A 72,089-nucleotide genomic window follows, 5' to 3' on the forward strand; every position below is an offset into this window, starting at 1 on the left:
TATTGAAGATTACTGGCTTTATCTTGTTAAGATGAAGGGTGGAATAAAAATCAAAGAAAGAAAGAAAGAAAGAAAGAAAGAAAGAAAGAAAGAAAGAAAGAAAGAAAGAAAGAGTGGGGTAGGAAGGAAGGCAGGCTGACATTGTGTAAAAAGAAGCTCTTTGGTATCATTTTAAAATGTTCTGGGATCTTGGCTTTGGAGTTTGTTTTTTCTGCTATACTCATACTATAGATTGAAGAATTTCTTGTAGTCTCCCATCCAAATTTAATCCTAAGCAGACCCTGCATACCAAAGAGGGCAATTCATGCTTGTTCACGCAAGACCAGCTGTCCTCTCCCTCAGGGTATCCAGGGTTTCAGGGTGGAGTCTTTCGTAGCCCTACCTGGAGATGACCTTCTAGCCCAAAGGTTCTCAACGTTGGGTCCCCAAATGTTTTTGGACTTCCAACTCCCATAATCCCCAGCCCCAGTGGCCTTTGGTTGGGGATTATGGGAGTTGAAGTCCAATAACATCTGGGGACCCAACATTGAGAATCCTGTTTTAGCCTATGGCTAAAAATAATGGGCCTCTGTCCTAGAAAATTCTGCATGCTATAATAAGAGACTGTAGTTTCGAGAGAGCTGCTTTTATAAATGCTTATTCGTTAATGTTCACGCTGGATGGTCATTTTATCTTCTAATCTGCTTGATGGATCACTCCACTTGGAATAATTGTTACTCCCTTTTCGGTCTTCTCATTATTTCCTTTATTATTCATTATTTTAAAGGGCTGTGTAAAAAAGATGTATTTGCCTCTTAAAATGTATAATTTATGTCGAATTGTACATTCTTAATTTCCTTCTTTCTATAATCAGCACCTTCTCCCTGATGTGACGCCTTTGCTTAGAAATTATATAAACGTTTCAGGAAGCCCGCCACACACTTCTCTGAGAGAAGGTTTTTACAAGTCACTAATCCCACAGCTGAAATTTCTCCACCAGCGATTGTTGCCACTTTCTGCAAGATGTTGCTATGGTTATATTACCTGACATTGTAGTAAAAATGAGAAGAAACTGTGGGGTTTTGGGTTTTTTTTTAATCCCCTTTCTTTGCCAAGGCTACTGCTGAAGAGGCCAAGATGATGAGGAGTTGCAGGTAGAATTTTGCCCGAAGCAAAACTTCAAGCTGAATTTGGTTTCTGGGTGGCTTGAAACTTCTGGAATATTTCAAGGCAAATGGGAAAGAGTTTTCGATAAGACTCGTGTCAAAAAGTGTCTCGGAGGGATTTTGCACATCTCCGCTTGAGACCCACAGGAAAAGAATTAGCAGAGATTATTAGGGAAACTGTGCCATGGGAATCATATCCCTGTTGGAAGTCCTGAGCTGAGAAGAGCTGGTCTTCTGGTAGCAAGCATGAATTGTCCCCTTTGTTAAGCAGGACACAGCGTGGTTTCTATTTGAATGGGAGACTACATATCTACATACCTTAGAGGGCGCCTTTTCCTGCATAGGAACATAGGAAGCTGCCATATACTGAGTCAGACCATTGGTCTATCTGGCTCAGTATTATCTTCACAGACTGGCAGTGGCTTCTCCAAGGTAGGAATCTCTCTCAGCCCTATCTTGGAGATGCTGCCAGCCAGGGAGGGAACTTGGAACCTTCTCCTCTTCCCAGAGCGGCTCCATCCCCTGAGGGGAATATCTCGCAGTGCTCACACTTCTAGCTTCCTTTTCATATGCAACCAGGGCAGACCCTGCTTAGCTAAGGGGACAAGTCGTGCTTGCTACCACAAGACGAGCTCTCCTCTCCGTCATATCCCTGTTGGACATCCTGTTGGGAGTCCTGAGCTGAGAAGATCTGGTCTTCTGGTGAATTGTACAGAAGCATGAAGCATGAATTATCCCCTTTGTTAAGCAGGATACACCCTGGTTTGTATTTGAATGAGAGACTACATATCTACATACCTTAGAGAGTGCTTTCTTCTGCATGATCCCCACTGCAAGTCAAGGTCATCTGAGGAGGTCCGTCTCCAGTTACCACCACTATGTCTGGTGGCAACTCAGAGGTGGGCCTTCTCTGTATCCGCTCTTGGGCTGTGAAATGCACTCCCTGCAGAAATATGTGATTTGAGTTCTTTATTGGCTTTCAGGAGAGCCCTCAAAACCTATCTGTTTGGCTTGGCCAGCCAGGGTTTTTAAAAGGTTGTAAATGGTTTTAATGTTGTAACCTGGTGTTTCAGGGTTTTAAAAACTGTTCTGATTGTTTAATTGTTTTATGGGGTTGTATAATATTTGTTTCAACTGTTAATTGGTTTTAACAGCCCCATCTCCTAAGTTACAAACTACAAACATAACACAGCAACAGATTTAATTCATCAATTAAAAGCCTTCCAGGACAGAAAGCTCTTTAAAAACAAAGCAGACTGGACTAATTTAACCAATAAGTGAGTTGCAGAATTCTGGTAAAGTAACGTTGAGCCGTCGAGTCGGTGTCGACTCCTGGCCACCACAGGGCCCTGTGGTGGCTTTTGGTAGAATACAGGAGGGGTTTACCATTGCCATCTCCCGCACAATAAACTGCATCTGGGAATGATGGGAGTTGTAGTTCCGCAATATCTGGAGAACCAACAACAATAACAACAAATATTTATATTCCACTTTTCAACAAAAGCTTCCAAAGCTGTTTACATAGATAAATAATAGATAGATAGATAGATAGATAGATAGATAGATAGATAGATAGATATAGACCGATAGATAGATAGATAGCTATCTGAGAAACATACCAGTGGAGATTCGAACTAGCAACCTCTGGCTGGCTAGTCAAGTCATTTCCCCGCTGTGCCATTAGGTAGTTACTACCTGCAAAAGGCCATGTCCCTGGTAAATGCCAACTGAATTGGCAGTAAAGATGCTCCAGAGAGAAAAGACTATTTGAATAGGCTCCTAAAGTTGGTCTTCGAGGGGGAGATTTTTTTGGGGGGAGGAGTAATTAAAATTGGTTTTTTTAATCCGCTGCCCAATTAGGGACCCTTTTTAACAGACCAAAATTTATTTACAAAATCAATTAATCAGGGGTCCTTTTAAATAGATCAAAAGCTGTAAATCAGTTAAGTGAACTGATTGATTGACTGAATATTTCAGCTCTAGAAAAAATACATAAAATTTGCATCTTTCCCAGAAGCTGGCAAGGTAGGAGAGAGATTGCCAGCAAAAGCTGTTGAGGTGTTGCACCGCCTTTATACTTTTACACGGCATTAACAAAGATTAAAAGCTTGTTCCATCTATTCTCTTGACAACTATGCCTTAATGACCTGGAAAAGAGGTATCCGAGCAAATGCATTAGGCCTTAAAACCTTGAAGGGATACAAACAATTTAGTGCCTATAATTGACACCCACGCAAGATGCCATAATGTATCAGACTGAGAATATGCTGAAGAGTTCACTGGAAATTTCAGATTAAAGTCACTGTGAAGAGCTTTGAAGGAAGACATTCCCTCTCTTTCAACCCCTCTCCTCCTCCTCTCCAGCATCTTAAGCTGGAGCATTAATAGCTTGCCATTTGTATATAGTCTCAACTAATTAATGCTACTGAACATGTGAGAAAAAGTATTATCAGTTCATGTTACTCATACCAGTTCAGCCTGATCCAACCAAGGCAATCTGTGCATATGAGTAAAAGTATACACCTATAACTTCATGTATTGGGGACGGCAAGCAAACATCAGAAGAAGCACATGCAGGTTGCATTTGAATGTGCATTGTGATCCATATTCTCACCACCACTGGGCATAATGCCTTATGGTTTTGCTTATGCACAGGGAGGACTGGATCCAAGCCATTATGTTGTGGACCAGTGTGAGTGAGAGTGGCATTTTTTAATCAACTTAGATAGGAACATAGAAAACTGCCTTATACTGAGTCAGACCATTGGTCCATCTAGCTCAGTATTGTCTGCACAGATTGGCAGTGGCTTCTCCAAGGTTACAGGCAGGAGTCTCTCTCAGCAATATCTGGTAGTGCCAGGGAGGGAATTTGGAACCTTCTGCATGCAAGCATACAGGTACTATTCCCCCATCCCTTAAGGGGAATACATCCCCCCCATCCCTTAAGGGGAAAAGACAGTGCTCACATGTAGTTTCCCATTCAAATGCAAACCAGAGAAGACCCTGCTTAGCATGTTTGCTACCAAATGACCAGCATTTAGGGTACAATTCAGGCAGGTGCTTCAGGTAGTGTTCATGCTTGATTTGAGTTCGTCCTCGGTGTTATTTCACTGTGCGAGATTGCACCATGCATTACATTTAAATCCGAGTCGAAAGTTCTCAACTTTCAGAGAAAGTTTCATGACCATTCAGCTCAGCTGGTCTGGGAGCACAACAAGCAAGTGGTTGTTCACGCCTGCTCTGATCTGCAATCCTGCTCTGATCTGCACACCTCAGCAAACACAAGTAGTCTCCTTAGATTATAATTGCATTATTTTAAATGTTAAGCTGGTCTAAGGACCATAATAAATTTACTTACTTACTTACAAGTAGTCTCCCATTCATATGCAAACCAGGGTGGACCCTGCTTAGCAATGGGGACAATCCATGCTTCCCGCCACAAGTCCAGCTCTCCTCCGACAAGAGAGAGATTTGTGAGAGAACAGTTTATTATTATATAAGATTATGTGGGGATTTATGAATGTCTATTGCCTTTTGGCAAGGCTAGAGGTAATGTTTCAGAATCTTCGCTAACAACTTTGGGTGGGTAGGTAATTACTTAAGTAACCAGGTCACTTGGTTTGGAAGGGCAACTGCTCAGTAATTTGTTTACATCCCCCCTCCCTCCACCACCCCCCACTTCCCTGAAGGAAATTGTGAAGATATTGCCTGATCCCCAGATAGGCCACTGAGCTCTCGCCTGCTTTGTGTCAAGAGAGGTTTTTCCCCTGGTTAAATAAAATTGCCTGTGAAAGGGTTGAGCAGGAGAAACATATTTGAAAGATCCCCGCGCCACGCAGATCCGCATAGCTCCTTAATCCCTGACATTGGCAGGGAAATGCAACGGGACATGAATGGGTGCTCAAAGAAGCAATCAACAAACAGAGCTCTTTAAACAAAATGTGTCGCGGAGAGATTCCCGTGGGAAACAATCACAGCTGAACATTAGTGGGTCGACTCAAACAGCCCCAAAGAGGTGACTGGAGCTCAAACGCAGAGGTGAGGATGGAGGAAAACTTGTGCCTTGGGGTTCCTCTAAATCCGATATACCTACCTGTGTAGATAATATAATCCTGTATATCCTATATATCTACCTGTGCGTGAAAGCTTATTAATAAGCTAAATGCACAGCACTCTTAAGCAAATCGGGTTCTTATCACCACAGCCTCGTGCCTTAGCATTGAAAATAAAAATGCTAATACTATAATCTCTCTCAAGCCACCTAATGGCGCAGCGGGGAAATGACTTGATTATCATGCCAGTGGTTGCCGGTTCGAATCCCTGCTGGTATGTCTCCCAGACTATGGGAAACTCCTATATTGGGTAGCAGCGATATAGGAAGATGCTGAAAGGCATCATCTCATACTGCCTGCGCAGGAGGAGACAATGGTAAACCCCTCCTGTATTCTACCAGACAACAGCAGGGCTCTGTGGTCACCAGGAGTCAACACCGACTCGACAACATTTATTGTTAAATTTATATACCGCCTTTCGCTAAAAAACAATCCCAAGGCGGTTTGTTATTACTTTACCTTTAATATTTAATATTAATAGGTACCGGGTCAACACAGGGTCAACACTTTCAATGAGCTGTCCACCAAGACCCAAAGATCTCTCTTCTGGTCAGTCACCCACCATGCAGACCCCATCAGTATACATGAGAAGTTGGGGTTTTATGTACTATTGAGTAACTTAGTCAGGATACCAGCCATTTCAAGTTTTCTTCCCTTCTTTTCTCTCATTTTCCTCTGCTCTAAGAATTACATAGAAAATGACTTCCAGTATATTAAATATTCATCCACATGATCCCAGCACCAGGGTTAAGGGTGAGCTCTCACCTTTAACCCTGGCTAAAGGCTGGGGTAAAAAGTCAGGATGGGCAAAAGGGCAGCACTGGGATCGGGATTTATCCAGGCACTGCACACGAGCCGCCTAACCCAGGCTGGGCTTCCCTAGCTTGGGTTAGGAGGCCTGTGTGAATAAGCTTGTAGTATCCCCTCCGAATACAAACCAGAGCAGACCCTGCTTAGCAAAGGGGTCAATTCATGCTTGCTAGCACAAGACCAGCTCTCCTCCCAGATGATACATGATGACAATACGTGATGACGATACGTGATGAGAAGGCTAGAAATGGACTCTGAGGGGCACAAGCAATATGCCAGGGCAAAGCCCAGAGCAAAGCCCAGATTTCAACTCTGTTGTATCCTTATCCATATGTGTCATTCGGATGTATCTGTATCTATATTCGTATGTGTCAGGCATCGAAGCAACAAGCAGACTTCCCAAAATGGTGGCTTCTCCAGCCTGACCTTGAAGCATACTGTTGAGATGAATGGTCCAAACTCTTGCCAATGCGGTTTAATGGGAAACTGTCCCAGGCTTGGAAGTTGCACACAATTTATCTCCCTCCTTTCACTAATAATGTTTCCATGAAGATTTATGGAATCATACATCTGTAAGGACCCTCAGCTACCATCTGTTCCAACTCCTTGCACTAATGCAGGATTCCGTGTACCTATAAAACGTTCTTGATTTATTCGTTGGACAACCTTTCCTTAAAATCACATCCTTTCCTTAGGGGTGCTACATTCTGTTGCTCAGCTGTTCTTACACCTGAGGAGTTCCCCAACAATACATGCACTTCTTGTAAATGCAAACCTATTAGCTCGTGTTCTACCTTCAATAGCAATGAAAAATTATTTGTCTCCATTGCCATTTTTCACATCTTAGACAGCCCACAACTGGCCCCCATGACTTTCATTTCCTGGGATAAATATGTTCAGCTCCTTCAGTAACTTCTCCTGTACTTCCGTCCTTCATAGCCTTATTTGACAAGGCTGATGATGTATTTATACAGACACACTCCGCTTTTCAATCAAGATTGGCTCCTAAAGCAGCTCGTGATTAACACTGGAAAAAAAGGCTGTAACAAAATATATGGGGCAAGGGCAGCCCAAGCCCGCTCATGAGCCGAGGCAACTGCCTCAGATGGCTTATTGGGTGATCAAGACCCTCCCCTGCATTACTCTGTTATTACAGGCAGAGCCTCTTGATACTCCACCCAAGAAATGCATGCATGTAACATTCACTGAGCGCATCAATTGCACACTGAAGCTTGCACATGGGCACCAGAGTTCTTTAGAGTGTGGCAATATCCTGAGTTGTTATGCCCATGTTTAGGGCTGTGCACAAACCATTCGATGTAGAAACAGTTCATATGCAAATCGTGCCAGTTCAGCGCTTTGATCACAGATCAAACCGGGTCCGGTTCAGTCCACGATTGAACTGAACCCAGCCCAGTTTGAGCGGACCGATTCTACAGCATTTGACAGCACACGGTCCGAACTTGAACCGCGAGTTCTGGTTCATGCACATCCCTACCTGTGTTATGCAGTGTTTAACGAGTTACCTTCTTCTTTTTTGAGGGGGCGTGTGGCCAATGAGATCAAAGGTGTGTATGAAAAAGAACCTACCGCTCAGCAGCATTCAAAACTTTATATTAAGTTATCTCAATTTGTTTTTGTGGAAGTGAGTCCAGAAAATGGGTCACTGCCTCCTATTTTGCAATGAACACTTGTGTTACAACATCATAAAAATCAGCAGCTACAACCGATAACATAATAGGCTCACCTCCCAGCTTTGGCTTAGCAACTGTAGGGAGAATACAAAGCCCTACAAATCTATATTTTGTCATCTGTAATGTTCACTAAAGCTTTACAGCAGGTTTCATCAGTGGAACATGAATTAATGATGGATGGCAAATGGAAAAAATAATGAATTCCAAATAAATACTTATTGCATAATTGAAGTTGCAAGACTTTTCTATGAATAAAATATATTTGTATTTACAATGCATAAATTCACTGGAGACACAGTGGGCCATAAACAGCTTCCTGATAAAAACATTGATGAGATGTGTTAAATTAGTAATAGGCTGAATACATTTTTTTTAATTATGGCACCATCTTTGGGCTCCACCATGGCACAGTTTAAAGCAAACTGGAGGCCATCTTGCAAGGTCTGTATCACATGCAAGGTGTAAGGGCAATCTCCTGAAATTCAAATGCACTCCTGAGAGAAGTGGAGGTGTGCATGGAGAATTCTGCATAGTTTGGTCTGAATTTGGACCCCAACGCAGCTCTGCAAACTTGTTCAGTCAAACTGACCAGCTGGCCCTGGCCCTTTGATCAAACCAGCTCGAATCATGCTGCTATGTAAAAGGGAATCCGGTGAGAATTCCTCTTTGCTTGTAAGGGGAATTCTTTAAAAATTCTTTTTAAAGGGCTTGCCAGTGGAGGAGGCATGGAGGGTGGGTGGGTGAGAAGCACCTGTAAAAGTTAATGCTAAGGTACTTATCGGTGGTGGTACCAAGCAGTGGCACTCTCCCCAGCCAGCAGCCCATGCGGTGGTGAGGCTGGCTTCACCTGGTCTCTGTGCATGTGTGACCATACAATCATGGATGTGCCCACCATTACAAGAAGGACTCAAGCCTCTTCAGACAAGTCCCATAGTCACCATGAGTGGCGAGGAGCAGGTGAGTGGCGAGGAGCAGGTGAGTGAGTGAGGAGCAGGTTACATACTTCCTACCCCTTCACCCCATTCTACACGGTTACAGCAGAGCTTTTCCACACCATCTGAATGAGGCTCTTGCGACCTTGCATTCACAGAGTTGGACCAGAATATAGTCACTGGAAAAAAATATTGGCTGCAAAAAATAAAGCTAATACACTTGTTCCAAACTTTTGAAGGCTATCATCGAACACAAAACCACACGTCTTCTTTTTAAAAAAGAGAGGAAGCCATTTAACAAATTAAGTTTAACTTATATATTTAAAAAATATAGTTTACATCCCCAAAGAGAGAACTTTTTCAAATACACAACTTTATTAGAGCTAAAAAAAAAGCAAGTCCATAAATACTTTGGCAGCCTTGCAGCACCTCAATTCACATTCCCTGCTACCAAAAAAAAAAGTGATTTTTTAATCAAAAATTATGAAGCATAAAAGCTTTCAAGCACTGAAGATGAATTCTTCCTTCCAGAAAGATATAGATCGTAGTCAAATTCTATCAGCCCGGGTTTGCCTGTGGCAACACAGTTTTAAGTATAATTCTGAAGCAATAGCAAAGCAGATGGCACGGCTGGAACACCATTAAAGTGTTCTGTGTATTGTGAGTGTCAGGTTAAAATTCACAACCTCATAAATTGCACAGAGGTTTGATCCTAAAACGGTGCTGTCATTGTTATTTTTTTTTTAAAAAAATAACCCAAGTTGGAGACCATTTTCCAACTTGAATTAAAGTATAAAATGAAAATAAATTACCAAAGGCTGGGTCCCTTTACATTTTTGAAAGTTCACAGCAGTTGTGATATGGCAAGGATATTCTTTATTGGGCTCATTTGAATCCAGTACTACAGGAGTCAGTGCTACAAAGGTTATTTTGAAAAGAAGCATAGCCTGAAAAACAAAGAGAGCAAAATGTCTGCAGAAATGCTTGCATGGATATTGCAACATCACTGTGAATCCCACCTTGAGATGGTACAAACATTGTTCACAAAGTGAAACTGAAAGTGGATGTCCTGCCAAGGCGAAATAAAACCTTAAGGACTTGAAGAAAAGCATATGTTGCATTGGGTAGAACTTGATGATGCAGAGGTCGGCTCGAACACAATTCGAGACCGTATTTGTGCAAACTTGAAGTTGAGAAGTTGCACAAACTTGTAGACTCCTGATTTGTGCCATGAAGGTCCAGACACATCAGGTCAACAACTTACCATAACTTGGTTAAGCACTTCTTCATTCATACATGAGCACACTTTATAGCATCAGGAATGCCAAATCAAAAAGGCTGACTGCATTACCATGCTGGGAAGCCAAGTCGTAAGCATCGTGGGGGTACCATGGGGAGAGAAAGGTTGGAGATGCAGCTCCTAATGGCATTGACTGTTAGCATCAGCAACCCTCTTGACCACTAGGGGCACTAGGGATGGAGACCGCCAGCAAGGGCATTCACCCTCTGACCATGCTTTCTCTATTCCCTCCTGTTAGACTGATCGAGGCTGTTCTAATGCACAGGTAAAAATGGGCTAATGAAACAAAGCCCAGTTTTGCTCGCGCATGAGAACTGTCAGAATCAGGTCTGATCCCAGCATCACCTTGGCAGCAAACCCACCTCTGGAGCCACCCTCTTAAACAGGATTAAGAGAGGGATTGTTCTCCTAACCCCGTTTTTCGGATCATCTGACAGCCCCGGTTGCTTGCAGGGAGTTCTGGGTGGCGGGGTGACGCATCCCAGCACGGCGACCCTCTGAGCTGCCGGGAGCAGCCAGTAACTGTCTGGACGGGCGATTCGCCCACCCCACACATGGAAGTGAATTCTCTGCAGGAAAGCAAGCTTTTCAAGGCTCCCCTCCGCTGACCCAGTAGCCCTTTCTCTCTGATCCTGAGAAAGAGCTCCTTGTCTCTGGTTTCATTCTCTCACTTGCGAGACAGACTTCCTTCTTCTCGCTTCCTGTATGTAGCTAGCAACGAGGCATGACAGGTCTGATCTATCCCCCTGATGGGTTTCTGGAATAAACTACTTTGCTTGGAACTTTAATTCCAGATCTCCAGACAATAATAATTGCAATGCTCCCCCTTACCGGCGGTGCCCTTCTGCTGTAGTTTGGGCAGATGTAGAAACCTCCCCTCTGGGCTGTCTAAAAAGAAATGCAGTGGTGCATGCAGCTGTTGCCAAGAGTTTCATCCCTCACAAAGCAGCCTGCCTTGCTCTCCTCCTGTCCCGCAGCAAAATCCCCCTGGAATTCAGCAGTGTTAGTGTTAAAATCTCTTATACTTATGATGCACACGCTGCCATTTTCTGCCTGGTACCACCACCCCAGGCGCCATTCATGGCTTGTGAAGCTCCCAGATTTCGGGCACAACAAAGAGTATCTTCTGGAGGTCTTAAGACTGCCCACCCCATTGCGACCCTGTGCTAAGAGCTCTCGATGAAAAGCACCTCCATGGCTGCTATTTCACCCCACTTTACACTTCTTCATGCTCCATTTCAACAGGTGAAACCTGGATGGCTTTAAGAAGGGTTTGGATAACTTCATGGAGGCGAGGTCTATCAACGGCTACTAGTCGGCGGGCTGTGGGCCACCTCCAGCCGCAAAGGAAGGATGCCTCTGAGTACCAGTTGCAGGGGAGTCACAGCAAGAGAGGGGGCATGCCCTCAACTCCTGCCTGTAGGCTTCCAGTGGTATCTGGTGGGCCACTGTGTGAAACAGGATCCTGGACTAGTTGGGCTTCCTTGGGACTGATCCAGCAGGGCTGTTCTTATGTTCTTATGAAACAGGTGGCAAAACTGTGGGGCAGGCTTTTGGGTTCAGCCCTGCCCCAGATCTCCCTAGAAAGGAAAACAGGGAGAAAATAGGGACATTTGTTTGCTAAGGACAGGTGCCCCCAAAAGGTTTCTGGGTAAATACAGGACATTTTGAATCTATGTGACACTTTTCCAGATTTGCCTTTGGCCATACCACTAATCCTGACATTTTGAAGCCCGGTGAACTGGAATGGAGTTGATGCTGTCCTCTGTTTGAAGCTCTTTGTGAGTGATCACAGATCTGGGGACTTTTAAAGAGTCTCTTTGCTCGAGGGTTGAATTCCTGTAATTTAAGCCCGGCATGGCCTACAATCAGTATCTTTCAAGTGAACTGTTTTCTTGTCATTAAGACTTGACATTTTCCGTACATCGTGGCCGCTTCGCTGCAATAAACCTTCCCTCAGGGACATGCAAACTCCATTTTCAGACATGAATACCAGGAAGGGAGTGCATATGAAATAGGAGAAGAAATTATTCTCACTCACTCAAGATAGCCACCGAAAAATGCCAGAGCCTGACAATATGCTCCACTTTGGAAGACAAGTTTGAGAGCTTGAAATTAAAAACTGAAAAGCCCTGTAGAGTAATTTTGCAAAGGCTGTCCTCACAGCAGCCAGTCACGGATCATGACAGATTAGGGATCATGGGTGTGAGTGCGTACACACATATGTACACACGACAGGTATGATGATGATGATGATGATGATGATGATGATGATGATTAATTGAATTTATATACCGCCTAGTATAAAAATCTCTAGGCGGTGTACAGAATTAAAATGTACAATACACCACATCATACTATTATTTACACACACACATATATAAATACATGCACGCATTCTGCATTATACACAACTATTTACAGACACACAATTATTTACCCAAACACACATTGGTATAGAAACTTATAAAAATAGACATGGCATACTTTACCTAATGGCGCAGCGGGGAAGCAACCTGCCTAGAGAGCAGGAGGCTGTTGGTTTGAATCCCTGCTGGTGTATTTCCCAGAATATGGAGAAGGAGTCGACACCAAATCGACAGCATAAACTTTACTTTATTATTATACGTGTGTGTGTGTGTACCTCTCGCTTCACAACACAACAACCCCTCCCTCCCATGGCATTTGCGGCAGAGGGGGCCCATTTTGCACGTAAGTGTTGGCCTTGGTCTGAATATATTGGCATTGTATTGGGGCCAGCAGAGACCCCAGATAGCATCCCTGTATACAGCAGTGGCACAAGGTATTGTGGTGCCTGAGCTGAGGATCAGATCAGACCCAAAGTGATGCTCTGACAGTGGCAAGGAGGGCATTTTGCCACCAGTAGATCCCCCCCCCCAAAGTTGCTGCCTGTGTAATTGTACCTAAAAACAGGAACCCTTTGTGTCTTTGCTATATTTTTACATGACATTCTAAAGTACAAGGATCTACTTGCCTGGAAATTCTGATATGTAAAGAGATTTCCCCCCCAATTTTTAGATTTTATTTTTTTTAGAAATGTAGGAGGGTGAATACGCCAGGGTGTTTTGGAGCCGTTTTGAAATTGCTGTGTTTGCTGTTAAATTAAGAAATGTGTTATCCTTGCTGCCAATTAGCTCAATTAAGGTGAGAGTGTGAGTCAGTCGGCAGGGAAAGGATTTCCCCAGTTGAACAGTGTCTAGTCTGATAAAGAGCAACTTGCTAACCGTGAAAGATTATGTGAGAAGAAAGAGGGGGGAGGGAGACAAGCAAAGAGGAGAACAGACAGATTTCAATTAAAACTGGAAGCTGAACTTAAAGAACAGAATGATGGCTTCATAAGGAATGTTATTAAACTGGAGGTCCACTAAGAGATATTTTGATCAAAGTCAGGATCAGTTGTGGTGTGCCTGGATATTGCAATTTTTGGTCCGAAAATAGCCAGCGAGAGGGATTAGAACGATTTCCCGAAATAGCACCAGTTCTTCCACTTCCTGATTAGTCACAAGGCTGAATCCAGCCAGTCAGGGATCCTTTTGAGAATGGGATGGGGGCATAGCATTATATTACTAAATACCAGGGGCAGAGCTGGGGGAGAAGGAGCCCATGTTCACCTTTCTCCCCAACGACCCCTTGGAGTGAGGGAGATCATGAAGAAAATAGGGAGGGGTGGAGATGAGAGACCCTCAGGAGCTGGAGGTCCCGGGTTCTTTGAACCCATCCGCTCAATTATTCCTCTCAATTATGGAGAGGAATTCAGATCAAATTCAGTAGCAAACCTACATATGGTAGATTGTTGTAAAAATACTTAAATGTATTTTTAAAAATATGGTGATGATCTATGGTAGACCTTTAGGTACAAACCTGAATGTTGTATTGATTGGTGTTAAAGGCTGGCAATTGGTTTTAATTTTGCTGCTTTTGTCAAATAACAAACATGCATTATTGCTCTGCCTTGATTTCACAGAGGTAAGCCATGTTGTTAGCAAAGATAAAGGGGCTTGTTTATAAGGCATTTTTATCCTGAGGGAAGAGAGGCAGGGAATGGAGGCGGGGAGTGGGGGAGAAGGAGCTTCCAATAATTCAATAAGATGTTGGAAATGTATAGATTAAACTAGAAGGCCAAGAGTAAAACACGATCAACTTCAAAAGAACAGCTTCTCATTTCTCTGGGGTTCTTCGTTAAGAAGTCACCAGATAAGCAATTACTGTACAGTTCTTGTAATGACCAGGATCAGATGTAAGCGATCATCACAGTAGGCAGCGAAAAAGCAAGCAAAAAAGAAGAAGGGGGGAGAGGGACGGGACCAAAGTGAAAATATGCCATTAAATGTTAATTATTCTTCAAAAGAAATCAAGCAAAACTAGGGGGGGGGGATATCTGTAAGGAATACTCAGCGCTGTATCAAACCCTGCTGTTTCAGAGCAACTATATTTAGCAGCTAACGGTCTTAACGTGCATTTGGAACTGAGCTGTTTGCTACCCAACCTGGACCAAGGTGCTTCACTTGCAGATTTCATTAATTGCTGCTCAAATTGGAGTCTGATTTATTCTGATATATTTCTGGCATTCCCCAACTTGTTAGTTATGTTTTTAACCACGTTGAAATTATGATTTAGGGCTTTTACATGGCTCTAACCACATTGATATTATGATAAAATTACGGTTAACATTATAACCATGTTAAGCCATTATGAACCACATACTCTAAACCATGTCAATTTTAACCATATAATTGTAACCATGTTGAAATTATGAACCGTGTCAATTATGGTTTTCCCCTACTGAAACGAGTTGGTGGCAACTATAACCAGACCTCACCAGATGATCTTAATAGGCGACAGGTTTCAGGACAGAGAAGCTGCTCTCTTAAGTACCCTGGACCTAAGCCGTTAAGGGCTTTATAGGTAATAATGAACACTTTGCATTTTGTTTGGGAACATATTGGCAGCCAGTGCAGTTCTTTTAGATTCGGTGTTATATGGTCCCTTCAGGTAGACCCAAAGAGACCTGGCTGCCGCATTCTGGACCAACTGTAGTTTCCAAACTATGTACAAAGGCAGCCCCACATAGAGTGCATTACAGTAGTCAAACCTCATACCAGCATATGAACCATCATTTTAAGGTCTCCAAGAATGGACGTATCTGGCATATCAGCCAAAGCTGATAAAAAGCACCCCTGGCCACAGCCACCACCTGAGAAACCAGGAAAAGTTTGTGATCCATTAATGGGCATTCATGGAGCCCCTTCACATGACATGAGTTGCTTGTTTAGGAAAGAGTTTGCCCAAGTAGCTCATGTCATGTGGGAGATCAGGAGGTCTCTTGACGCAGCTGCTGCAGCCTCAGGTAACTTTGATCTGCCACCTCACGACCTCACTTTCTGGTCGTCTGTAGCACCAGGGCTCTGGAAAGAGCCCAAGAATGGTGGCCATAGAGTCCCAAATGCAGCTCGGCCAGGGAGAGCAGTCCTGTTGCATTGGCGAGGGCTGATTCTCTGCTGCCCGCACAGTTTATTGTGGGATGTGGGAGGACTTCCACCTTCTGATCCCACTTTGGGCATCCGCCGCAGTGCCAGAAATCCCAAAGAGGTGCCAAATAATCTGGGGGAAGTGAGGCACGATCTGGCCTTCTCTCAAACTCCCCCCTGTGTTAATGACCTCTCTGTCCCACAAAAACAATCATATTTCTACTGCTGCTTTCTTCTTTAACTACACATGCCTCCATTAAGTGGGAAGGGGGAAACTGCAAATTGCTCTTTTGCAATGTTTCTTTGTTTTAAGGTTCGGAGCCAAAAGGAAAGGGTGGCGGGAGACACGATTCATCAGCCGCAGTATCAACAGCCAGCAAACTTGCAATTTGCTGCTCGGCCTGGAGGCAAACAAAGCAATTCCTGTTCCTTTCACTATTCAATGCAGTTAATGATCTTCAGGAAATAAACTGGCTCCAGTGTTGCCTTAACTCATATTTTAAAGCACTTTGGGATACCTTGCCGACATTTTGGGATTTGAGCATGTCATGCTGATGAAAAGAATCCAACGGTACATTTCTATTGGATCGTTCATTGCTCCAAAAGACATTGATCCTGGGATCTTTTTATATTTCATTTGTATAAAACGGTGGGAGTTACATCTAGGGATGCAGCATGTGCTTGAAATCTGAAAAGGTGAGAAATGTGAATTCACCCTCTCGAATAAGGTGGTCCAAATTGGGCATAGGCCTCTGTGAGCTTGCTCTGACTCAGGCTGAGTCTTGCATCTCATCCCTCCCATTTCAGGCAGAGAGAGGAATCAAACAAAGAGGCTGTTCACACAATCAAAAAGTGTACTGCACCTGGGTTTGGGAGCTGTGTGTGCTCCCAGTTTTCAGCCGTGTGTGGAAGCAAAGTCAGAGGAAAACCTGGGTAGAAGTGATTGTGTGGAAGCAAGGTAGGAGGGAAAGCTACCCTGGTTTTACTCCTACCCCACACAATCACTTCTACCCAGGTTTTCTTCTGACCTTGCTTCCACACACTCAAAAATTGGGAGTACACACAGCTCCCAATCCCAGGTAGAACATAGTTTTCGATTGTGTGAATGACCTCAGTTTATGATTGTGTGAATGACCTCAAAATATACCTCCCAACTTTGCTGCATGGTTTAGAGGCAGCAGAAATGGAGGAGAAGGCATTTCAGCAGGGAGGGATTTAGAAGTTCACCCAGGCCTTCACTGTGGCCTTCTAACTGAGCAAAAGAGGCACCTTACAGGTGATGATCTTAGGGAGCAGGGAGCAACTGGCTAAATCCAACCCCAAAAGAGCATACCTCCAGTTACTGTTGTTGAGGCTATTCACACGATGGGAGAAAATCAGGCTAGCCCAATTTCCTCCCATCGTGAGAACCACCAGGCTCAGCTACGAGCCCGGTGGTTCTTAAGCAGGCCACCCGCTTAAGTAGCCCGGCCCTTAAACCAGCGAGCGTACTGCAAACCCAGTTTTTCTAATTGTGTGTTGCTGCGGCGTGGCTCCAAGTCACCCAGTGAGTTTCATGGCTGAATGGGGATTTGAACTCAGGTCTCTCTAGTCCTGGCCCAACCACTACACCACAATGAGACACAGATCTGCAGTACTGACAGGAAGGGAAGAGAGGAAGAACCCAACCCCAATGTCTGGGAGCATTCTTTCAGACAAATCTGTCTTGCTTTACATTGTGGTATGGGGATTTTATTGGTTTTTTGTTTCTAGTAATCCTCGTTTGCACAGATTTTGTAAACCACGTTGTTATTTATAGTGAAAAGCTACAAGTAAACCAAACAACCAAGAAACACACAAACAGAAATAGCAGGATCTCAAAGTGAAATTGGAATCAAATTCCAGGTTTCCTTTTTGGGCACACCACTCAAGGAATTTCGGAGCGAAGCCAAAAAGAGACTCCGTCATTCTCGCTGAATGAGCCGTCTTCCTGTCCAACTGAATATCCCAGAAATCAAACCCCTCGTGTGAAGTTTCCCCTTCATATTTGATGATAAAAGGGCTGCCTGTCCCTTCTGTCCAGAACGAATTGCCACATGGCAAACATTGTGCTGGAAGACATAGGAGACGCCACTGAGATCTATGCTAAACTGCAGGTGGTTGCATCTGAGCAGAATGTCAGAGAGAAAGTCAAAAGGAAAAAAGGAGCCTTGTGTTGCTTACGTGGAAACCAAGCATTCACCTATAGGGCTTCTATCTCTTGGACTCTGGGCTTCTACTGCTGTATGCATCTTATACAATGTTAGGAATGGGCACAGACCCCCTGAGAAATGTTGCTTTTCATCTGCTGAAAATCTGCAGGTGTTTTTGTTTTAATCTGGTTTAAATGTTTTCTGATTATGTGTGTTTTTCTTTTAATGTAAATAACTCTGAACCACTTTAGAAAGGGCTGTATATACATTGAACAAAAACATTCATTTCAGAGTCATATGGTAACTTCTAGGCTTGACTACTGTAATGCACTCTACATGAGGCTGCCTTTGTACATAGTTTGGAAACTGCAATTGGTACATAATGTAGCAGCCAGATTGGTCTCTGGGTTTACCCAGAGGGACCATATTACACCATTTCTAAAAGAACTGCACTGTCTGCCGATATGTTTCTGAACAAAATACAAAGTGCTGGTTATTACCTATAAAGCCCTTAACAGCTTAGGTCCAGGGTACTTAAGAATGCCTTCTCTGTTGTGAACCCTGTCGCCTAGTAAGATCATCTGGAGAAGTCCAGCTGTGGTTGCCACCAACTCATTCAAAAGGTAATATTTGTGGGTCCACTGGAAATTCTGGTTTATTTTCCACCACCACTGCCACAATTTGAACTAACAAATACAATCTCTGTACTTGTGTTTTTGAGTTGTTTGCCTGCTCCTTTCTGGGAGGTAACCCCTTCTCTTGGTGTCTGACTTGGCAACAAGATTTATTGTGCACTTTTGATCTATTGACCCTTGAAACAGTACAGATATTTAGTGCTGGCACAGACCACCTGAAGCAATACATCATCAGGTAGGAAGGAACTGTCAAATTAGAATATCACTGGACAATTCCATTAGAACAATAAACTTGACATGGTAAACTTTGCCAGTACCCACAAGAATAATAGTAATAAAGCCTATCTATCTATCTATCACATTTCTATATTGTCCCATATAAAATCTCCAGGTGCTTTACAAATTAAAACACAACAAATTAAAATAACTATCTATAATACTGACAATATAAAGTGCTAATTATTACCTAGAAAGCTGTCATGAATATGTTAGCTTGGCTAACCCTACAGGACTTACAACCCCCTTCAGCACTCCCCCTGAGAGTAAACAGAGAGTAACAATGGAACTGGATGAAGGAAAATAAAAGGCTTGCAAAGAAAACAGTAAATGATTTAAGTCCACTGAACTGAAGCTAGGTACCCCTCTCTAACATTAACTGAGTAATAAGTGGAAAGAAAAGACCAAACAAGGAATGAAATGAGCAAAGGACACAGAACAAGGAATTAAGGGAACAAAGTATAGACAAGACAAACTGGAACACAGACATGGTTGAAATTCAAGAGCACACTATCTACAGCCAGCAAAGTTGCAAACAGGAACTGAGCAATGAGAGACTGTTGAATATATATGACTCAAGAGAACCAGCAGCCAATCAGGCTACCCTGAGTCAGCAGTTTGGCTTTCTTTCTTGTGATCTCCTGCACCTGTATGAGTCCCACTGAGCCTGCCTCTTGAGACGTCATCTCAATATAGGTGAAATCCCAGGCTCCTCCTCATCAGAAGTCATGTCTGGCAGCTGTTGCAAATCCTCAGCTCCAGAGTGTGGTTTCTCTGCCAAATCCTGTGGTTGTGCCTCTAAGCCATCACTAGCAGGTGAGTCCTCCTGCTCTGAATCTTCTGAGTCAGAAGTCTGAGCCCTAAGTGGCTTGGGCAAAGGGCATATAAGAGGGTGCCTTATGGTTCAGGACCCACACTGTTTATTAACATTTTCTGCAGAAGTTCACCTCTGGCTGTCTCCAGCATCTGGTGATGATTCCAGCTGGGATATTTCCCATAGCTGCCCTGTGGCTGGGGAACAAAGTCCCTGTTGTAAGAGTTTCCTCATCTCTAGCAGGTTTCTCTAGCATCCCTACCCCTGCAAAGGGTCACTGTTTAAAAATGCTGATTCTCTTGTATTTAGTGGGAGGAGAGCAACTAGCTCTATCCAGCCCCAGCACAGCATCCCTCCAGTGGCAGTTGCTGGTATTTACCTTATGTTTCTTTTTAGATTGTGAGCCCTTTGGGGAGAGGGAGCCATTCTATCTATCTATCTATGTAAAATGCTTTGGGAACTTTTGTTGAAAGATGTTATATAAATATTCGTTGTATCTGTATTCATTTTTAAAAAGCACTCGAGAAGCATTTATTCCATCAAGTCTTTGATCAGCGTTAAGTTAGTCTTTCTTATTATTCTGCTGTTTTTAATTGTTGTTTAAAATTTGTAACTTTCTAATGTTTGGCTTTAATTGGTGTGAGGCAGTATAGAAATGTAATCAACCAACCAATATAATGTGTTGCCAGAACAGAGTTCCAGATCAAAATATAACAGCAGCAGTTTTTTGAATCCAGCTGTGCAAATTTTAGGATTACCATGTCTTTCTTTAATTTGGCCTTCCTAGAAGGGAGGAGAGCTGGTCTTGTGGTAGCAAGCATGACTTGTCCCCTTTGCTAAGCAGGATCTACTCTGGTTGCATATGAATGGGAGACTTCATGCGTGGACACTATAAGACCTTTCCCTTAGGGGTTGGGGTTGCTCTGGGAAGAGCACTTGCCTGACTGCTTGCCAAAGGTTCCAAGTTACCTCCCTGGCAGCATCTCCAAGCCAGGGCTGAGAGAGACTCCTGCCTGCAACCTTGGAGAAGCCGCTGCCAGTCTGTGTGTAGATGATACTGACCTAGATGGACCAATGGTTTGACTCGGTATATGGCAGCTTCCTATGTTCCTTTGAGTTCTGTATGTCCCACCTAATACCTAAACAGATCACACATAACTATTGGCATTTAGATTTTCTAAATCTGAACAAGAGGGGGACAAGCATCCTTGGGTGACTTTTGATGGAACCTGAGATGGGGACTCAACTTTGGGACAGAAGAACATAAGAAGAGCCCCGCTGGATCAGGCCGTATCTAGTCCACTATCCTCTTTCACACAATGGTCCCCCAGATGCTTCTGAGAAGCCCACAGGCAAGACGTGAGGGCATGCCCTCTCTCTTGATCTTGCTCCCCTGAAAATATGGGACAGCACAGACCAGTTTGCGGTTGAAACAGTCCTCCATGAACTGGGATGGTTCATGCAGTTCGATTGTGAGCCACTTCAAACCAGTTTGAACTGGTTTGTCAGTTCGACTGGCCTAGTGGATTGGTCTGGCTGAACCAATTCAGGAAGCAGCAGTTCAGTACAAATTCGGACCGAAGGTCCATGTGTGGTCCATGCACACACCTACCTGCAACTGGTATTTAGAGGCATCTTACCTCTGAGGCTGCGACCACCAACTCAGACATCACATAATGAGCCCCACAATGCCATTTGCAGCTAAACAGTTCCTGTAAAATGACAGCAACACCATCATTCCAAAAATCACAGTTAATTTTCTTTCTGGGTGCAGTTTTTAAAAACTATATATTATCTATGTGTATACTTTGAAGAGTGTGGTCGTTCCAGGATTGTGACTAATTTTGTCTGAGTTTTGCTTTATTCGTTTTCTGTTTTCCATGGAGGGGGAGATAATTAAATCAGGTCTGCCTCTGTGCCACTTTTATAAAGCAGAAAAGAATATAAGGATCCCCAGTGCACTTAAATTTTTTTAATTCATTTTCCTTTTACCCTGGCTGAAGAAGGAGTCAAATGTTTAAATGCAATATGACATATGGCTGTTCATTATTTATACATTCTGTAGCAGACTATAAATTTTACTTTCGACATATATTGAAGCACCAAAGCCATTTTGGTTACAAACACATGTATCATTGTTACAGTTATTAGTCTAAATACAATGACACCAAAAATTCTACATCAAAACCTTTAAAATCTATTATAATTGATGGCTGCTACATAACTTATGTCTGATTTTATTAAAGGGGTTTCATGATTGTTGATATCTTTGGAACGTGATATTGCGAGCTGTGAAAAAAGTTAAAGGTGTCAGGGGCGGCGGGAGAGCCAGCTACAGAAAACAGAGCTGGTCTGGTGGTAGCAAGCATGAATTGCACCCTTTACTAAGCTGGGTCTGCCCTGATTTGCATTTGAATGGGAGACGATGAGGCTATTCACATGAGCATGAGAAACTGGGATAAGGGAGCCAAGCCTGGTCTTGCATGCTCATGTGATCCACCGGGATTGTGCCTGATCCAGGTGAAGGAGCGAGTACTTCTGTAACCGCATTTTTTTGGATCGTTTGTCTGCTGTGGCTGCTTCCAGCTGCTATGGCCAAACTCGGGGGGATGGGGGATCCCCGTAATGCACTGTGCGTTCATGTGCATTATTGGGGATTGGGGGCAGGGTGCCACACGGTGTTGCTTCCCTGTACCCGACCCCCAGAGTGGCTGAGCGAGCCACGGGGGAAGTTGCCGCTTGTCAGGGTGGGCGATCTGCCTGCCCAGGGAAGGGAAATTGATTGTCTGTGGAGATAGTACGTCAAACCCGCTCTCCCCACAGACCTCCGAGGAGCTCTTCTCACTGATGGTGTGAAGAGCTCCTACATGTGTGAGCACTATGAGATCTTCCCCTGAGGGAATGGGGCCACTCTGGGAAGAGTACCTGCATGCTTGCATGCAGAAGGTTCCAAGTTTCCTCCCTGGCATCTCCTAGATAGGTCTCCATCTAGCTCAGGGTTGTCTTCACAGACTGGCAGCGCCTTCCCCAAGGTTGCAAGCAGGAGTCTCTCCCAGCCCTATCTTACAGATGTTGCCAGAGAGGGGACGTGGAAACTTCTGCTCTTCCAAGAGTGGCTCCATCCCCTAAGGGGAAGATCTTCCAGTGCTCACACATGTAGCCCATAACCTTGGAGGAGCCACTGCTAGAGAGTACTGAGCTAGATAGACCAATGGTCTGACTTAATAGAAGGGCAGTTTCCTTTGTCCCTATGTCAGCCCGATACATAGGGCTGAATCTCTCTCAGCCCTATGTAAGATTGTCATTGGTGTTCAGCCGTAGGCACCTTTCAGGTGATTAGTGGTCTCATGAAACAGCCCCTCAGGGTCTTGTGCCCTGGGTGGAGTCTGGGAATGAACCACTTTGGGGGCGCTGTTCAGTTCACCCACTCAGAACCTTGCAATGTGGAGGGGTGGTGACCTGGACAGCTTCCTCCTTGACCTGCTTCATAAAGTGGCCCTAGTTTACATCCATACGTGCTTGTCCTGTCTTTGTTCGTGGCTCCTGGTGCAATTGGTAACACTGGAGAAATTTCTCTGCGGTATGCCCTGCTTTGCATGATCTTACAAGTATAACATTCCACTTGCATATACTTAATCCAGCAACAACCTGAGCTAATACAATCTTGTTGAAAGTCAGCATCTTGAGGTTAACACTTTTCTTCACTTTCGAAAATCATTGATGAAGCTTGCTCTCTTTTCTTGGTCTGTGGAAATGATTAAAGCACTGAGTGCATACGCCTGGGCCAGCAAGGAAAAAAGAGCCAGGAATTTGCTCTGTACTAAAATAGTTTGATGTTAATCTGGGCTCATTCGACTCCATTACTACAAGGTCATGGTGCAAACCAGCATGTCTAATCCAATGAGATAGAAAGAGACATGTCTCCTGAGCCCAATCAAAGACCTGAAACCGAACTTCAAAGACAGCCCTGAGTTGCAAGCTCTCAAATGCTGTAGTAGGTACAGGTTTGCTAACTGGAGGGGAGGTGGGGGTGGGGGGGCATTTAGAAATCCAGGTTGTGCTGTTCAGGACCTAGAGAGATATTAAAAGAATTTACATGATCATTAATTGGGTAGAACAAGCTCTCGACTCTGCTTTGGGAGTTGTGTGTGCTCCTGAATTTCGAGTGTGTGTTAACAAAAATCTAGGTAGGAGGGTGGGCGTGCTCATCTGTGCACTGGTAAGGATGGCACTTGTACACAGAATTTTAATGAGTGGGGGTGTGCAAAAATTGAATTTTCAGATTTGATTCAGAAACTGGCCAATTCAAATTAAAATCAAATTAGTACGAAAGGTTGATTCAATTTGAATTTGAATAGATTCTGTTCAAATTTGAATCTATTCAACCTATTTTGGTGCCTTTTTGACCAATCAGGGCACAGGAATGATTTTTTAAAGGTGTCAAAATGTCCCTAAACAGTTGTTGAATTGGTTCAAATATATTTGAATTCAAATCTGGCCAATTCAATTCAAAATTGAATTGCATCGCATCGTGTTTTTAGAGGTGATGCAATTTGAATTTTTTGAATCAGCCAGATTTGAGTAGAACTGATCCAAATTCAAATCAATTAGCACATCCCTATTAATGAGGCAGAAGGAAAAGATGTCCTATCCGGTTCCCATCTCCCAGATAATCACTCCCCACTTTTCCTACATAGCACATCCTCTTTCTGCTAGCACATGTTCAATATTTGGGAGCATGCATAGGTCCCGAATTTGGGTATGATGCCAATTAACAATCATGTGATCCACCTCATTGCAAATCATCATGTCCAGTCTCACTGGCTGACATCCAGACCGACAAACTGCTTATGCAACAAGCAAAGTTGCACCAATGAAAGGACATCTCATGGTTGCGCTAAAGCAAGGGGATTTATGGAATGGCGCTATTTCACTCCTTTGAGGAAGAGCGGGATAGAAATGTAAAAAATTAAATTGAATAAGTGCACTATTAGGATGTGAGCCTAAGAGAGCTGGTCTTGTTGTAGCAAGCGTGACCTGTCCCCCTAAGCTAAGCAGGGCCTGCCCTGGTTGCATACAAAAGGGAGACTAGAAGTGTGAGCTCTGTAAGATATTCCCTTCAGGGGATGGAGCCACTCTGGGAAGAGCATCTAGGCTCCAAGTTCCCTCCCTGGCAGCATCTCCAAGATAGGGCTGAGAGAGATTCCTGCCTACAACCTTGGAGAAGCCGCTTCTGTATAGACAATACTGAGCGAGATGGACCTCTGGTCTGACTCAGTAAATGGCAGCTTCCTATGTTCCTATGTTTCTCATGAGCAGCCTAGTCCAGGCTAGGGTACCTCAGCCAGGGTTAAGCTGCTCGCGTGCAGCACCAGGATCCAGGATGCCCACCCACCTATTAACCCTACTTTTAAGCCAGGCCTCTAGCTGGGGTTAAGGGCACCCTTAACCCTTGCACCCAGATTGTGTATGTGCTCAGGCTGCTTGCAGAGACAGGCACCTAAAGCTCATCTCACTGTGCTTTGTGGGATATCCAGAGGCCAGGATGCTGTTCAGCTGGGCAGAGGCAAGTTGGCAATCCTCTCTCCCCCCACCCCACCTGCCTGGTGTTGGGAATAGCCTCTTTGTCTGCAAATTCTAGAGCTAAGCCAAAATCCCTCTCCCATTTTGCCACCCCATTGTCTACAAATGAACTGGCAAATGGGAGGGGGATTTTGGCTTAGCTCCATAATCTTTTGTGTGTGTCTGTGCCAGCTGATTTCTGCTTTTGTTCTTCTAAAGAAATGTGTTACTCTTGGATTGTTTTTGAGGTCCATATTGTTAGCTGCCTTAAGTTTTCTTGAAATAGAAAGGCGGGATAGAAATTCTTTATTTTATTTTATTTTTTTTAAAAAAAATAACACAAACCCACACACACGTAAATAAATAGTGTGAAATGGCTGTTTGAGCATCTCTGCCTTTTGCCCTTGTGAAATCATCTACAAGTCCTCCATGCAAGAGAAGCAGAACAAAACAACACAGAGAACCTGAAAGAAAAGCAGATTATGCTCTGGGTATTTCAAAAGTTCCAAAGGGGGTGGGGCGGGGAATGAAAGCAAGCATTTAAGAAGATATTTTTGTTCTGTCTTTATACATCAGAAGAAAGTGGGGGCAGGGAGGGCGTGAGGCGAGTCTGCTTCCCTTTGGGGGTCACCTTGAAAGTAACGGAATGGAAAATGAAAAGGAGGTTTGTTTAACTCTGTTGTCTGACCTGTTCGAATGGCTGAGGAAGGCAAGAGAGCTTTGATTCCTCATGTGTTCCTCCCCCCCTGCCCTATATTTGCTCAGTAGTTAAGTATAAAGCACTAAACCTAACTCAATCTAGCCCTGCAGTAATTTCCCATAAACGGCCACCTGGGTAAATAACACTTTGAACAGGGTTTCGCAAGTACCTCAACACCTTAATATGGACACCTTAATATGCCTGGGGTTATTTTTCAGCCCAGGCATTACATTACATATGTGTTACATGCTAAATATGTAGCATAGTAAAAAAAAAAAAAAAAAGGAAAGCCTGTATGGATGGGCGGGTTCCCTCAAGATCAGATTGGCTTGGCTTGGAATAAGCCAAGATACTTTCCTCCAGACTCAGAAATAGCTCCGCTGATTACTGAGCCCACTCATCTACCTGACTCGGAAACCTCCTCACACCCAACATGCCCTGACTGGAGCCCACAATTTCCCCCCCCCCCAAAAGCCTCCATAAGAGCAACATTGTGAGTTCTTCCTCACAACCAGCATCTTGTGGATAGGAGAGGGTTGAGTTTGGTGCAAACCTCTCCCACCCAAAGCCTGCCTAAGTGGGTAGCCTAGGTTTTGGACCCACACTTTAACCAAGGTAGGACAAAAAACCTTGCTGTCCTTTCTCCACTTTTGATCATGTGGGCAGAGGTGCATCTAGGTAATTTTGGAGCCTGGACCTAATGGCCTTTGGAGGCTCCCCTACCCTGCAAATTAAGCATCATCATGCCCTCAACTCCTGCCTGTAGGCTTCCAGTGGCATCTGGTGGGCCACTGCATGAAACAGGATGCTGGACTAGATGGGCCTTGGGCCTGATCCAGCAGGGATGTTCTTATGTTCTTAAGTTTTGCCAGGCAACCACACTACCTAGGACAGACTAAGGAGGACGGGGGGGGGGGGGGGCAGGGGCTGTGGAGACCTTGGACTTCAGCCTGGAAGTCCAGGCGTAAGAGCGCTTCTGTGTGGGGGTGATCAGAACCACTTCTGCAGCACCTGGGAGCTGGCAGTCATGTTTACAAGTGAGTCCAGGGCAAAGAGGGGTCCAGGAGAGGCAGGCTGCTGCACGGCTGAGGGCTGCCTTTCTACTACTCATGCAGTGCATTGTGGGATAGGGAGGCCTTCCTCCTCCCAATCCCGCATCAGGAGTCTACTGCTGCATCGGTCATGAGTGGCGGAGCTCGGAGGAGTCCCTGATCATCGGGGAGAAGGCAGGTAGGCTCTTGCCTTCCCCCAGCGCACCCCCTTGTGGTGGTGTGAATGACCTTTATGTCTCCTGTCCAGGGCCTGACCCCATCCAGGCCAGCTTCGATTCAACAAGGTTGCTTGATCACAAGCCTTCAGCCCTTTCCCTCGAAATGATGCTTGCTCTGCCAGATTCTCTGCAATGGGTCACTTTAGAGGGAGCTGCAGGCAGCCGCCTTTATTCTAATGTTACACCCAAAAAAACATTAGAATTATGAAAGACAGTAAAACCAGAAAATCTCACAGTTTAGGGAAAACTTAACATATGTCTCATAACTCCAGGGCACAATGGGGCATCCTTTTAACTATCTCCTTAATGCTCACAATTGGAGGTCGGTGTTAGAGGACATATGTTGCTTTTTCTTCATAACCATGGATTTTCGGGCTGCTGCGACTTTCTTGTAAAACCTTAATCTTCTTTTAATGCAGTGCGCTGGGTTTCCTGTATTAATAATCTTTTATCCCTTGTTAAATTTCATTATTAAAAATGACAGAACCGTATCTCTCATCGTGGAAACAATACCTGGGCTAGGACCAAGGCTTGCAGAGGAACAGATAAGGCCAAAGTTAAGGAGAACTGGTCTTGTGGTAGCAGGTATGAATTGTCCCCTTTGCTAAGCAGGGTCTTCCCTGGTTTGCATTTGAATGGGAGATATGTGAGCATCGTGATAGATTCCCCTTAGGGATGGAGCCATTCTGGGAAGAGCAGAAAGTTTCAAGTTCCCTCCCTGGCAGCATCTGTAAGATAGGGCTGAGAGAGATTCCTGCCTGCAACCTTGGAGAAGCCGCTGCCCGTCTGTGAAGACACTACTGAGCTAGATGGAGTAATAGTCTGACTCAGTAGAAGGCAGTTTTGTATGTTCCTGTGTAATCACACTTTTAAGTGCTGATGATTCCAATGAGAGGCTTAAGAACATCCTTAGATCTTCCCAATTGAAAATGAAGTGAATTATCAAGAGTTTGACTTGAGCTGGACTATGCCTATGGATTTTATACTTTGTGCAAAACTACTGGCCAAAGTTGTGGTAACGCTACCCTTACACAAGGGTGTGCAAGTGCACAAAGCTAGGAAGTTGCACCTGCCAAAGGTGTGGAGCTGGCTACTTGTGCTTAGTCTGAAACTTGTGCATTTGCTCCAGTCCACTCCACTATCCAGGAGTGAGAATGTTCACCCCAGGGTTTAGTTTGCTTATCAGTATGGACTAAATGACGATGGCTTATGAAGTCGTTCCACGCACACCATTCTGAGCATTGCTTTGTAAAACAGCTGTCTGCAAGTCACCCAATATCTTGGTTTCAAATCACTTGGGGAGATTTTCCAGGACATGGTCTGTTGTGATCGAAATGTTGTCGCAATACTCTCAAAGCTAATCCGACATGCAGGGAGACCTATCTTTTCAGAACTGAAACGAAAACTCTCTTTGAGGAAAAAGACGTATCAGATCTCATTGCCCCTGAGGACATTTTTAATTAAAACATGCTGTGTTTTGTATGATTTTTATTTAACCTTCCTATCAAGTAACAGCTTGAGATGTGCTCTTCTGCTTATTCCTCTTCTTCTTCTTTTTCCTCTTCATGGTTTTCATGTTATGGTGTTCCCTCCCCCGCTTCTTTTCACTTCAGTTTGTCAAAGCAACTGAACAGGACCCATTCAAGTCCCCATGCCTTGAAAAACTTTCGTTCCTGAAGCATCTTCAGAACTGGTGAAAACAGGAGACCAGATATGAAACCCTACAGATGATAACCAAAGGGACTCAGGATATAATGAAGTGATCCTCACGATCGCTTGAGGAGGCTACCCTCTTTTGTTGGGAGGAAGCCCGGAAGTGTTTACCTCCCCGCAGACAATTGCAGCCAGGGTTATGGGCGGGCAGATCAGCAGTGCAGACAAGCATCAGCTCTCCTGCCATCCGCCCATGCCTGACCTGCGTACTGTGCATGTACGCAGTGCATTTCTGGACTCCCCTCTCCCTCCTCCCCCCTCCCCAAGTTTGGTAGGCACACGACCCAGTAACCCATTTGAGGGCATTACCCCCCAAATTTTGGCATACTCGTGCCCAAAACCCAGGAGGTAGCCCACCTCCTATTTATTGCAGACCCAGATAGTATCTCTACAGGCTAATATGGGAGTGAGCTGGGTATGTCCGCTTAGTCCTGATTTCTTTCCCTGCCCCGCTGAGTCCTGACTTCCAGCTCTGGACCACCCTGCAGTAAGCCGCTTACAGCTGAGCTCTGCTACCTTCTGAAAGTCTGGTGTTGGCTGAAGAATACAATTTTGGCTCTCTGTCATAACAAAAACCATACCCAGCAGAGAAGAGAGGATTCGTGAATACCATTCACCTTAGGTTAGCTGCATCCTACTGATTCAGTTAATTTTTTCACAAACAGAGACCTGGAGATTCATGTTCTTTGGCACAATCCCAGTTTCTTCTTACAGTTCTGTCTCGTCCAGGAGGAAACCTGTCAAAGGCAGACCTGCGCTGGCATGAAAACCCCGCTGTCAATTTTGCATGATGATAAAGCACCCAATGAACTGAACAACCTTGCATATATATTTTTCTTTTTCTTTGGGTTGCTTCCCCCCCCAGTATGGCCTCATTTCACTCCCAAACATAAACATATTCCCTTTAAAATATATCTTCAAAGTATACTTGAGTGCTTGCCCTTTGGGGACTTGACATATCAAAAGAAACTTGCTGACATAAACTGGTATGGGGAGTTTGATCTATTCTAATATATGATTTTAATGTTTCTCATTTTCCTGGCTTGCCAACTCACATCTATCATACATTGTCACATTTAAGTTTCCTAAATTACTGCTTTTAACTTCTTTTGTCACTTCTTTGCCAAAGAGATATATTCTAAAGCTCTGCTATTCTCCCCCACCATGATTGTATCTTAATATTAATAGGTTGGGAGAAAATGGAAAATTTCACTCACTTAAGGAGGCAGCCATTTTTTTGATAGGGTTTTGGAGATTCAGGATTGTCCTGCTTCTCAAATCCGAGGCTCAGTTTCATATCTGGGCACATAAAATGAAATTCAGTGTGGCAAATCAAACAACAGAACGGATAGAGAGAGGAGCTTCCCTGAGCATTTTAATTATGGAATCAGTAAACAAAAAGAATGACTAATACATCTACTTTTCAAATGGAGAGACAATACAGTTTGTGTTGTCTGAACAGGGTGGAGAAAGAAAGGTGAATTCTATATTTGATAGCGGATCAAACAATATGGACGTGTTGTAAAATCTCTTGAGGAACACAAGATGCCTGTCTTTAATCCACTTTTAAAAACTCTCCAAATCTCTGAAAATGTCCACATTTCTTCTTTTATTTCTCACAATTTTACTCTCGCAGCTACAGTCAAGGTACACAACTGGAAGGTAAGCATCGAGGTGAATCTGAAGGATTCTCCTTGGATAAAATCTAGGCCTGTGTCAAGCGTCAGGAAATTCCAAAGCAACCCCAGATCCCTTTTAATTCTCTTAAAGGTTCCCCTCCCCTCCTAATTCCTAATCTGTTGGATTAGGAATTAATCAGATTAGGAATCTGTTACCCTCTTTGGCACCTGTTCTCCTATGAAACACAACAACCACAGTAGATCACAAAAATGTAGCTTTCCTGTAGGCAAGGTCCAATTTGATTTTGACTGGCTGTGTTATCTCTTTGGGGGGAAATAGTCCACCTTAACCTGAGTCAGCCTAATTTGAGTCTGTGAGAGCTCACCCATCACTCGTACGTAGCTGCCATCTCTCCTGTATTGACTCAACTAGACTTTGCTTAATATATCCCTTGACAAAAAGTACGCTCTGGGACGAATGCCTTAATAATGATACAATCTCTCAGTTCTATCCCAACTTGACCATAGCCATTACTTTGTTAAAGATAAGCCTTATACGTTTCAGAGTTAGCTAAAAACCATCCTTTCTACACTTGAAGAGAAGATCTCTGAGCTAAAGAAGCTACTCAACTCCCATTTAACTTGCACTTCCATTAAAATGTTACTTTTGCTATTCACCACTGCCAAATTTAAAGCAACACAAGGAACATTTGTTCCTCCATGCCATGAGGCACCAGGGTTAGCCATTCATCTTAACCTTCCATTTGGAGGCCTAACCTAATTTTGACTCAATTAACGCAATGCTGTTTGGTATTTTTCACAGGGCAAATGCAAATAAATACGGTAATCCATCATGGGACATTTGTCTTAATTAGCATGATGTTCACGGGGTGATTGCGAGCATCCCAAATCAAAGTGTACTTCTGAACTGAGGGTCATCACAAGAAATTGCTTGGGAAAGGTAATTGTCCAGGTCCTGAAGCTTCTTTAAATTAAACGCAAATTATGTTACAATAGATGTGCATATAATTTGCAACATTCTTTTGGTGCATTATAGGATATCCAAATGCAGGACATTTCAAGGTGCCACTGTTAGTTACCCTCTTATTTAATGCCATCATTAGAGCCAGGTTTCTAGGGTGAGAGGTCATAGGGACATAGGAAGCTGCCATATACTGAGTCAGACCATTGGTCTATCTAGATCAGTATTGTCTACACAGACTGGCAGCGGCTTCTCCAAGGCTGCAGGCAGGAGTCTCTCTCAGCCCTATCTTGGAGATGCTGCCAGAGGGGCAACTTGGAACCTAGATGCTTTTCCCAGAGCAGATCCATCCCCTGAGAGGAATATCTTACAGTGCTCACATGTAGTCTCCCATTCAAATGCAACCAGGGCAGACCCTGCTTAACTAAGGGGCAAGCCATGCTTGCTACCACAAGACCAGCTCTCCTCTCTAGTCCAGTCCTGGGAATCAAACCAACCTGGAAACCACACTAAACTGAATATTCCTAATGAATCTGCCTTATCTTGAGTAAGAGCCTTAGCACTGTCCACATCTAGGATGTAGGAAACTGTCTTGTACCAAGTCAGACCATTGGTCCATCTAGTTCAGTATTGCCTACCCAGACTGGCAGCAGCTTCTCCAAGATTACAGGCAGGAGTCTCTCTCAGCCCCATCTTGGAGATGCTCCCAGGGAGGGAACTTGGCACTCTCTGCATGCAAGTAGACTCTCCTGTAGAAACTCTCCTGTAGGGATGTGTGAATCAATTACGATTCAAATCAAATTGGCCAGGTTCAAATTTGAATTGATTTGAATCAATTTGACGACAGTTTAAGGACATGTTGGCATTTTAAAAAACACACACACTCACACATTCAGGCACCCTGGTTAGTTTTTTTTTAAAGCACCAATATAGGTAGGTAGGTTGATTGATTGATTTAGAATACTTCTATACTGCCCAAAACTTGAGTCTCTGGGTGGTTTACAGTTAAATCAATTAAATTTGAACCAATTTGGATTGAATCCGCCTGTTTCAGGCACATCTGATCCAAATTCAAATCAAATTGGGCAGTTTCAACTCAGATTTGAATCAAATCTGAAAATTCCATTTATCCACATCCCTTCTCTCCTGGGTTCCAGAGAAGCCCTACATAGAGCTACCAGGAAGTGAACCTGGGACTTATATCATGCTACATCCACAAGGATACACTGTCAAATTATGTTGCCCTTCTGTAATGGCCCATAATGCAACAGGGAGCAGAGCTGCCATCTCCGAAAACAGCAGCTGCTTTGTAACTGCTGGAAAGTCATTCCAGCCTACATCCAACTGAACAATCTGAGAGAGACTGAAGCCACAATTAACTTCCATTCTTTTTTCTGTTGAACGGCCAGCAGCCCAGAAATATTTCAACATGACTGGGAGTTAGATTTTCCTTTCCTTTCCTGGCCTTTTCATAACGGCCCCTAGTTCAACCCAGTTGAAAAAAATGCTATCTCAGCAGCAAAGTTAGATAATTCTCATTTAAGGCTCAGACATGATCATCGTCTCTCAGTTGTCGGGGAGTATTCGGCCAGAGATTGGTGATGTGGTGTCCCTCTTGGCAGAATGTCACTCTATTTTTAGTGGTAGGCTGTCTCCCCATTTTCATCCGCTTCCTGAAAGCAACAACACACAGAAATAAGATCAGGGCAAACGGAGGCTAATGTCAAGTTGAGCAGGAAGGACCTAAGGATGCCAGGAAACTTTCCGAGAAATTTCAGTCCTTTTACCTACACTTTTCATTTTGCATAGATTTCTTGGGATGTTTCTCCTGAGCAGGGACAGCCTCCGTTTATTGCTGCTTGTGCACACCGTCAAGAAAAACTGGCTGCAGACCCCCTTATAGATGGGTCAAGTCTATAATCTTTGATATTTGCATCTCAAATATCTGGAACAGCCATCAGCATGAATTACTGAAGTCACGTATCGTGCACACTGCCTCCTGACATACTGACTGATATTGTTGCCCCCATGGAAAAAAGAAACCCTGGTCATCAGTCAACAAAAATTGCAGGGATCATCCTGTCCAATCAATTGAATGACAATCGTTTGTATGGTCCAGTTCAGCTGTAATACGGAACCAAGGGTCCAATGGACCAGGGGTTCCCCCGCCCCTGGCATGCTTACTTGTCTGAATTTGGACATAAGCACTGGCCTTCTCTCTGCAGTCTGCAAGGCAGTGGAACTGGCTACTTGGCGTCCTCAGTTGAATGATGGACAGCCATGGCAGCCAGTCAGGATGGAGAGAGGAAGGAGCTTTCTTCCCTCCACTCTGGTCCTGGGGAAGGCTGCCTCCACTACTGAATTCGGACATAACAGAGGCAGCCACAAATTGGAGGCCCGAACAGCGAACCGTACTACAAGCAGAGAGTTCAAATTGTAATTTGGTGAGTGAGTTCGGGTACAAACGGGTTTCCTGCTTTTGGACATTCATATTTGGGGACCTCTGGATGCTGTGCCTCTGATTCCCCATTACGTCTGAACCCGGCATATGTGTTAGAGTTTCCTGTGGCATGGACTCTGCTGCACACTGCCCCTGGTGGTGACTTGCTGCACTGCAGCATTTTTGTGCTTCCAAGCCCTCTTCTGTCCCTGCTCTGTGAACCTGCCCTTTATTTGCGAACACCCCCAAAGGATGGGGATGTTCGGTCCAGCACCTAACGGGGGGTGTTGGTCTGGCGCTGGACCATTGAACCGGACAGGTAATTGTAATCTATTAATAAAGTGGCCCTAGTTCATCCAACCACATGTGTTTTGTCGTTATTGGGTCTGAGTGTGCAAGAGAGATTCACCTTCTATCCTGTGCTTGCTAATACTGACCAACAGCATGTCCTGCAAAACAAAGTCCATTGCTTTGTGCATCACATCCAAGAAGCTCGTGAAGGGTTTCCATGGCTGTGTTCTTTATTGCCTTGGCATACCACCCAAATTTAAATTTAAAATTGCCCTTCGCAGCCGGCATGGCTGTATTTAAAACCAAGTCTGTCCTCATCAGGAAGTGACATTTTGGGAGTGTGATGATTCTCGGAGGGGTTAATTCATAATTTATTCAGAGGATAAAAAGGAACTTCTGTCTTAAAGTCAACAGCTGAATCTTTTAGCAGTATCGGGGGGAAATTAAACTGGAGAAAAATGACACTTGTGTGGATTTTTGGATTCTGTCCGAGGCTAGTAAGTGGGCTTTTGGTTTTTTTTTTTTGGTTTTTTTTAGAAGCTATTTTTAGAAGCTATTGCATCTTCTGTAAATTGTAGGCGCAGGGAGGTGATGTTCTTTGCAAAGCAGAGACCAATATGGAGGTATAAACGTATGTGTCCTGGAAAGCCAGTAGGCTTGACTAGGACTTTCAGATTCGTATATGGGAGGCTAAGCTTAATATCCCTCCTCAGCAATAAAGCTCATGTGTAACCCTGGACCAATCACAATCTCACAGCCTAACGAACCACAAAGGTTGTCATGAGGATAAAATTGGCATGGAGAACCTTGTACGCCACCCTGAGCTCTTGGGGGGGAAAGTAATATAATGAGCATAGGAATATAGGAAACTGCCTTCTACCGAGTCAGACCATTGCTCTATCTAGCTTAGTAGTGTCTACCCAGACTGGCAGCAGCTTCTCCAAGTTTGTGAGCAGGAGTCTTTCTCAGCCCTGCATTGAAAATGCCAGGAAGGGATTCTGGAACCCTCTGCCTGCAAGCGTGCAGATGGTCTTCCCAGAGCGGCCCCGTCCCCTAAAGGGAATATCTTGCAGTGCTGCTCAGACACATAGTTTCCCATTCAAATGCAAACCATAGTAGACCCTGCTTAGCAAAGGGGACAATGCATGTATGCTTCCACAACACTAGCTCTCCTCTTTCCAGACCAGTCAGTGCAATCATTGTGTGTATTGATCACACGGACTGTGCCCACCACCATCTTATCGAAGCCCATTTTATTTCCAAAGGATTGACCTTCTTAAAGCCCACTCGTGTCCACCCTTGCTCACAGGTATGTAGGGGTTAGAATCCAGGTGTTCTAGTTTAAGCCCAACACTCTGAACACTTGAGTAGGGGTTCACAATAAATTGTGGCTGGGGATGATGGGAGTTGTAGTTCATCAACATCTGGAAGTCCACCTGCTGCACCCGCCTGACAAATAGCCAAGCCGCCAGCAATTATGAGGGGGATATTCAATATCTAAATTCGCAGAGATGGCTTTGGAGAATATCTTGATTTCACCATTAGAAGTTGTTTCCAATGCCTTTTTATAGGCTCACATAGGAAACTGCCATATACTGAGTCAGACCATTGGTCTATCTTGCTCAATATTGTCTTCACAGACTGGCAGCGGCTTCTCCAAAAGCAGGGTCACTAAAGCAGGGTTTCTCAACGTTGGGTCCCCAGATTGTTATTGGATTTCAACTCCCATAATCCCCAACCAACGGCCACTGGAGATGGGGATTATGAGAGCTGAAGTCCAGTAATATCTGGGGACCCAACGTTGAGAATCCCTGCACTAAAATAATTGAGTGCCATTTATAGAAGGCATATAAAGGAAAGGAAAGGCGGTGACCTCAAGTCAGTGTTGACTCCTGGCATCCACAGAGCTCTGTGGTTTTCTTGGTAGAATACGCAGCCCTTCTTTGTAAGTTCAAGGATGGGGGAAGACCCAAATATTCTATTTTGGATGATATGGAGCATCTATATCCATATTTTGGACGTAGACTGCCCTGAGCCATTTTTGGAAGAGTGGTATATAAATAAAACAAAGTAAAATAAAATAAAATACCAATCCCATCCATCCTGCCCACATCTCTATGAATCCAGGAAGGATATTATCTCTCTAGGATGCGATGCAAACCTCAAAGAAAATGGAAGGTCTTCTAATTGCTTTGTGCAGCGCCTTAAACCGATTTGAGGAAATACATGTTTTTGCTCCAGCCTTGAAGACTGCAATTCAGCAGAAACCTCACCATTTTATTACATTCCTCTTCCAGAACTTGAAGTGCCGTGATCAAGGAGGAGATTAAACTATTTCACAATGGAATAAACTCTTACTTTGGCTTGCAGATTGAAGCGGTGTGCTATCAAGGTAATCACAATCTCCTCCCCGCTCCCCGCGGCCACTGCCTGTGCTTTAATATTTAGATTCTTTTGCCTCTAGAGAACTTCTTTCAGTTTATCAGATTTACAAGAAGGGCGAGCCGGGAGATTTACTGAGTCAATACAGCTTGCTCAACTGCATTTCTCAGCCTGAGTTACCAGCACATTATGCTTTATAAATTAAACCAGACTGGCAAGATAAATGCAGAAGCAATGCACCACGATTTGTAAACAAGCTACACTCTGAAGTCAGATCAGGTTCTTTGGAGGCCAAAGGTGGATGTCTGGAAATCTGCCGCAAGTTGGGATCAGCAGAGCCCCCTTGGAAAGTTTTGCGAATGCAATCAAAACTTGTTGGGCTTCCCCTGGCTGTTATTCACCCATTTGGGAAATGCATTTCCAATTGGGTAAATAATATCAGCCAGTGCACCTAAGAACAGCCCTGCTGGATCAGGCCCAAGGCCCATCTAGTCCAGCATCCTGTTTCACACAGTGGCCCACCAGATGCCGCTGTAAGCCTACAGGCAGGAGTTGAGGGCATGCCCTCTCTCCTGCCCTTACTCCCCTGCAACTGTACTCAGAGGCATCCTGCCTTTGAGGTTGGAGGTGGCCTAGTAGCCATTGATAGACCTCTCCTCCATGAAGTTATCCAAACCCCTCTTAAAGCCATCCACCTAAGGGTGAACACCACAAAGGGGCATGATGACTGGAGTCACAGAGGCAGCCAGCATGGGGTAAGGGGAGTGTGAATAGATTGTTCATTTACTGACCCCTGCCCCACCCACACCAGCCACCACTGGTCCTTCCTAGGTTCCTTTTGACCTGGATAGACTGCCCAATACTCACATCCGAATTTGGCCATAGTGAATAGGATCCAGTTATGCCCTCATTTGATTTCCCACATTTCCTGGTTTTTAAATTCTTAAGAATCCTGTAATATCCTTGATTGAATACGTTTCTCCTATCATTTAGACTGACTCTGTCACTTCATAGATGGAGGGAAATACGGAGTATCAGAGAAAGGTTATGTTTCAAGTGTCAGAAAGCCTTCTACCGCGAACAGGTTGTTGGGAGAAAGAAAGAATGATAAATCAAAAGGCATCTAACACCATGTATGAAATACCTGTAACAATAGCTTCTCATCCCCCTCTCGAGCCACTGATAGAGTATGATTTGTAATCCGAGTATGAAAAAGGTATACCTTTCATTTGAAGCCAGCCTGGCAGACGGAAAAAGATAACAAGAGAAAGAATATTCAATTTGAAGATGCCTTCAAGGAAAGCCGTCAAAAGAGCCCACCAAAAGATTTATCAGTGTTGAACTACAGATTCAATAACATCTTTGACACCTTTAGATAAGAAATATAATATTTTATGATTCAGAGGGCCAAAGGCTCAGCTTAAGAGTATAGCCTAAGCAGATTTGACTGAGGATCACATTCCGAATAAAAATTGGGTCTCAAACAACCATCCATTGAAATATGGCTCATTTGAGGCTACCCCAAGATTTGGAATATTTGCCTCAGGTAAAATGGCATACATAAGATGCCCCATCTCTCTCTCTCTCTCTCTCTCTCTCTCTCTCACACACACACACACACACACACACACACACACACACACACACACACACACACACCTATTGCCCATTCTCTTTGTGATTCAGTTTTTCTATTTGCCATTAAATCAGTCTTACTGTGAATTTGGTTGTAAATGCCATCTGCAGTTCAGAAATGAAGAATCCACCTTCCATGTCCCACGGGCTTTATTGCATCTGTGCATGAAAGGCATACCTCCACAGGCATAATCACCCCTATTCTTAAGATGAAGTCAATGGAATGCATGCAAGATCAGGATGGTCTGAAGTTCTTAGGCATTACCATGTCATGGAAAGCTACTGTTACCATTTAATGCATTGCCACTGGAAAAGAAGGAAGTGTGGATGCATCTGTGAGAGGAAGCTCATGCCCTGACAACTGGGTGTTGTTTCAAAAAGGGACCTTGGCCAGACTATGGGGAGAAGAGAAAGAGTGAGAGGAAAATAATAGGGATGGGCACGAATCAAAAATTGCAATTTGTTTCACATTCGAATCAAAACCTGCCATTTTGATTCGAACACACATGCAATCTGCTCGAAACAAGCCAGTTTCAAGTTGAAACTTTTCACACAGCCCTAGACAAAAGGATGCAGACAGCTGAGGATATTCTTTTGTCATCTACCTGCTGATGGAAGTGGGCGGTGTGTGACCTGAAATCACGTTGGCCTGCCTGGTGATGGCGGGGGCCAGCTCTGTTAGCGTGCCCGGCGATGGTGTGAGAGGCTCCGTTGGTGTGCCTGGTGATGGCACGAGGGGCCCTGTCTCTCTGGCATTCTGCAACAGAGCAGCTCAGCAAAACTTCCAATTGGAATGCTGGGAATGGGGCAGAGCTGCGTGGTGGCAGAGTGCCCTTCGGATGGAACCTCCCATGCCTTTGCCAGTGCAGCTTCAGGACGGATGGAATCTGTGCATGCCACCTGCTGCATGCTACTCGCTTCCATCGGTGGGTGGTTGTACATATATAAGGTGCCGCAGGGGCGTAGCCAACATTGGGTGAATGGGTTCAAAGAACCCGGGCTGCCTCCAATCAGGGGCCATGCCTAGCAGCCCTGACATGCCCCCAGCCTCTGACATCAGACGCGAGGGTGGGGGTTTAGTGCGGCCCCCGTTCGGGAGCTAAATGGCTGCTGCGTTAAATGGTGCGGTCAGGAGCAGCTCTTCCCTGCCTTTAAGGACTATAGATTGTGTGCCTTGCTGCGCGTGCATAGAATGTAATGCATGAAATGAATGCATGCATATACAGGTCAACAATCTGTGTATATGTGTACAATATATAGATTAGGACACCTGAGAAGGAGACTGGACTACTGAAAAATCCAGACCAGACTCGTAAACTTGGCCACGCTAAATGCAAAGTCGACCTAAACGTAATGTCCTGATTTTCAAAAAAGCACCACTAGGTCCTCTCTTCCCGCACTGGAGAAAATCTGGCGCCTACTTTTCTGGGGTTGGTTGGTTGTTGTTGTTGTTTTTTATGTCACTTGATTTATTTGACTTAAGTTCAAGCTACAGTATAAATCTCTTTAATGTTGCTTCAGCACTACAGCTGGAACCCACGGGTGCATGTTCTCCATGGCTGCTCTCTGACGGTTGTGTGTTTATTATGCACAGCAATTAAACATCTCTCCCCCCCACCCCCACTTTTCTTCCTAGACAAATTAGAGCCAAGCATGTTTGTGATTTGGCTGGCAGACGTACAAATCTCGCTGTGTGGAGCTCATGGTGTTTTCTAATTTTTCTGTGTCACAACGGAAGCCATATGAGGAGGGCCATTTCATTTTCCTATCAAAGCTGGTAATGATTTCTTCATGATTAAGTGGAAATCAGGCCAACTTGGGTAACTCACGCAGAAGTCCCACTCTGCACTGGATTCCAAATGACCAAGGCAAAAACACAGAAGCGTCGCCATCAGAAAGGACTGCCATAAAATTCATGCTAGAGTGCATGACATAAAATAAAGAGAGCTGAGGGAAGGAGTCCAGAGAATCAATTTCCCCAAAAACTACAACCAGCTTTTTTCCCTTCCTTTTCCCCTTGCAGTTTTTTTTTAAAAAAGATGGATGCAGTTGTTGGAGACTATGCAGCTGGGGAAACTACAGGAAGTAGAAGACAAGAGCCCACATGGGTATCTGAAAGGGCAGTTCCCATTGAATTGCAGCCAGATCCCATTGAATTGAATGGAGCATAATGCAAGGAACAGATAGCCACCCCTCCTCCTCCTCTATTGCCACCTTTGACCCCCTGCCTTCGGCTCTTGTAGCCAAAGGCAGAGGAATTGAGCAGCCTGCTGGGCATGTGAAATGTCAGCCAGGAAATAGGAACATAGGAAGCTGCCATATACTGAGTCAGACCCTTGGTCTATATAGCTCAGTATTGTCTTCACAGAATGACAGCAGCTTCTCCAAGGTTGCAGGCAAGAATCTCTCTCAGTTCTATCTTGGAGATGGTGCCAGGGAGGCAACTTGGAACCTAGATGCTCTTCCCAGAGCGGCTTCATCCCCTAAGGGGAATATCTTCCAGTGCTCACAAATCAAGTCTCCCATTCATATGCAACCAGGGCAGACCCTGCTTAGCTATGGGGAGAAGTCATGCTTGCTACCACAAGACCAGTTCTCCTCTCCTATGGAGAGTGAGTGCATATATACTATTTCCTAGCTGAACTTTCACATTCTGGGAACACTGTTTGCTTTCTCTGCTGCCATCTCCGTAAAAACTGGAGGTAGCAGGAGTAGCAACGGTAGTGACAAGGACCGCTGCCACCATCAAAAAAATTTTGTGCTGTGAAAAATAATGGAAGAAGCCTCTGATCACTAGTTCGTTTGTTCATTCACTTTATATACCGCCCTTCCAAAAATAGCTCAGGGCACTTTACATCAAAGTAAAGACAATTAAAGTCAATTAACAATTAAAATCAAAACTATCAAAACAGCAGAAAACTAATTAACAGTTAAAACATATAAAGAGTTAAAAACCCTGGAGAAGCAGGCCAAACATTTGCAGCTGTTTAAAACAATTTACAATAAATTAAAATCCCTGGAAGGCCAGGCCAAACAAATAGGTTTTAAGGGCTCTCCTGAAGGCCAGCAAGGAACTCAGATTACGGATTTCTGCCATGAGTGCATTCCACAGCCCAGGAGAAGCTACAGAAAAGGCCCGGTTCTGAGTCGCCACCAGACGCACCGCTGGTAACTGGAGACGGACCTTCCACTGAGGGAGGCCATCGGTCCATCTAGTTCAGGATTGTCTACATAGATTGGCAACGGCTTTTCTAAGGTTGCAGGCAGGAATCTCTCTCAGTAATATCATGGACGTGCTGCCAGGGAGGCCACCAGGGACCTCAGATCCTCTTCCCAGAGCATTCCCATCCCATGAGGGGGATATCTGACAGTTCTCAGACATGTAGAAGCTATTCCCATGATCCCTGGAAAGTGGGCTAAGGGAGCTTTGGGATCGTGGGAATCACCGGGCTCACAGGCGGTGGATGGCTTGAAAAGGGGTTTAGATAGATTCATGGAGGACAGGTCTATCACTGGCTACTAATCTGGTGGCTGTGGGTCATCTCCAGCCTCAGAGGCACAATGCCTTTCAATTCCAGTTGCAGGGGAGCAAGAGCAGGAGAGAGGGCATGCCTTCATCTCTTGCCTGTGGACTCCCCAGAGGCATCTAGTAGACCACTGTGTGAAACAGCATGCTAGACTAGATGGGCCTTGGGCCTGATCCAGCAGGGCTGTTCTTATGTTTGTATGACCCTGCTTAGCAAAGGGGACAATTCATGCTTGCTACCAGAAGACCAGCTCTTCTCTTCCTAATGTATGCCTTCATGTAAGCATATACCTTATAGCTCATTCCTGGGCATGTTTACTTGGAAGTAAGCAAACCCCCCCCCCCCATTTCAACAGAGCTTACTCCCAAGGAAGCATGCATAGGACTCCAGATATATTGCCTGTCTCTGTGCAGGTTTGTTCAGCTTTAAGTCTCACTGATTTCAGTGGGGCTTAAATATGTGCTGAAGATTGCAGTCACATCACGACTGATAACAGAGGACTCCATTTTCCTCTCGGCATGAAGTGATGGCATACAGCTTCCCCTGCAATGATCACCCTTCTTGTTCTTCTTCTTCTTCTTTTCCACCTCTGTTATAAAAACCTGCAGCAGGGAAGAGACGCTAATCTGCTTTTGGATTAAGACGCTAGTGAGCCATATCCTTTCCCACACAGTAGGCGACCAGCAGTTAAGCTCTTTTTTTTTTTTTTTTTTGGCCTACTGGCCTTTGGGTTGCTTGTGTGAATGCAGAAGAAGTCCAGGCCACCCACTAACCAGAGGTTGCTGGATCCTTCTTTGAAAACCAATACTGGCAAAATGGCGGAGGTATTCCCACTGTGCACAGTGTTGAAAGGGCTGGTCAGTGTATACATTTCCTATCGAGAAAATGCAGCATGGAGGATACAACAGTGAGGAGCAGGGGGGCAGCCTGTCCAGAAGGCAAAATGAGGTTGTCATTTCTCATGAGGCATAAGAACATAAGAACAGCCCTGCTGGATCAGGCTCAAGGAGGCCCATCTAGTCCAGCATCCTGTTCCACACAGTGGCCCACCAGATGCAATTGGGAATCCCACAAGCAAGAGATGAAGGCATGCCCTCTCTCCTGATGTTGCTCCTCTACAACTGGTATTGAGAGGCATCGTGCCTCTGAGGCAGCCATAAGAGAACACTCTGAAGGGTTGATTGAAAAAGCCAAATTCCGTGTATGGGGAGCCGTTGACAAGCCAAGTATCAACCGGAGGAAGAGGAGGAGATAGAAGGACAGGACAGGGAACGCAACTGAAGCAAGGAAACGATGAGTGGCTAGCAGGCCAAGAAGCTCAAGAAAGACAGAGCCATAAAGCTGGGAGTGCTGGAAGAGGAAGGAAAGGAGAAGAAAGAAGGGACTCGAGACCAGCTGGGCAGGGGACTGGAGGAGGTATGGAGGCTTAGGAAGGGGGAAACTGGCTAGTTAACTGTTCCAATGAGAGCTGGTCTTGTGGTAGCAAGCATGAACTGTCCCCTTTGCTAAGCAGGGTTTGCCTGGGTTGCATTTGAATGGGAGACTATATGTGTGAGCACTGTAAGATAGTCCTCGTAGGAGATGGGGACACTCTGGGAAGAGCACTTGAATGCAGAAGGTTCCAAGTTCCCTCCCTGGCAGAGTCATAGGAACCTAGGAAGCTGCCATATACTGTGTCAGACCATAAGTCCATCTAGCTCAGTATTGTCTACCCAGACTGGCAGTGGCTTCTCCAAGGTTGCAGGCAGGAATTTCTCTCAGTCTTATCTTGGAGATGTTGCCAGGGAGGGAACTGGGAACCTTCTGCTCTTCCCAAAGCATCTCCATCCCTTATGGGGAATATCTTCCAGTGCTCATGCATCAAGTCTCCCATTCATATGCAACCAGGGCAGACCCTTCTTAGCTAATGCAATTCAGTGTCCAAATCGGGCACATCCCTTGCACATCCCTTGCACAGCCTCTTTAACATGGAAGGGATCAGGGTGACACCTTCTCCTCCTCTGATCACCACCATTGCTGTAATCCTGGCATTTCCCCCAGCAATGCCCACATGCCAGTGGGACATCTCCCAGCTGCCCCTGTATGACACCGGCACTCACATGACCTCCACGTATTCTCTTATGACCCATAACAAAGGGGGAGCAACTACTTACATTTAGACAACCTCATTGTTTTCTTATTTCTTTCATTATGTGAACTGCTTTGAGAACTTTTTCTGTTGGGAAGCGATATACAAATCGTCTAAATAATTCAAACATTTGTAAAGCCTATTTGAGTATTAAATACAAGAGTGCCTTAATGCAAAGAGGCGTATTATTATTATTATTATTATTATTATTATTATTAATTGTTTACACAGTCAGACAGGTGTTATTGACTGGTTTGTTTTATCCAGACATCGAGTCCTTCCCAAGGACCTGGGATGGCTAGATTTTATTATCAATATTGTTCTTGTTGCTATTATAGATATTGTCGCTGAATATAGGCTGTTCCCAGTAAATCTGCTTTTTGTAATTGGCTGATGGTGATTTCTGTGTCCTCTATGGGGTTGAGGTGCTGTTCAAGGTGTTTTGGAATTGCACCTAGGGCACCAATTACCACTGGGATTATTTTGGTCTTCTTCTGCCACAGCCTTTCAATTTCAGTTTGTAGATCTTTGTATTTTGTTATTTTTTTCTATTTATTTTTCTTCTATTCTGCTATCCCCTGGTATTGCTATGTCGATTATTTTAACTTGTTTGTCTTTCTTCTTGGCTACAGTTATATCTGGTGTATTGTGTGGCATTATTATTATTATTATTATTATTATTATTATTATTATTATTTTGGAAAAGTGCATCACAAACATTCAGTACTCATTTGACTTCCTTCCCCCACCTCTCGGTAAGCAGATGGCTAAAGTGTAATTAAGTTTTTCTCCGATAATGAGAATGGTACCTCTCAGGTAATATTTCAGCAAGCAAGAACTGTTAGGAATCTATTTTTCCAATCTGTGGGGAAGGGCTGGGCCATCTTCAAAATTTTATAGAGCATTGTGTGTCCTGGGGATACTGAATTCCAAAACAAACAAAGAAAAAAGTAATTTATTTATTGGGTTGGAATTTTGTTTAACTTTGCACTCTGATCCAGATCACACTGCTTTCAAAAGGAGGCTGTTCTCTGACAATGGGTTATTTGGAATAGCCTCCTTTGAAGTCCAAGGATGGGACTGCAGTTGCTTTATACAAGAAAGAGGTGGGGGGGACACCCTATGCTGTCTATTTTTACTGAAGTATCTCTGGCTTGGCTTGTCACTGGGATTTCTCTCAGGATGTCTGTTATTCAAATCAGTGGAACTTGGCAAATGTCTTTAAACTTTGTTTAACTTAAATCCTTCTGAATCCTTAAATCCCTCTGATTTTTTCCTCTGAATACATTTTTCTTCCTTCTTGTTCTGCTAGGCAAGTTTACAGATTTACTAATAGCCCTTTGGATTAGTCTCTGGAGAAAACAAGACACACTATTTTCCTGCAATTCTATATCTTTGTTTGGATTTGGGATGGATGACAATGACACAGAAAAAGAATTCTACAGGCAGAAATCCAGAGAAATTTCACTTGTCTTTGTAACTCCTTGAAAATTCTGAGATGTTTCACTTTGGGAAGAATGTACTTTAATTTCACTTTTTAAGGAAAAAAAATCCTTTAGCACTGAGCCTAACTGAAAAGTGGGCAATGGAGACAGACCAGACTAAACTCCTGACCCCATGTAAAGCCAAGACAAAGGGCTCTCCTGCTCTACCATGGGAAGAGAACTGGTCTTGTGGCAGCAGGCATGAATTGTCCCCTTTTCTAAGCAGGGTCGGCCCTGGTTTGAATTTGAATGGGAGACAACATGTGTGAGCACTGTAAGATATTCCTCTTAGGGGATGGGTCTGCTCTGGGAAGAGTATCTTCATGCTTGCATGCAGAAGGTTCCAAATTCCCTGCCTAGCATCTCCAAGATAGGGCTTCAAACCAGGGTCAGTCTGAGTCGTAATATCACCAGTCAGTCAAACAGAGTCCAAATCGTAATCCATAAACAGAGTCCAAATGGTCCAAGGTCAAAACAGAGGCATGGCAAACAGGAACACAGCCAAGTAGTTCAGTGAAGAACAACGTTGATACCAGCACAGCAGCTGTGGCAAAGCTGGCTAATAAAGGCTGAAACCATGTGCTGTTAATCATGGTTCCCCGACTCAGCAGCCTTGCTTGTTAGTCTAGCCATTCTGTTAGTCTAGCCGATTGAGGGTCCATTCCCTCCACCTTTATGTCCAGTTTGGGATTTCACCACAAACTGGAGTTAATGGAGGAAGCTCCTTCAGCAAGTTCCTCCCATCCCCATTGGCTGGTATGAGCTGTCCTGCGCAGACAGTCCCACTCCGTGTCAGTTGTATGTGGGACCCTGTTGCCAGGTCCCTCCCAGACTGGGATTATGATCATCTGAGAGTCTGGGGAGGGGTGGAGGCAAACCGCAGTTCCATTGGACCCACGGTTTGCCATTGTGTCTGAAGGGGCACAACTTCACTATGAGCCACACCACCCACTCAGATCATCTAGAGATGTTCATCTGCTGTTGCCACTGGCTCATCTGGTGGCTACTCAGGGATGGGCCTTCTCTGTTGCCACCCTGAGACTCTGGAATGCACTCCCTGATGAAATTAGAGCCTCCCCATCTCTGACAACTTTTTAAAAGTCGCTAAGGACACGTTTATTCACCCAAGCTTTTGAATTAGACTTTTGCTTTTAAATTATTTTAAGCTTTTCATTTTTAATTTGTTTTATTTTGCCCCAGACAGAAGTTTGAGTCAGGGATGAATAAATAAGCCATTCAGCAGGCTAGGATTATGTGGGGGTGGGGGTGGTAAGGGAATTTTTGTTGTTGTTTGAAAGCTCTCTTCTCCATACAATTGTGACCTTTATTCCTGGGACCTGGGGAACAATGACCTCCTTTGGACACATGCCCTCTTGATCAATCTAACTTTTCAGTGCTGTTACTGCTATTTATGGATGCAAAGATTCCTCTAGGCACAACTCACTAGCTTATCACAGATCAGCAAAAATAAAAATATATAATTCAAGCATGCAAAGGGAACCAAAAGATGTAGGCTCAAGTCAAACCAATGTCAGCTGCTTAAATAACTAAACATCAAGCAAGAATACACATTCTCATCAGATTTGGAGAGACTGCCATTGTGTTGGCTTGGATCAAGGTCAGTTGACTCTGAAAAGGGTTTAACCAAAACTCCTTTTCGCTCCTCATCTTTGTCTTCTTCAGAAATTAGCTGCTTCCTTTTGAATGTCCTCTCAATATATCCATAGATACAGTATGCCTTTGGATTTCAATTGTGCAGCCCTTTGGGGACAGGTTGTGAGCCCTTTGGGGACAGGGATCCATCTAGGTTGGTTGGTTGGTTGAACACATTTGTATACCGCCCAAAATGCAAGTCTCTGGGTGGTTTACAACAAAACAAAAACAGCCAATAAAAAGTTAAAACATTACAACAATTTAAAATTTATAATATTAAAAAACACTCTTAAAACACACACAATTAAAATGACAACTGATTAAAAGCCTGGGTTGACAAATGTGTCACTGCCTTTTAAAAAGTTTTAAGAGATGGGGAGGCTCTTATTTCAGCAGGAAGCATCTTCCAAAGCCTCGAGGCAGCAATGGAGAAGGCCCGGCCCCGAGGTTGGGGTTGGACTATCCCCGAAACCTTCGATGCTAGGCAAAATCAGACCATTTCCAACATCCCTAATCTGACTTTGCAAAGGCCTACCATGCAGCCAATCAGACTGGAGTGTGTGACATGGAGGGCGAGTGAGGGAATGTGAGAGTGAAAGCAATTTCAACCAATAAGAGAAGCATGCCACAAGGAAGGCAGGAATGTGGTCATAGAAAACAGACCATTTTCAGCCGTGCTGAAAATGTTCATGACCACAACAAGAGGAGCAGCCTCAAACCAGCCTGAATGATTTCTCCCCATATTTCTTGCTAGAACTTCCCAATAGTTTCTGCATCGCTTTCTAAGCAGGCATCTTAAACTGCCTTGGCAGAGGCACTGATAACCTTCTTTTGGGGAGCTGCCAAGTGTTTAAACGCCATTTTCCTCTCCTTTGTGGCATTTGTGAGACTCGCTTGTCTTTGTTGTTCTCGTTTCAATGGACTCCAGTAGCTTTTCAACTCCCTCCAGCGTTCCCTTGATTGTATTTACCTTGGTCCCAAAGGAGGCCATAGAAGCTTGAAGGCTATCGATTTTGAAACGGAGAAATGTAGGCTGTTCTTTTATAGAGGCAGCACAAGGAGAAGATGGAGTTGTGTGTGGAATATGAGGTTGCTTCAGCTCTGTGGATGCCTTTGACCCTGTAGAGCCAAGTGTTTAGTTCTAATTTTTGTCGTTGGTTGCCTTTTGTTCCCTCTCTGGTGGGTGACTATAGTGTCATTCAGACAACATGTTGTACAAGTGTACAAATATCTGTACACTTGTACATGTGTTTGTGTGAATGACTGTACCTGGGTTCATTTTTAAAGGGCACCTGGGTCCTGGAACCTGTGTAAAGCAATGTTCCCTACTTCCCTACACAATCATAATCAGGAACACACAATCTGGCTAGGTCCCAGTGTTCCCTCTAACAGGGATTCCCAGATGTTGTTAACTACAACTCCCAGCATCTCCAGCTGCAATGGCCTTTGGTTGGGGATTATGGGAGTCGTAGTCAACAACATCTGGGAATTCCTGTTCGAGAGAACACTGCTTGGTCCTCCATGCTCCAGTGGCTGGTGGCAACAGCAAAAGCTGAGGGTTAGAATTATAGCACTGTTTAAGGAGAATTTGGTAGCACAACTAATGCCAAATTGTGCTTCCAACATTATGATTTTGTAGGCCAGTACAACATCTTGGACTGGACATCAAATCTCATTCTCTCATGGCATGAACATCATGGGCCATTGAATTCCCTCCCTTTTTGGATCTTGCTTGGAACTGCCACACGCATAACACCATAAGGCTTTTCCTTTAATTGAATAATGTCCTTAAACCTTGATTTCTGTCTTATTCCATTAATCTGAATATTCACACGGTCGCATTGGCATGTAATGTGGATCTGCTGTTGAAGGGGCCAGAGGTTCTCCAAGCATTACATGCGAATTCAGCCAACTCCATGTCCATGCAGAGACGTACCTGAGGTTCAGCCTGAACCCTCGGGTTGTAGTGATTTGTCACTGCAACCCAAGGTTGTATGCAACCTACGTTGCATCCGAATGCAGAACTGCAGGCTTTGTCCCCTTCAACTGGATTTGAGGGAGGAAGTTCCTCCCCCAACTCCAGCCGTGATTGGCTGTGCAGGCTGTTCCTTCCTGCAAGAAGGAAGGCCTCACAACCAGTTCCCCCTCCTATCTGCAGTTTCCCCGACTGCAAAAAGGGTGCTCTCCATTACGTCCGAATTCGGATGGGGGAGCAGAACTGCAGGTCCATGTTAAGTGTGAATGCCACTGAAGTTCGTTCGTTCTCTCTCTCTCTCTCTCTCTCTCTCTCTCTCTCTCTCTCTCTCACACACACACACACACACACACACACACACACACACACACACACACCCCTCAGCTGGTCTACAGGCATTTTCATGAAACATTTGCTGGAATTTCTGTATGGGTTTGTGCTCTACAACTCAAAGCCATTAAGCGTAAGGCTCAATTGCTGGAACCTGAAACACAGCAAATGATAGTGGTTCTTTGCTGACCAAACAAATGGACACCCAGCACCCAAGTAATTATATGATGGATGGCAAATCCAGAGGCTTCATACTGTCTGCCAATCAGAGGCACTCATGTTGCACATGATTCTTCCCTTCTGTGCATCTCGGATGGTTATAGCAGCTTCTGAAGGTAGGCGCATGCCCAAGCTTCCTAGTTCAAGCCCCCAAATCTCCGCCTGAGACAATTATCTTCTCAAAGCAGATATAACTCTGTTCAGTCAATCCAACATTTTTTGGATTTAAACTGCTCTTGTCATTTATTAAATGTTGGGCATTAGAGGATTTAGGGGTGGGTTTTTTTTTTTTACAAGAAATGAAATTTCATTTTTGCTTCCAGAAGACTTAGTACTTAAGAGCAAACTGACGGCAAACTATCATCTTTGTTAAATTACTTTTTCAATAGCAGATGATTTATACCTGATTAGCTAATTAAATCAAATCTAAGTGGCTGAAAGTAAATCTATTTTTATCATCCCTGTAAATTAAAAGTTCCGCATCATAAAAAGTCATGACCATCTTGAAAACGACTAGCCAAGTGCTTTTTATAGGCCTGCAGGATTTATTGTCAATTAACGTATTGAACTGAAGAGTCAGCACAACCCTCCACTCGAGATTTTTTCTAAAAAATATTGGATCCTGCTATCAAGCTATTCCATATCACAGTAATGAAATGGAGCTAGCTATTCATATATTGAACAGTTCCTTTAGGTTGGTTTTATATTCCACTATAACAACATTTCTTTTTATTATCCACTCCCATCTTTTATAATGAAGATAAGCACATTTCTTTGTGCCCCCCCCGCCAATCATCAGTTTATCAATTTTTATCAATTTGTCAGTAATGAATATAGTCGCAGTTGTTTTTTTGTTTTAATGGAAGGAAGAAAGAGTTCTGTTCATTAAAAAGTCTTTACTAAAAAAACCCTCTTGTTTCCTATAGCATTAATAAAAAAATAAAATTACATTAATCAAAAAAAGAAAAAGTAATCAGAAAACCAATTAAACATTTCTATTAGCCCTTGTTCATATAACTAGCAATCAACAAGTAATGCACACAAGGTTTCTAGAAAACTTTATTTCCATTTCCATAGAAACTTGATGTTCACATTTCCCTTCCACAGACCCGGGAAATTATTGCTACATTTTCAAGAAATGTTTGCACTTCGCAGAATTAAGCTTCCATTGCACAGGAATCTCATGTTTGATAGCCAATGAAAGTAAATCTAGGTAATTAAAAAAAGAGAGGACAGGTAGGGAGACAGGCCAATTTATTTCCACCCACTCAAGTTGAGTTGTGATCAATGACTGACATTCTGACTAAATTTACTAGAGGAAGGCCTGTTGAAATCTAGTAATGTTCCCATGCTTTGTGCACTCCCTTTGTGGATGAGGAAGCATTTTCTTCTCCCATTGTGTATATAAGCCATTTTGTGCACCTCTCTTGTTGGAAAAATACATAAATATAAACATTCCTAATAACAATAACCACAAGGTAATAAATATTAAAGCCACCTAATGGCACAGCGGGGAAATGACTTGACTAGCAAGCCAGATGTTGCCAGTTCGAATCCCTGTGGGTAAGTTTCCCAGACTATGGGAAACACCTATATTGGGCAGCAGCGATATAGGAAGATGCTGAAAGGCATCCTCTCATACTGCATGGGAGGAGGCAATGCTAAACCCCTCCTGTATTCTACCAATACCAAAAGAGAACCACAGGGCTCTGTGGGTGCCAGGAGTCGGCACCGACTCAATGGCACACTTTACCTTTACTTTAATAAATATTAAATTAGAATGAGTTTCTCTCCCATTTTCAGCTGAATGTCTGTGTGTCCGGCTACCCCACCTGCACCCTAACTGGCTTACCCCGAACCAGAAGGTGGAGGCATGGGCACGGAGGATCCCTGTGGCAAGACAAGTTAAGCCGGTGTCGGTCCCGAACCCGAGAGCAGCAGAGTGGGCATCTGGCCTTGGGTGGCCCAAGAGGTGCCCTCTGATGGCAGGGCAAGCTGACAGAGAGAGGCTGGGACATCTGAGGAGTTGGCCTGGGGGCGGGAGGAGAGGAGGAAAGCGATGGACAGGATGGGGAGGATTTGAAAGGGCAAATCAAGAGTGGGGAAATGGAAAGGATGTTCAGCCTTGGAGGCAGCTTGAAAAAAGTAGCCAGCCAGTGACGAGGGGCAATTGTACGGAGGAGGAGGGCTGTGGTCTCCCGGAGAGGAGACAGCCCCAGGACTTTGTGGGCAAAGAACCCTATTACCAAGGAGGAGGACCCAAGTGTTGCTAACTCCCTCCCCTTGTTCTGAGGCTGAGCATAAGGCACTTTTGCTGAACCCCCAACGGGCTCCTGGCTGGACACTGTTATTGCACATCGAATGTGTTGCATTAGTTTAAACACAGAATATGTTCAGCCCTCAAACAGTCAAGTTTGCTTCCAGAATCTGCTGTAATTCATCTCCATATTACTTCCTGCAATTGAAAGATGGAATTTCTGGTCAAGTAAATGATTGTGCTTGGGTTTTTTTTTTGTTTGTTTTTTTTTTGTTTTTTGTTTTTTAAGGTTTCTATGTTGTAACAAAAAGTTTGCACAAATCTTATGGGTCAGTATCTGTATATGTGAACATGGGAACCTAAGACGTGGCCTTCTACCGAATCAGACCATGAATGGTTTGGGCCCTAGTGGTTATCTGAAGGACTGCCTACTCCCAAGAGTTTCTGCCCGCTTGACCAGAGCCCATCAGAGGGGGCTCTGCTCCACATGCTGACGCTGAGAGAGGCTTGGTTGTGGAATGTCTACTGGAATGTCCAGCCACCTAATGGCGTAGTAATCGTGGTTGGTAGTGAGCTTAAAGTATTTGGATTGGCCAGACCTAGTGCCAGTCATCCTTCTTGCATCACCCTGGCCTTCTGATCATCCTGGAAAACAATACTTTATCCCTGCATTGATTCAGGTTCTGAACTCTACCAACCAACTTTGGGCATTTAGGGGGCATACTCTTAGGGGGAGCCCCCTAATGGCATAGCAGGAAATGACCTGCCTAGAAAGCAGAAGGTTGCTGGTTCGAATCCCCACTGGTATGTTTCCCAGACTATGGAAAAGACCTATATCGGGTAGCAGCGACATAGGAAGATGCTGAAAGGCATCATCTCATATTGTGCGGGAGAAGGCAATGGCAAACCCCTCCTGTTTTACCAAGGAAAAACTACAGGGTTCTGTGGGCTCCAGGAGTCAAAATCGACTTGATGGCACACTTTACTTTTACTTTACTGGAATGTCACCTCAATACTGCCTGAGCAATAATTGTGGAAAGTTCATTGCCATGCCATGGACTAGCCTCATAGAGGATACTGGGCCTTTAATAGTGATAGCATCAACTCACACTTTGCTTCTATAATGTGCAAAGTCAGGGAAACCTCTCAGAAAAGGGAATGAAAAAGTCTCACATTCCTAAATGCAGTGTTTTTCTTTCCTGTTCTTTAAGGACGCCAGTGTTAAGAGACTGAAGAGCGAGATGGAGTTCCCATGATTTGTGCAAGCTATATTGAACTGCACTGTAAACCAATCTGATCTTTCCCAATTGATCTTGGCAGTGCCCAATTGTTTGAATGGAGTGCCAAACCCAGTGAACATTCAAAAGCATAAGAACTTACCAGGCAGTGGGGAGATGGTTTCAAGGGCCTCCATAAAGTTGCAGTTCCCATGGAAACCATTTTGTTAAGCTCTCTTTGCCTACATAGAATTTATTTCTCTTTGTCTCCAGTTCTCTGAGGATGGGAAGCTGGGGTAGTGGGGTCACAGACAGGAAAAGAAGGATTACGCTCCAAAATGGAGAAGACCATTCAGAAATTACCAAGAACATTAATTTAAAAACATGGTTGGCTATGTCCGAACTCCGAATGGACACTGGAGAATCCTTCTTCTCTTGAAGGGAGCAGAAATCAGTCAGAAATGCCATCCTAGCTTCTAGGGTGTATTCCCGCTTTTATCATAGGAACATAGGAAGCTGCCATATATACTGAGTCAGACCCTTGGTTCATCTAGCTCAGTATTGTCTTCACAGACTGGCAGCAACTTCTCCAAGGTTGCAGGCAGGAATCTCTCTCAGCCCTATCTTGGAGATGCTGCCAGGGAGGGAACTTGGAACCTTCTGCTTTCCCCAGAGCGACTCCATCCCCTAAGGGGAATATCTTACAGTGCTCACACTTCTAGTCTCCCTTTCATATGCAACCAGGGCAGACCCTGCTTAGCTAAGGGGCAAGTCATGCTACCATGAGACCAGCTCTCCTCTGTATAGGTAAAGTTCTATACATAAGTTTTTTATATATGTAAATTTCTGTATACCCTGTTTTATCATCTATATCCTATAGTCTGTTCACAGGTGGTGAAGAAAAAGAAATTGTTGATATAGAGGTCATTCACACAATCAAAAACTGTGTTCTACCCAGGTTTGGGAGCTGTGTGTGCTCCCAATTTTTGGTTGTGTGGAAGCAAGGTTAGAGAAAAACCTGGGTACCTTTTTCTCCTATGTCCTTGTTATCTTGCTGGCTTCAGTAACTTGCTGCTTCTGTCTTGGGCCCTATCTACTGTAGCTATGCTTGTAGTACCCCACACAGTTGCTGATGCTCTCACAAATGACCTTCCTCAATTGTGTTCAGGAGACTTGAGAAAGATTTTCTTCCTACAGCCTCTGCTCTTTTTAGTTCACATTCTTGAACTGCTAAAGTCTTCTGGACAGTACAGAATCTGTTAGACTGAAAGATGAGCTAGTCAAGGACATTTCCATATTTAGAAGAATATTTTTGAGGAGTGCATCAGCAATGAATCCATGCACCTATCCTTGGGTACCTACATCTCCCTTTGCATTTGGAAACCCTGCAAAAGGTGTGTGCGGTCCTACAAGCATAAGTACAGTAGATAGTCAGTGCCCGAGACAGAAGCAGCATGTGGTTTTCTGCAAAGATGTTCTCGAACATTTGCCCTTGTTTACCAAGACATTCCATTGGCTATTGAAACCAGCAAGACCTTTCCTGAAGTCTTACTTGCACCAGTGTTATACTCTGGGGTGCTTTCCAGATTACATGCTGTTCATCAGTAAAATGCTTCGGCTTGGCAGGATCGTTTTGAAAATGTAAATAGCTTGCACAACCCACCTACAATGGGAAAATACAGCTGTTTATTTGTGATGTTGTCGGACTAAAACACAAGGATAAAATCTGAAGGAAGGCATCGAAAATGTGAACAGCACCTTAGGGACAGCTCAGGGACAGTGATGTCAAAGCACAGGCAGTACGGAAGCACATTTAATGGAAACAAAGTGACACTGTTGCAGTGTGCAAACTGGAAAGCACCCAGGTGAACCTTCAGAGCTTGGAGCTGTCCATGGTCCTGACCTCTCCCCTTGCCTGTCTCTTGCTCTTGCTCAGGTCTGAAACCCTCCAAGTGGTTCTTGTGTTCCACTCTGGCCCCTGACTTTGCAGAAAAGCAACATTCCTGCTGGGAAAAGGATAGTTTATGGCCTACCCAGACAACTACTTTAGTTTCAACTTTCATGTTGAGGAGAGGAGAGCTGGTCTTGTGGTAGCAAGCATGATGTGTCCCCTTAGCTAAGCAGGGTCCTCCCTCTTTGCATTTGAATGGGAGACTAGAAGTGGGATTCCCCTCAGGGGATGGAGCCACTCTGGGAAGAGCATCAAAGGTTCCAAGTCCCCTCCCTGGCAGCATCTCCAAGATAGGGCTGAGAGAGATTCCTGCCTGCAACCTTGGAGAAGCCGCTGCCAGTCTGTGTAGACAATACTGAGTGAAATGGACCAATTGACGACTCAGTATGGCAGCTTCCTATGTTCCTATGTTGATGTTTGTTTTTCAGCATTAGAAATTATGTTGTTGCCTTAATGGTGGTTGTATGTATGTGTGTGTGTATGTATTGGTAGTTTACCCTGGATGTTGCACTGCCTTGTTGAGTGCCTTTTTTTTTCCAGTTTAAAAAAAGGAGAAATCAATAAGATATTCCAGAGAGCTATCTTGTCACTCCTTTCAAACAAACAAATGTTCAGCAGAGTTGTTGGCAAAAGTTGAATAGTTGTGGTGTTGCATTTCCTTCCATACTGTTTAAAGAAAATTACAATATCATCGAAGAGTGGGTGGAATTGTCCGCTGGCATTAGGAACCTGTTGGAAATCATGGGCTTACTCTTACGTAATGCCATTAGTGGGGAAGAAGGGGGAGAGGTATGAACGTCTTGGATAAAATTAACCCTTTGGGCTTCCTGGTTTGCGAAGGAAGTTCACTGTTCCTGGATTGCCTTGCAGAGTTTATTTGATTTTCCTCCAGGCCTTTGAAACAGAATTTAGAATTCAGACAATATTTGCACATGTGTCTCCTTATAGCTAAGCAGCTTTACTTCCCCCTCCTCAGTTCAATACCCCTTTCTCTGGAGCTGGGAGTGGGGAGGAATTGTTACTTATGGAAGAACTCAATACACTCAGTACAAAGAACATGGGCATTATTTTCAGAAGACATTATAAAGAATCAGAAAGAAGGCCTTCTGCGAAGGAGGGGCCCGTTTGTGTGCCAGTGTTTTCCACCGCACTTTATCTTGAGTGAGCAGGGTTTCTGCTCCAGTTCTTTTCTCCTCCCCCCCCCCCCACCATTGCTTTCATAACAATATTTGAACTTTATTTGTAGTTCACATCTCCATAATCCTTGCACAGTTTTAATTCCTTTTCTGTATCCCTTGTTTATTTGGAACTGCTTGTTCTCCTGGAATTCAAATCTCTGAGCTCCCCTAAAGCTCCCAGACATGTTACAGTGATGGCATAATTTGCTCCTTTAAAAAACTATCATATTCTCCATGAACATTCGAGGTGCTGGCAAACTCCAACAAACTCAGTTTGTTTGTTAATATGGGCTTTGGCGGATTTGCCCATGGATTCATTCTGGATCTGACTCCAGGCTAACTGTGTTGTGTGTCTAGCCTGAGATTAGTTTGGATCACAGGAACATAGGAAGCTGCCATATACTGAGTCAGACCACTGGTCCATCTAGCTCAGTATTGTCGTCACAGACTGGCAGCTGTTTCTCCAAGGTTGCAGGCAGGAGTCTCTCTCAGCCCTATCTTGGATATGCTGCCATGGAGGGAACTTGGAATCTTCTGCTTTTCCCAGAGGGGCTCCATCCCCTAAAGGGGAAAATCTTACAGTGCTCACACTTCTAGTCTCCCATCCATATGCAGCCAGGGCAGACCCTGCTTAGCTAAGGGGACAGGTCATGCTTGCTACCACAAGACCAGCTGCTTGAACAACAAATCATGGCTACATATTGCAACAAGGCTAACTGTTGGAAATCATGGGCTTACTCTTGTGTAATGCAATTTGCACAAATTATGCTTCAGCTTTCTTTTCTCTCACAGAAGCTGGACAGCAAAGATTCTGATGGCTCTCTTTCTCAAATAGTTGGGTTGTTTCTGATAATTCCATCACAATCAGCCCCAATGGCTTCATGTCCACAAGTGCAGCTATATTTGTTTGTTTGTTTGTTTGTTTGTTTGTTTGTTTTGTTTCTTTTATTACACCTGTATACTGCCCCAAACTCATGTCTCATGTCTATATACAGCTATAGATTTCTTCTAAAAACTGGCTCTCAGCATGTCTATAGTATCTTCCATTTTTAAAATCCCTGTTCATTCTTCTGTTCAGTGTTCCCAAACAACATTTGGGAAAGAGCAGATCTTTTTGCGAGTGATCAACACGTGTGTGTGTGTGTGTGTGTGTGTGTGTGTGCGCACATGTTAAAGCACAGTTGCAAATCGTAACTTTTTAACTACACAGTAATTAAATAAGAAAGGTGCCACAATAAAATATGGTGATTTTTCCACATTTTCAGGTAAGTGAGTTCCTATGTTTGCATATTACCTGCAGTTCACTGAAGTTTCTGGCTGTGGAGCAGGCAGTTTTATAAGCCACATGTACAAATGTTGTGCAGTTAAATTGCCTTCTGTTGCATGCAACCATTTCGTTCCCAATAAGCAAGCTGAATAAATTCAGGAATCCAGGGATGATAAAACATTCTGCTGGGCCATCCATTGGTACTTCACAAGCATGCCCTTATGAAAGTGTCATTTTCTGGAGGGATTGCTTGGGGATTTTTGCCAACACAATAAATTGTTTCAGTGGTCTAACCTGCGAGAGGTTTTTTTTTTTAAATCCAGTGATTTTGAGAAAATCTAAACAGTTTAGCGGAGGAGAGCTGGTCTTGTGGTCGCAAGCATGAATTGTCCCCTTTGCTAAGCAGGGTCTGACCTGGGTTGCATTCGGAGGGGAGTACTTTTTCACATAGAGCATAATTAATCTATGGAATTCTCTGCTGAGGGATGTGGTGATGGCCACTATCTTGGATGGTTATAAAAGGGGCTTACACAAATTCAGGGAGGACAAGTCTATAATGGCTAATGGTCTGGTGGCTATAGGCTACCTCCAGCCTCATAAGCAGGATGCCTTTAAATACCAGTTGCAGGGGAGCAACAGCAGGAGAGAGGGCATGCCCTCAGCTCTTGACTGTGGGCTACTCAGAGGCATCTGGTGGGCCACTATGTGAAACAGGATGGTGGACTAGATAGGCCTTGGGCTGATCCAGCAGGGCTGTTCTTAGGTACATGTGTGAGCACTGTTAAGAGATTCCCCTTAGGGGATGGGGCCGCTCAGGGAAGAGCACCTGCCTGCTTGCATGCAGAAGGTTCCAAGTTCCCTCCCTGGTGGCATCTCCAGATAGCATCTCTCCTTAGGGGATGGGGCCACTCTGGGAAGAACACCTGCTTCATTTCATGCAGAAGATTCCAAGTTCCCTCTCTATGTCCTGCTTATTATTGACCGTCTGTTAACTTCTCCTCTCTGGTTGTCCATTGTCACACCATAATCCAGCATACTGCTGGGTGGGGGGAGATCCACGGCTGCATCCACACATAACATGGAACTGAGGGTCCAATAGATCTGCCGCCCACCCCCCTGCCCCCGTGCTAACCTGTCCATGTTCAGATGTAACCATCAGGACCCGAACTGCAGCCAGGGGGACTGCAGAGTGGTGGCGGAACTCTCTACATGGGTGGGGGAACTGGGTGTCAGGCCTCCTCCTTCACATGAAGGACAGCTGTGGCAGCCAATCGGAATGGAGAGAGGGAGAAGCTTCCTTCTCTCAACTCCAGTCTTGGAGGAGGCTGCCTCCAGTTCAGCATTCAGATGAAATGCTTCTGAATGCAAAAGTTCCGGTAGGAGCAACCTCGGGTGGCTTTTTGAACTGGATGCAGGTTCCATGCATTTGGATGTACAAAGATGTACAAGAAATCCAACCTCTGCCCCGTTTACCCCAGTTTCCCATTGCGTGCGAAGTCTTTCATTGCTCTCCCTGTTGGTGACGTCTCTACATCAGGTTACATTTTGGTCCCCTCAAAAGCATCACTTTCCCCCTGAAATTGTGTGTAGGCAAATGTTTGCTACAAGCCTGTAATCCTGCTTGCATGATCAATCCCTAACAGGCAGAGGAGGCCAATTTACACAATGCTTCCAAAGTGCATCACCCCACAACTCATTCTTTATCTTAGCTGACTGGTGTTATTTTCATGGGTTGCTTCTGACTGACCAATCCTGGTCAAGTGTGGCCAAAAAGAGAGGTGTATAAACAGCTGTCCCTGACTGTCCAGTGGCCATCCGAGAAGCTGAATGTAGATCATCTCTCCGTTTCTCTCAGCACACGTTCAAATACGTTGAGATGTTATCCAAGGTGAGAAAATATGAACCCATTTGACAAAAGAAAAGAATGGATGCGATGGCAAATTGACCTGTTTTCTCACATTTATGGATGTCGTGTTCTCAGATCTGCTCTAGATTTCCCATCTGCTTTTTTTGCAGAAGGAGTTGTGAGGTTTTACCTTCTAAAAGGAGAGAGAAGGAACTTATTTTGTTTCTGTTGGACCATAGCTGGGGCAGGGGTATCCACACCTATTGGTGGGGGGGGCTCCTGCTGTCCCCGCCCCCAGGCCCCTATCTCATTGTAACCTTCATTGTAAATCTCAGGTGCAGGGAGGCATGTCCAGTATTAGGAAGAGGGCCTTCTCCATCTCTCTCCCCATCCTCAGCAGTTAGTGCTTCATTCAGTACTGGGTGGGGGCTACTTTTGCTATCTTTCTGAAAAAAGCACTGAGCCACTGCTGGATGAAGTGCTGACTGTCAAGAATCAGAAAAGGGGTGGAGGTGCAGGAAGGCATGGCCAGTATTGGGAAAGGGGGGGGGGAACACCACCCCTGTGCCGATCCTCAGCAGTTGCCGCTTCGTTCAGCTCTAACTTTTGTAGCCCGCAGTCAGTTGAAGGAAGCACTGACTGTGAGGATGGGGAGAGGAAAGGGGATGCGAGGATGGGGAGAGGAAAGGAGATGGAGAGAGGAATGGAGTTGCCCCTCTTCCCAAAACTGACGTGAACATAGGAAGCTGCCTTATACTGAGTCAGACCATTGGTCCATCTAGCTCAGTATTGTCCACCCAAACTGGCAGCAGCTTCTGCACAGTGGCGGGCTGGAGACTCTCTCAGCCCTGTCCAGAGATTCCAGGGAGGGAACTTGGAAACTTCTGCTTGTAAACATGCAGGTGCTTTTTCCAGGGCGGCCACATCCCCTGAGGAGAATATCTTACAATGCTCACTCATGTAGTCTCCCATTCAAATGCAAACCAATGCAAACCCTGCTTAGCAAAGGGGGCAATTCATGCTTGCTGCTGCAAGTGGATCCAAGGGGGCCACTGCCCTTCTTTCTCCCCCTGTGGACCCCCATGAGCTGGGGTATCTCATTGTGGATCACCTCGCTCGGATCCTTCTCTGCCCCCTGCAAGGAACCCGCACCATGGGTTGCTCCTATAGAGGCAGGCCTCAGAATGCCCGGAGAGAGAGAAGTAAAAATAGAGAGTCCCCTGCCCGAGTCCTGTTCACTTCACAGGCCTATTGGGGTTGCTGCTGCTTTTTCCTTTCCTCACGGTTCCCAGGGCTCTTGCCAGCTCAGACCCTCCCTGTGTACCTCCTTAAATAAGCCCCGACATCCCGGACAAGTCTCGTGAGATCTCAGCCAACCTCAAGAGTTTTGTCCAAGGTCTCACGAGAGCTTGCTGACCCTTCATAAGATCTTGTCCGTAGGAGATGATGACCTTCCAACCCTGCAGGCCTGCCTAGCGAATCGGACGGGTCGGACATGCCGATTCACTCCTCCTGAGTGTCTCCCTGCCCCGATGCGGCTTTAAAGGGGTAGGGCTCCTTGAGCATTACTTTCATGCTATCCCTTACGGTCCCCTCACATTCTTCCATATGAACACTTACAGTGTTGATTTATAACCATGGCCATCCTTGTGGTGAGTGTCTGGAATTCATAGCAGTCAGCTTTACTGTCACCTGATCAATCCGACAGTCTCCAACTGTTTCAAAGGTGACAGAACAAGTAGTGTATCCTGGAGAATTTGAAAGGCACACACCTTGAGTGCACTCTGTAATCAATCTGTGTTCATTTTTCAACGATAAGGACATCATCAGCAAGGAATTACTTTGAGCATTGTCCAGATTCTTTATTCATGGAATTCTGACGGCAGATTCGTACATAGAACTGTGAATCACAATTTGTGGATAGAGTCTTTGCATTCAAGCAAAATCCATTTGGCATCCTCTTGTTCTGCTGACACAGCCAGAGTCTCTCCTGCCACAAAGCTGCAATTGCACAGCAGCCTTTGAATGCGTCTGCCCTGCCAATTCATCATATACATTTTGACATAAGGGAAAGCGTCAAAGCAACATTGTGGTCTTTTAATGGAAAAAGTCCCCAGCATTCTTCTTAGAGGAAAAGGAGAACACTTCTTTATTATTATTATTATTATTATTATTATTATTATTATTATTTTATTTTATTTTATTTTATTTTATTTTATTTTAAAAAATGACTATGACTGAGCTGAAAGTTATCTAATGGGAACTTTTGTGGAGAGACCTGGTCTTGTGGTAGCAAGCATGGATTGTCTGCCTTTGCTATGCAGGCACTGCCTTGGTTTGCATTTGGATGGGTGATTGCATCTGAGCACTGCAAGATATTCTCCTTAGGGGAGTGGGACCATAGCTCATTTACAGAGTGTCTGTTTGCATGCAGAAGGTCCCCAGTTCACTACTTGGCAGCATCTCCGGTTCAGGCTGGGAGGGACTGAAACCAAAAAGATCCCTCATGAAACTAGCCAATTGGAAGAAAAATATGACCACAATATGATAGAAATTAACTATGTTGGGATGCATATTCAATATAGATCAATTGGGTGTAAATAACAATGATATATACAACTACAAACAATAGAATCCACAGTAGAAATGACCACGTGAATGATAGAGTCCACGGACTATATATCAAAACAGAGCAATAAAGTCTATGATGAAGTTGATGGTAAAGACGTCCACACACTACGTCCACACGTCCACACACTACTTCCACAAGAACATTTTCTAGAAACGATAGAAGAAGTAGCACAATATTGAGCTCTTTGAGATAAGAATGTTCCTACTACATCTGGCAATACAACTAGTCCATTAGGATCAATAAATTTGAGTATACTGATTTATGTCAACTCACAAGATCCATGTTCCAACAACACTTCATAAAGAGCCATTTCGGAATGGAGGGCACCGGGTCACCGTAGTGTGTCTTTACCATCAACTTCATCCTAGACTTTATTGCTCCGCTTTGATATATAGTCCGTGGACTCTGTCATTCATATGGTCACTTCTACTGTGGCTTCTACTGTTTGTAGCTGTATATATCATTGTTATTTACACCCAATTGATCTATATTGAATATACATCCCAACACAGTTAATTTCTATCATATTGTGGTCATATTTTTCTTCCTATTGACTACTTTCATGGGGGATCTTTTGGGTTATTTGTTTGGTACATGTATATCAATCCCAGTACACTATAAATATTTTTGCTGAAAACTTGAAGAACCATTGCCAAACCATGCAGACAATATGGAGCTGGATGGAACAATGTTCTGACTCTGTATACAGCAGCTTCCAATATAACCTACATAACTTTGGGGAGATTAGGCCCTGGCTCTGTGACAAAGCATCTGTTAACATCTGTTAATCTCTGCTAACTGGGCAAAGAGGCACCTTTTTAACATGGTGATTCTCTTTATTTAGCAGGGGGAGAGTAACTGGCCCTATCCACCCCCAGCACAGTACTTCCAGGGACTGTTGCTGGTGTTAAGCTTATATTTCTTTTTAGATTGTGAGCCCTCTGTGGACAGGGAGCCATCTTGTTTATTTATTTATTATTTCTCTGTGTAAACCGCTTCGGAAACTTTTGTTGAAGAGCAGTATATAAATATTTGTTGTTGTTGTTTTGCATGCAAAAGGTCCCAGGTTCAATCCCTGGCAACACTTCCAAGTACGGCTGGAAAGGACCCCTGAGCCTGAAAACCTAAAGAACTGCTGCCAGTCAGGGTAGACAACATTGGGATGGAAGACAGTGGCTGCATTCGCACATAATGTGAAACTGGAGATTGCTGCACCCGCGGTTAATTTTTCCAACCGTGAATCGCATTGCAGATATTCGTCCAATCGCAGCCCAGCAACCCCCATTTTCAGGGCAGGGGATCCCCTCCCTCTTTCTGGCTCACCAAGGCCATATCCCAGTAAGCTGGAGTAAGCTGGCAAACTGCAGGTTGCTCTTGCCACGGAACCGTCGTTGCACGCATTTGGACGTTCACAAATTCCAACCTCTGCCCCATTTAACTGTGGTTTCACATTATCTGTGAATGTGGCCAATGTATAAGACACTTACACATGCTGTAAACCACTCTGGGCCCAAGGGAGAGCACAGCATATTAATCAAATAAAGAAATATGTTCATAAGCCCAGAGTGCCCTCCCGCCCTCAGAGAAGTGCTGCACTTGTACATATATGGTTCCCTGTCTGAGATGCAGGGCAATTCCCATAAAAACACCTTCTGCAGATGGAATCAGAACCCAAGAACAAACACACACTTTTGCTCCCTTCTAGAAGAGGGTCAGTTTTGCTGCCCTTCCTGCTTTGAATGCAATTGGTAAAGGATTCTTTTTCCACCTCTCACGGCTGCTGACACGCTGGCTTGGTAATAATTCAGCATTTCCGAAAAAGCTTTCCCTCCTGAGACTGACAGGAACGGCTGCTTGCAGAACTGCTGGTTCAGCACAATGAGAGCTGTGGAGGAGAGTTTTTACAATGCAGGAGATGGAATTATGCAAGGAGCATGTGACCTCATTTCTTCCCAGGGCTCCCCCCCCAACACACACATACCTTCCCCCCCCTTGCTATCCTTGGTTCCTCTTTCTTCCATCCTCTCCTACTTCCCACATGGTTGGGATTTAGATTGCAAGCTCTTTGGGGTGAGGATCTGTCTTTTCTTGGCATGCTACTCTGTAAAACCATGTGTATTAGGGTCATGGGTACGATTAACCATGTATTAATCATGGTACGATTACTTCATACTTAATCATCTTGGATCTAATTATGTTATTCAGTGTTCACCTGAGCATACAGTACTTGGCAGTAATGATGGAGAAAACATGGCTGCATTTTATATTTATTAGGCGTGGCCCTTTTTCTTTTCAGGAATTCTACCAGGAAAGGTGTGACACCATTTATGTTACTACCTTCCCTGGAGCTTTCCCAGACAGCAGGCTTGACCACAGGTTTACTGTGAGACTTTACTGCAAGTTTAAATTTGCCACACACACACCCCCAAAAAACCCAAGAGAAAAAGTGGATTTATTTTACCCCGGACATAAATCAGGCTAGGTTCTAACATGCAATGAAAAACCCGAATTGTGTGTGAGGTGCTCCCCAGTATCTCACATGGTACAACGGTGCAAATCCAGCCATTGGGTGAATTCACACCCTCCGTGCTACCGGAGAAGCGAGGTAAAAGCCCCATCTGGAAATGCTCTTGGTGTATTTGGGGTGAGCAGCTGTGGTGGGGAAACAGCAACTTCTAAGATGCTACTCTGATGAAGGTAAGTTCCCCCACCCTCACTGATACATGGAAGGAAACCCATGTTATTATTTACACACCTATTGGCTTGAATCAATAAGTGTGAAATATTAAATAGTTGTAATGTTTTAACTTTTTCACTGTCCGTTATTTTTTAATGAATGTTTTAATTCTTCTGTTATTTATTTTAATTAATGATTTAACTTTCTCTGTCGTTGTTTGCTGGCTGTGTTGTAAACCGCCCAGAGACGTAATTTTTAGGCGGTATAAAATATGTTAAATTAAAAAAAATAAATACGTTCATATACATACATACATCAAACACTGTGCATCATCAAAACAATGTTAAAGAAACTTTGTCAGATGCAGGTTATTTCCCCAGCCCTGGATGTCTATGGGATGTTGATCGGAGGAGAGCAGGTCTTGTGCTCACAAGCATGAATGGCCCCCTTTGCTAAGCTGGGCACACCCTAGCTTGCATTTGAATGGGAGATTAAATGTGAGTGCTGTAAGATATTCCCCTTAGGGAATATGGGGCCGCAATTCCGTGGTAGAGCATCTGCATGCTTGCATGCAGAAGGTTTCTTCCCTCCCTGGCATCTCCAAGATAGGGCTGGGAGAGACTCTTGCCTGCAACTTTGGAGAAGCCACTGCCAGTCTGTGTAGACAATACTAGGATAGATAGACCAATGGTCTGACTCAGTTTATGGCAGCTCCCTATATTCCTATGGTCCTGTGTCTATATAACCCCAAATACTGAACTAACTCTTGATCCTAGAGTTCATTTCAATCTGAGAGGAATGCAATGGATCCATCTGATCATTCCAATTACTGAACCTCTTCTTCTGTCCTGGTGCTTCTCACAAGTTTTGTGTGAGGAGATGGTCTTGTGGTAGCAAGCATGGATTTTCCCCTTTGCTAAGCAGGATCTACCCTGGTTTGCATTTGAATTGAAACTACATATGTGAGCCCTGTAAGATATTCCCCTTAGAGGATGGAGCCATTCTAGGAAGAACACCTGCCTGCTTGCATGCAGAAGGTTCCAAGTTGCCTCACTGACATCTTCAGATGAGGGCTGAGAGAGATTCCTGTCTCTGAAGAAGCTGCTGCTAGTCTGGGTGGATACTACTGAGCTAGATCGACCAATGGTCTGACTTGGTAGAAGTCAGCTTCCTATGTTCCTAATTTGCAAATGTTAGTTTTGAAAGGGAGCTGACCCCACCAGGATCATAGGGCCAGGCAGCATTTTGTACCTAACCTCAGTCACCACAAAACCTTGGGCCACCCCTGGGACCAGCAAAAAAAAAAAAAGTCCTTGTGGGCCACATGTTGTGCTGTAGATCAGGGATTCTCAATGTTGGGTCCCCAAATGTTATTGGACTTCAACTCCCATAATCCCCAGCCAAAGGCCACTGCAGCTGGGAATTATGGGTGTTGAAGTCCAATAACATCTGGACATACAAACATCTTGGTATGTTGATTGATTTTATAAGCAGTGTTTTGTTTTAACACAGTGAGGTTGGGAGAAGAATACCATTGGATATTTCATTTTGTATGCAAGCATTCATTAAGCCCTCTCTAGACCATTAAAATATAGGGTGATTTAAAAAATAAACAGCACAGATGGCGGAGAAGCTAGTGATGGAGCCACATGCCTGGCCTCCCAAACAGCACGGAAATATACCGAACCAAAAAAAAAGGGGGGGGAGCTGGAGAAGAGAGGCAAGCTGGAGCCCTGGTCTAAAATCATAATCCTGGCTGTACAGTGTAAATATATGTCATCCACATGGGGAGAAAGCAGTGTCCAGAGAACATCCCAATATTCTGGCAGGACATTTCCACCCGTAAACTTTGTGACTGTTTTCATTTTCACAGCAAGCCTCTCGCACGCTTTCATGGACAGATGGCCATCCATGCTCCACTGCGTCCTAAAGCATATACGTCAACGATGACAGAACGGCTTGGCTGCCAACGGGTCCATGCAATTGTCCAAATTCATGGCTATTTATCTTCTCTCCCCCACTTTTTTAAAAAAAGAGGAGCCTGTTGTATAAAATCAGAGCTGGATGCAATGAGGAGTGATTGTCTTTGTCACAAGAACAAGTAGGGCGTGGGGGCTAGGGGAAGCCACCTGGGTTATTTTTGTTCCTGTAAAATGTGTGTGGATGTATTTAAATATCTTGGAATCCTCATTTCTCTGTTGCTCTTTTCTCATGCAGCGGGCACGCGTAGGGTTCTATTCCCATCTAGACAGACTATCTTGCAGGCATAATCAATAAAGCAAGAAGGGGTTTGTGACGATGGCAGAACCTCTGGCAGCGATTGACTGAGATGTCCTAGCATAATGACAGAGGAAGCTGCCTCATACTGAGTCTGACCCTTGGTCCATCTAGCTCAGTATTGTCTACCCAGACTGGCAGCACTTTGCCAAAGTTTTAGGTAGGAGTCCTACCTGGAGATGCTGCCAGCCAGCGATTGAATGTGGGACCTTCTGCCTGCAAAGCTGGTTAGGGTTAGGGACATGGGGACATAGGAAGCTAGCTTATACCAAGTCAGACCATTGGTCTATCTAGTTCTACACAGGCTAGAAGTGGGTTCTTGAAGGTTGCAGGTTGTTTTGATTTCAGATTTTTAAAAGCCATCCAACCGTCGTGATTTTTTTTAAAAAAGAAGAAACCGTAGGGAGCCCATTCCAGTCAGAATGTTCGATTCCCCACCACCACCTTCTGATGAATAGAATGGCTGAGAGAGGCCCACCGGGCGGGCCTTCGACCCAACCCCTCACCCACCCCCCATATTTTTGTTGGGCGGTTTCATTTTTATTTTGTTTAAATTTAATTATTTACCCTATCGCAAGCGTAATACGGAGAAATGAACTGTGAAACCCAATTAATGGAATAGCTGTACTCAATTGCCCCAAATGGTGCCGGCACAGCTGCCACGCGTGTTGCCAGTGAATCTTCTCTCCCCGTAATGTCTGCCTGGAGAGTGATTAGCCAGCCGTCTGTGGCGGAGGGCCTCCTGCGTTTTAATTCCGATGAATAATAGACTGGGAGCCGGCTGAGTAGTGTGACGCCATTTTCTCAGGAAATGGAAATCTAGAGGGAGAATCCTCTCCCCCCGCCCAGCCTTCTCTGTGCAGTAATGGAATGCCACAAGGAAGAAAGGGTTGTAGGGGCCGAAGGATTCACAGCACAATTGGGTGCTTACCATAGGATGTGAGAATGAGAGAAGAGCCCTGCTGGATCAGGCCCCAGGCCCATCTAGTCTAGCATCCTGTTCCCCACAGTGGCCCACCAGATGCCTCTGGGAAGCCCACAGTCCAAAGGTGAAGGCATGCCTTCTCTCCTTTAGCTAAGAGGTGAAATTATTATACGCTGAGAATTTGTTGTTAGAAAGGAATCGCCATTGTGGTTAAAAAGGAATCGCCATTGTGGTTAAAAAGGAATTGCCATCGTGGTTAAAACAGAATCATCATTGTGGTTGAAACGGAATCGCCACTGTGGTTAAAAAGGAATCGCCATTGTGGTTGAAACGGAATCGCCATTGTGGTTAAAATGGAATCGCCATTGTGGTTAAAATGGAATCGCCATTGTGGTTGGAATCAGTGGTCTTCTCTCTTGAGATCCCTACACAACTTCTCAGTTTAGCCAAGGAAAGAAGTGTCGTTGATTAATCACTTGTCTTGAGCTGAGGATTCAGTTGAATCCAATTCCTCCTGTCTACTCCACCGCCATTTCCATCCCCTTCCTCTGTGGTCTCCCCTGTCTTGAACTCTAGATTGTATGTTGCTTTCCCAGTCAGGTCTCCCTATATTGTCAGGATCCTGATTCTGAAAGTGATCTGGCCATTGACATAGACCAGGCCTGCACAACCTTGCCCCCCCAGCTGTTTTTGGACTTCAACTTCCATAATCCCCAGCCACAGTAGCCAATAGCCAGGGATTATGGGAGTTGTAGGCCAACATCTGCAGGAGGCCCTGACATAGACAGTAAGGAGCCCAGCGGAGTCAGGAAAACCAGAGGTACAGACTGCAGAGGTATGGGGCCTGGAACCCATTGCCAAGCCTGAGTCTCAAAGCAAGGAATGTCTTGAGCCAGGGACCCCAAAGACTGCTTCCTTTGAGCCAGATTCCAGCAAGGGTCTGATAACCTGGTCTCCAAGGGCCTCATGCTTCAGAGGCAGATGAACAGTGGCCGCCATCTCCTCTACATTGCCATGTGCCCACATGGTGATGGCAGGAGCCAGTAGCAGGAGGACTTCAACTATGATGACTACGGCAAATATTTCTATACCGCTTTTCAAAAAAAGTTCACGAAGATAGATAGATAGATAGATAGATAGATAGATAGATAGATAGATAGATAGATAGATAGATAGATAGAAATAGATAGATAGAGATAGATAGATAGAAATAGGTAGATAGAGATAGATAGATAGGTAGATAGATAGATAGATAGATAGACAGACAGATAGATAGATAGATAGATAGATAGATAGATAGATATGTCTCCCTGTCCCCCAAAGCATTCACAATCTGAAAAAGAAACATGAGATAAGACGCCAGCAACAGCCCCTGGAGGGATGCTGTGCCAGGGACAGATAGGGCCAGTTGCTCTCCCCCTGCTAAATACAAGAGAATCACCACTTTGAAAAGATGCCTCTTTGTCAGTGAGCAGGGGACTTGCCTCTCCCACATCCCAGAAAGTCACACAGCACAAGCGGGGCTTCTACTCCCCCTACACTGGTTAACTGCCAGAAATGGTGGCAGGCCGAGGAAGAGGCCTTTTAACTTGGTGGTGATTGTGCTCACAATTGCCTGCTGAATTTAAAGGAACTGCATGTTCGTTTAACCTTGGCTCAGTGCTAAATTAAAAAGTCTGGCAAAGTAGGGGGAGAAGCGCCAGCAATCCTGGTACTCCACATGAGCAGCCCAACCCAAGCTGAGCTGCTCGAACCAGAGATGGGCTGCTCGTGTGAATAGCCTCAGTAAATAGTAATATTGCATTCTCCCTCTAACCCAGCACACTTATATCATGGAATTATTCCATGTGTTCTGTATACTCCATATATTCCATACCCATGAATATCTCTAGGTAGGAGTAGTGATTAGGACCGATACTGAGATTTTGCAGGACATGTTATTCAAAGTGAATTTCAAGGTTTCCAAAATGAAGCATCTAAGAATTCTCAAACAAGCAAAATTTCTCCAAGGTTTTCTCTCAGATAGGAAGGAAGCTGCCATCTACGGAGTCCAACCATTGGTCCATCTAGCTCAGTATTGTCTACACAGACTGGCAGCGGCTTCTCCAAGGTAGCAGGCAGGAATCTCTCTCAGCCCTATCTTGGAGATGCTGCCAAGGAGGGAACTTGGAAGTGTCTGAATGCTCTTCCCAAAGCGGCCCCATCCCTAAAGGGAATATCTTAGAGTGCTCACATGTAGTCTCCCATTCAAATGCAAACCAGGGTGGACCCTGCTTAGCAACGGTGACAATTGATGCTTGCTGCCACAAGACCCACTCCCTAGATTTGATGGACAATTTAGAAATTACTGGAGTGAATTGATTAAAGCATTCCATTCCATTCCTGCTTTGCTGTGATTTCCATCGTCGGAGTCCAGCATGCAGTGAAGTCACCATTCTGCTCAGCCTGCCCTCGGTCAGCCTTTATCAAAATGACTAAATGTTGAGAGACTTGGAGCTCTCCAGAGGAAAAATCCTCTCCAGTTTGGTGTTAAAGGGTTGGGTAAAGGTGAGGAGACACCTCCAGTTTCCACGCCAGCTGCCCATTTCCAGCCCTACATGGTGTGTCACTGCCAATAACGATTTTTATCAAGATAAATCCTGTGTTGCTCCAAAGGATATTAATAAATTATCTGGTAATGAAAAATGTGAGAAGAAGCAGACTCCCGCATCAAGACCCAATGATTACTTTGATAGATGCAGTGGCAAGTTTTTCCTGACAAGGCAGAAATGAAAAACACAACACGCAGACCTTTAAGGGTGACCTCCGAGGAAAACACAAGTTACTGAGTGATAGAGAAATGGAATGAGAAAACAGAAGCTCCGAGGCACTCCGTGTCAACAGCCAGACAGATGGGCTAGGCCAATCAACTGATCATTGAGTTTACTGTCAGAAGCAGAAGAAAGGGAAACAGCACTGGCGTGGTTGGCGTGGGATGCCAAATCGTAGCCCGGCTGGAAGAATGAAACTACGCTCAGGTTTTATGAATTTAACTAGCAAATGGCCATCATTATGTCTGGGGAGAAGCAGCTTGTAGACTCCAGGGACATCACAGAGCATGGTGCATCTCTGCACCCAGAAATATACACTGATCTCCCCAATACCGGGGATTCCTTTCACTGAAGACCGAGTGAGCAGTGTCATGGATGGTGAGAAGCTATTGTCCCATGACTTCATGTGCATAAAGTGGGAAGTGGGGCTTACCCCATTTATTTTATTTATTGTATTGATTTATCAAATTTGTACACCACCTCAAACATTCATTTCTGGGCAGTTAACAATAGCATAAAACCAGTTAAAAATATATACAAATAACTTAAAACAATTTAAAAATTTAAAAATAAACCAGAGATTAAAACCCAAAATTTTTAGGAAGCTGAGAAAGCTTGGGCAAAAAGATGGGTTTTCAGGTGTTTTTTGAAAATTGCCAGAGATGGGGAGGATTGTATCTCAGCAACGAGCGCATTCCACAATCTCAGGGCAGCGACGAGAAGGCCCGTCTCTGTGTAGCCACCAAATGAGTTGGCGGTAACTGGATATGGACCTCCTCAGATGACCTCAATGGGTGGTTGGGCTCGTAGTGAAGAAGACGCTCTCCTAGATACCCAGGACCTAAGCCTTTTAGGGCTTTATAAGTTACTAGTGGGCCCGGGCACAGAGCATCTGTGCCTCTAGTGCGGCCGGGCCCACCGCCGCGGCCGGGCCGGAGGGTGCCGCCGCCGCCGGGCCCGCCGCCGCCGCCGGGCCCAAGGGTGCCGCCGCCGCCGGGCCCGGCCAGGCCCGCCGCCTCGCCTCCGTGGCCGGGCCCGGCCAGGCCCACTGCCTCGCCTCCGCGGCCGGGCCTGCCTGGCTCCCCGGCCATGGCCGCCGCCGTTCTCCTGGGTGCGCCAGGACCAATCAGGCGCCCCCGCAGCCCAGCCAATCAGCTGGGCTGCCGGGACGCATTTCTCCTGGGCACACCCAGGAGAAATATATATATAGATAACTAGCACTTTGTATTTTGTCCAGAAATCTATTGGCAGCCAATGTAGCTCCATCAGTAAAGGAGTAGCATGGTCTCTTCGAGATGACCCAGAGACCAACCTGGCTTCCACATTCTGAACCAACTGAAGTATCTGGACTATGACCTTATTGCAGAAGGTCCCAGAAAAGGACTCCAAGAAATGGCTGAGAGAGACTCCTGCCTAAGCTGGTGCCAGACTGTGTAGACATTACTGAGCTAGATGGACCAAGAGTATGACTCGATAGAAGACCTTTGATAGAAGGCAGCTTCCTCTGTTCCTAATATTGTTACAAGGAGAGAGAGAGAGAGAGAGAGAGAGAGAGAGAGAGAGAGAGAGAGAGAGAGAGAGAGAGAAACAAATAGGTGCTTAAATCAAAGACCTCACTTTGTTTTTCCAATTAGCAGGACAACATCATCAAGAAAGGCAGTGCCACAGTGCCTTTGTTGGCGAAGGCAGCTTGTGTCTAGAAGCACAAAGAAAATATTTCCTTCAGGGGAAGATGGTGCGTAAAAAGACTGGTATTTCTGCTCA

General features: G+C 44.6%; 1 long non-coding RNA gene across 1 annotated transcript; it reads left to right on the forward strand.

Annotated features, from left to right (window-relative positions):
- Nucleotides 1–19,298: 19,298 nt before the first annotated feature.
- LOC128336342 (uncharacterized) lies at nt 19,299–51,219 on the forward strand. The gene is made up of 3 exons (XR_008311922.1): nt 19,299–19,380; nt 36,253–36,347; nt 51,092–51,219. It is a non-coding gene; the product is annotated as an uncharacterized LOC128336342 (long non-coding RNA).
- The last annotated feature ends 20,870 nt before the right edge of the window (nt 51,220–72,089 follow it).

Source organism: Hemicordylus capensis, chromosome 13 (genome assembly GCF_027244095.1).
Source record: "Hemicordylus capensis ecotype Gifberg chromosome 13, rHemCap1.1.pri, whole genome shotgun sequence".
In the NCBI taxonomy this organism is placed as follows: Eukaryota; Metazoa; Chordata; class Lepidosauria; order Squamata; family Cordylidae; genus Hemicordylus; species Hemicordylus capensis.